We start from the raw sequence: 71,514 nt of genomic DNA, 5'->3' as shown, positions 1-71,514 counted from the left end.
GAAATATTTCATTATGGAATTACATGCCATAATTTCTAAGCATACTTATATGGTTTTTTAAAAATATTTTCTTTTAGGCTGTCAAACAATAGGACTTACCTTAAACAGTCGAAATTTTAGTAAGATTTTGCAGACTTGTCAATATCTATGTGAGCAGCATAGAATTATTCTAGGAAGTGAAATGGAATATAAAAGGAAGCTTAAAAGATTTATTATTTCTTCCAGGAATACATCTCTAAACTATAATGGTAATTGTGAGAACTTTCCATAAAACGCGGAGCTTGCAGTGTTAGATTTCAAAACGTAACTTAATAATGTTAAATTTTAGACAATGGAAAATGAATTAATTCACTACCACTAACATGAACAATTGATATTGTTTAATTATTGTTATTCTTATGACATTATCTGACTAACTAATCCATTAGTTAAAATGTTTTTTTCCAGTTTTAAAAAGTTGAAAGGTTTCTGGTGGGATTTCTTTGAAAGGATTCATTAGATAAACACTTCAACTGTTCTTAGTAAGACTTGACAGTGATTAATTTTGACTAAAATGCTCCCATAATGTAAAAACCATTTTATACAATTTTATGTATATGTTCCATGTACAAGCAGTTGTCACTAATGCTCTTGATTAGAAAACATTTGCCCCACGCACTGAAAACCGTATTGTTTGTCACAGAAGCTCTCACCAACTGTCTGTAGTAGTGTTTTTATTTTAAAAAGTATGAATGCAGCATTCAAAGCTTGTACATATTATACTAATGCATATTTTTTTCAACTATGTTAATTCAGATGTCAAATGCAGGGATGAGCATTTTCAAGTAGGACCAGCAGATAGGAAGGGCTTGCTTCTCTTTCTATGCTGATTTTTCTCCTTTCAAAGTTATTTCCCCCTATTTTCTCCTATTACCAAGCTTCTGCCGATATTGAAATCTAGGTAGGATCAGTAAGAAAATGTCCAGAATACATATCCAGGGAGAAATCCTGGAAGGGTCAGGTCTGCCACCAGTTCTGCCATTAATAGTATAATAAAGGAAGCATTAGTAGAGTAATGGAAACATGGGAGGCAGGGAGCTCTGCATTTTCCCCAGAACATTTACAGTAGTTCTACTGACAGTTTTCCGTAATTTAATATAATCAAATAATGTATTTTTTCAAACAGAAAATCTTCAAATGAAACAGGATGCATACCCTAAGAAACAAACAAGCAAACAGAAATACAGCTTTAAAGCCCAGGATCAGAATGAAAGGCATTCTTTTCGAGATGAGGTATTGCCACCTAAAATTGTCACTTCAGTGTTTGGGTAGAAATCTTATCTCTAATACATGAAGCCATGTTCTTTGTAGAAAGTGCTACATGGATAAATAACATTAATACTATTATGTATTATTTCACACCAGTTACAAATGCATTTAAGTTAAGCAATACTTGCTTATGAAAATATATTTAAATAAATTGACAATTTATTGATTTCTGTTTCCTCTGCTTTGCTGAAGATATTGCTAGAAAAAGTGTTTAGCCTTTCCCCTTCCTCTAAATTTCCTTTTCTGAATCTGATGTTATTGCACTGTGATATATGTTAAGTATAGTAATAGGTTGTAGATTATTCCTACAGTTTGTTTTGGTACTGAACATGTGGTGTTAAGCATGGAAAGCATCTCCTTTAACACTGAAGTATGAACCTTCCCCAGATGTGTGTATTGTTTTCATTCATATTGCAGAACACTGAAATTGATCTATCAGATATACCTGCGACAGCTATTAAAAATGTCAAACGGAGAACCAGGAAAGATTTTACATCAGAAGAAATAACATACCTTTTGGATGGTGTAAAGAAAATGGGTCATCACTGGAATGCCATTTTGTGGGCATATCCATTTCAGAAGGGAAGGACAAATGTTGATCTGGCTAAGAAGTACTGCAAATTACAGGTACTGTTATTTCAGATGTATTTTGTAGTGGGTTTGTACTGGGTAGGGTGAGAAGGAGGGCGAGGATCATTAAACAATGCGGATATTTGCTGCCTTCTGTGATCAGCATCATTGATGCCACTTCTTTTCCAATGAAAGCGCAGTTTAAAAACCGGGTGTGATAATCGCCTGACAGTGACAAGGAAGTGTTTAATCCTCTCCTTGCAGTGTGAAACACTCTAAGCAAAATGACACAAACTCCCCCTATTCTCTCATCTGCTTTGTGTGTATCCAAACTGCAGAATTAATAGCAGTTTGAAACCATTTCCAACTGCCATGGCTCTGTCTTCCTCCCCTGAACCACAGCAATGTTTATTTATATTATTCATTTATATTATTTGTATCCCACCCAAAGTTCCCACAGTGGTTTTGACCATGAAACTATAAATCCCAGGATTCCATAGGATAGATCCATGGCAGTTAAAATGGCATAGTGTTCAACCTAGTAGCCATATCAGAAATCATAGTTTGATATAACATTTGCATATAAAATGCACTGATGTCTGTTTTGCCTTTTCTCTCTTACAGAAGAATGAAGACAAAAACATGTATGACATTGACAGACCTGATATATCATACAAATAGGATTACTTCTGATTTATACTCTTTAACCAATATTTGTTTCACAGGGATTATTTTATTAATATTGAGGATTTATTGTGGCCTAGGTTCTTTAAATCAGCAGCATTTAATTATTGCACACACTAACATTGTATCCAAGCAATATTATCATACTGTTCTTCAGCCAAGTTCTTAACAAAGCATGCTTTACTTTCTAGTGCTTTACTTTTGTAAAGAAATAAACATTTATAAAATAAATATGAAAATGTGATACAGATGGTTCTATTGTTATATGATGCTATTGCTAAAGCTTATTCCACTTTAAATATATGTGAGCTGTGCTTATGTTTATTAGGACATTTCACCTTTCCTCTTTGCCAACTGACCAAGGCATATGCAGTATAATTCATTTTTTACATTTATCTTCTCCTGCTGTTTTCTCCTCACTTTTCTTTGTCAGGGAAGATCATTCAGCTTCATAAAATGTTTTATTTATCTCAGGCAACTTCATATATGATATTTTTTACTGCATGGAGATAATCTTAATGCAGGGAAAAGTTTATTTTATCCCATACTTGAGGATCTTTATACTGACCCACATATTATTGAGTAGGCAATGGATCTAACTGCAATGAAATAAATTCTAGTACTGTGCTTCACTGGTTGTGGAATCAATTCATTTTTTCCTATTAAGGAATTCTTTCCTTGTGACAGAAATACCATCCTTTAAGCTGCTCTTTCAATAGACTATGATAGGGTTGAGAATCATGTGGTCCTCCAGATCTTAGACTGCAATTTCCAGTATTCCTCGCTATTGCCAATGCTGGCTAGGGCTGCTGAGACTAGCATTTCAGTATCATTTCAATGATTCTAGAGTATGGATATGTAGAATAGACCCACAGAAGCAGTGGAAAAACATTCAGGGGTAGCTATGTTGGGCGTGCAGCAAAATGCAACAAAATGCAAAATCCACAGGCCTCAGTGCCTTTTGGTGCCCACGCTAAAGCATAAAATACATCATACAAGCTTTTGATGCTTCACTGGTTTCTTCATCAAGCAAAGATGTTAAAATTCATACAGGATCAAAATGGTGATGATGTTTGAGTCACAGGTTTACATTATGTATGAGAAGTTGTCAGTTAGCATGGTATTGAGGGATTTCACTGCTGGAAGACCCCACTCCCATTACTGGCCTGGTGATAAAATTTAAACTCCTATTAGCAACAGAAAAGTTGTGATTCAGACGTCCCTGTCTTGTGTGAAGCTGACCGCTCCTTTCCTAGGCAGAGAACGCTGAATTTCTCAAGGAGTCTCTGGACTGCTACATCTGGGAATTCCCCCCCATGTGCTATATAAGTAAAACTTCTCAAATTGTAGTCCCAAATTGTAGTCCAATGGAAGAGTTGCAGTGTGAGGAAGCGGATCTTACACAAGGTATTGCTCACTCACATTCAGCTGTGGTCCTAAATTCTTTTCACATATACTGCCTTCAAGCCCGGTGTCACCCATCCTAGACCTGTGCATTTCATTTTTGCTGCCCAGGTTTAGCATCCTACATTTCTCCCTGTTGGCATTCATTTTGGTAGTTCTGACCCAGCTTTTGTATCTGCTAAGGTGATTTTGAATTCTGATCCTGCCCTCTGGGCTGTTACCTAACCTTCCTAATTTAGTGTCATCTGCAAATTTTGTTTGGATAGAATTAGAAGGAAAGGAAAGGGGAAGTTATTGGAAATTAAAGATAAGGAAGTAATGGACCCGAAGATCGTTCAGTCCCAAAGAAATCGAATATGGGAGGCAGGTGGGAAGGGGTACAGAAAAGGGTAAGGGGTATGTGAGGGGTTTTATATCTGATGATGTAGTTGGTGTTGCCATTGTCTGTTTGTTGTATAATAAAACAATTTAATTTTTTAAAAAGAAAATAAGGCAGAAAAGAAATTATTGAACAAGGACACATACCCTGAAAAACCCACAAAAATATTACATATTATTTCATAATATATATGATGAAATAAATAAATAAATATTAATAATAATAAATTTTATATATATATATATATATATATATATATATATATATATAAATATTAATACAGTATAATGTATTTAATTGAGGAAATTAAAATTCATGTGTATCGATCTTAGGGGAAGCTTTATAAATATATTTAATAATATATAATATATTATTTAATAATATATATTAATAAATATGATATATGAACCATAGTAAATATAAATATTTTATATATTAAATAATATATATTAAATATATTAATATAATGTCTTGGTTGAGGAAATTAAAATTCATATATATTGATCTTAAGGGAAGCTTTATAAATATATTTAATAATATATAATACATTATTTAATAATATATATCAAATAAATAAATAAATAATAATATATTAATAATATATATATATATATATATATATATAAAAAATTAAATATGAAATATAGTATATATAAATATATATTAAACAATATATATATAAAATATATTAATATAACATCTCTGTTGAGGACATTAAAATCCATGCATCTCGTTCTTAAAGGAAGCTTTTTAAATGGTCTTAAAAGCCAAAAGCATGGGAGGCTGGAGAGCTCCATGGCTCCGAAGGCGCATCCTTCCTTCCTTCCCAGCAGCTGGGCGTTGCCAACGGGGCCCGGCCGCGATGCTCCTGGCCGCCACTAGGGGTCCCTGCTCTGCTCAAAGCCAAGGGCGGCGTCCCTCGAAATCCTGAACTCATCCTCCAGCGTCGGGTACCGCTCATTTAGGTGTCTAAACCACTGCCTGAAGAAAAGCCATAATAAAAACCCTTTTTTTACCAGATAGAAATATTTTCCTTGAAGCAAGGGCGCCACGAAGAAGCCGAGGAAACGTGCGAGTGAGATCCGGACGCCGGGAAAAGAGTTCAAGGGAGAGCCCGGCGAACAGGCACCGGAGTAGCCGCCCAAGGCCCTTGCTGCGTTGGTAGGGCAAGCCGGGGTCCTCTTGTGGGGAAGCCGGGGTCCTCGGCGGATGAGGTCACTCTTTGTGGTGGCTGCCGTTGGCAAGATGGCGCCGGTGCTGGCTGAGAAGAAGCTGCTGGCTCCGGAGGGGCCCGGGGCGGCCGAGTTCCCCAGCGAGGAGGAGGAAGGCCAGAGCCTCTGGTGAGCAGCCTCTGGAGGGGCCCTTGGGCCGGGAGGCAGAGGCCCCCACAGACATGGCTCTCATGGGGTGCCAACAGGGGCTCAGAGAAGCAGGGCATAGAATCATAGAGTTGGAAGAGACCCCAAGGGCCACCAGCCCAGCCCCAGTCTGCCATGCAGGAACTCCCCATCACACGACAGATGGCCATCCAGCCTCTGTTTAAAGACCTCCAAGGAAGGAGACCCCACTACTGCTCCACTGTCAAACAGCTCTTACTGCCAGGAGGTTCCTTCTCATGTTAATATGCGAAGGGGCGTCGTAGTGGGGATGGAGGACGCTTGTTTTCTACAGCCCCAGGCAACAGGGCATGGAATGATGGATGCAAGCTACAGGGACATTAGGAGCAACTTGCTGGCAGTAAGAGCTGTTTGATGGTGGAACACACTCCTCCCTTGGAGTCTGGTGGAATCTCCCTCCTTGGAGGTCTTTAAACAGAGGCTGGATGGCCATCTGTCAATGGGGATGCTTTGATTGAGAGTTCCTGCATGGCGGAATAAAGGGGTTGGACTGGATCAGGGCCCTTCTTGGGGTCTCTTCCAGCTCTCTTTCCTACCTTCCTCACAACCAGTGGCCTCCCTTGGGTCGGTGTCACCCTCCTCCTCCCATTTCACCCCATACAGAATCCCTAGTAATGCTTCTTTGGTACTAATGCTACACATCAATCACAATTCCCATAGACCATTGAACCTCACGCTGTAATTGTGACATAAACAACTAAACAAAATTAAAACCATACCTTCAAATTACAATATCATACGCATAACCTAAATGTATTACATACACATGAAGATTTGGTTAAAATGTAAAGAACATTTTAAAAGAATATATATATATTAAATTAAAAATAAAAAGCTAAAAGCATTCATATAAATGTAAATTCATGCTTCTTATTCATGCTCAAAATGAAAAACGTCCTTATGTTCTTCCTGTACATAAAATAAAAGCTAATCATATAAATGTAAACTCATGCTTCTTAGTCATTTTCACAATGGAGGACGCTTTGGACAGAAGGTTTTAATGGAGGACATGTCCTGGAAAAGGAGGACGTCTGGTCATCCTGGTTATGGGAAAACCTCCTTTCATAGAGGCGCAAGAACAAGTATGCTTTCCTATCTCTGCAGCACGCCTTGTTCTTGTAAATATGACATTAACAGGCCTAATCTCAGGATAGTAGCTTCCATAGTTATATATAAAAAGAGAGAGAGAGATAAAATTACAGCATTGGGCTGATTCAAATGCACAGCAGTGGAGAATCAATATTGCCAGCATTAACGCAGCAGGGACTTCATCCGTCTCATATGTCCCTGGCTGCAGGTTGAGTTGCTGGATAAGTTGGGATGACTGTTCACGTCTATTCAAAGTGAGCAGATCTATTGCTCCCTCGGGATGGGGATTTTGGAAATAATTTGAGGTGCTGTACTCCTTTGTAAAGACACTTCATAAAAGAGCATGTTTGTGAAAATATATCTGGTATTTTAAGATACATTTTTGGCACATCCTTACTAATCATAAACTGCTTTTACACCTAGCATTTTGCTTTCTGCCATGGGGCAGGCCTCTCAAAAGCATGTTCTGGGACTGGCCTATAAGACGCACAATAGAAATGGCTGAATTGCTCCAATGATCACATTCATATTGGTCTGGTGTTGTTGTTGTGGACATTATATATTCGTTAGCAAATTACAGTTTCTGTTGGGAGCTTCTATGAGCAGTTAGCAATAGATATACAGTGATATACTTTGAGGTTATTTCCTGTGCTGTGGACAGTTGTCAAATTCTTGTTATGATGATGCCTTTGTGCAGGTGTTTGGAACTACAGGAGTCTTCATCAATATATATATATATATATATATATATATATATATATATACACACTGTATATAGTTTTTTGAAAGCTTGCACAGAGATCTTTGTGGGATTTTTTTGGTTGACCTATCAAAAGTACACTTGTCCCTTGGCATTTGCGGTCTTGCCGTTCGTGCCCCTCAGTCTTTTGCGAAAGGACTGTATTACCACAGTATAGATTTTGGCATTTGTCTTACGTTCAGCGTGGCTGCCTCTATGTTCTTTCATTGCTGGAGCATTTTGTTTCTGGTGTTATCTCCTGCGTTGGATAATTTTTGAAAGCAAATGACTGTATAAGATTATCTCTTGGGATAATTTTAATGTTGTGGATCTGTTGTATAGCTCCCCTCGTGAACTCTTGAGAAAGATTATATGAGATAATTAAATACCAGTATTACTTTGTAGTATTTGATTATATATGTGGAATCTTAAGTGATTCTTACATGTTCTCTTTCTAGACTGATGCCTATTTTGCTCTTAAGCACAGCGAACAAAACTTTTTGGTGTCAGAAGTTACCTTAAAAATGGCTTTTTCAGCCCTGATTTCTCTGACTTAGGAAGAGAGCCAGAATTTGAGTGACAGCTCTCAGTAGCATTTAAGTGAGGGTAAAGGAAAGGTTAAAATGCACCTTGCTAATGAGTTTTTAATTGGTTAGGGATTTGAACATCTGTTCTCCATGGCTGTCTGTGCTGGCATTCTAGTGGAGGGACTGATTCACTGACAAATTACAGGAGGTAAACCACAAGGAAAATTTCCTTCAGCATGGCATTAGATGTGTTTTTAAAGGTATCTTTTTAAATAAGCTGTGAAACCAGAGGCTTCACCTGGAGTCACGAAACTGATATCTCACCAAGTTACAAATGTTACTGTGGATCCCCTTTTTGCTGCCTGATTACTCACCTTAACTGTTAAAGAAAAGGCTTGTCATAACAAGGCAGTAGACTAATGGGTTTAAAATATGGCACTGTCTTAATATAAGATGATCAGAAACCCTCCCCAGCCCCAAGCAGCAGAATTTCCTTTTCGACTGACTGCCACTGCAGTGTTGCATAGGCAATAACTCTGTTTAAAATACTCCCAGAAGACGCACATCCGTTTGTCCCACTGCAGTCATGCTTTATGAATTAATGGATTTCAGATCAAGACAGCTAAAATAATTGATTCAAATCAAGTTTCCAGTATAGTATACGTATTTCTTGAACAAATTTACATAATTATTGCCTAGATACAGTAACTATAACCATATACTTGTTTGTAATTTGTTCATTTTGCCTACAACAGTGGTACTCAGACTTTTTACCCTTGGGACCCCCTGTGAACATCACCCCACCTCAAAGTAGAATATGAATAAAGATAGTTTGTTTATTTAGTGTGCATATTTTCATTTGTGCATTCATATATATTCATATTTTAACATTTTGTAAGGAAATAACAGTGTTCAAATTATAACAGTTTTATTTATGTAAATTCAGTATTCAATTCAACGCATGTTAAATACTACACTAAAAGGTTTGGGTAGAGGAGGAGAGATCAGGGCCTCCAAGTCTCATGCTCCCTTGAGCAACTCCTGCAGGATCCCTTGCTTGGAGATCAGTAACTTACGACTTCCCAGAAAAAGTTGATAGTTACTGAGCATAACATTGTTTGCTATGAAATGAAATGTAAATAATCTCTTTGTTTGGTTAGTAGAATCACAACTATTTGTCTTAAGGATGGAAGACATTGCATAGCTCAGGTGGTTAGGAGGTGTAAAATCTTGTCAGCCTGGTGGAGCTAGTTGATGAACCTTGTGAGAGACAGCATATTGTCTTCTGGATCTAGCATTGGAATGATTTGTCACTTCCTGAGTCCAATAGAAAGGCCATCATAATAAATGCAGTACATAACCTTTGGTTTCATATTTCTGATGTTTGATCCCAGTGTCAACTCCCCCATCCTCATTTGTGCTTTTACAATGAAAAACAACTACAATTCGTTCATTTTTGCTTTCTGTGTAGATCATGTTATGTATGGGGGGCATATTGTAATTAAAACATTAGGGTTTTTTTTCTGGAGTTGCTTCTCTGCACTGCTTATATCCTGATTGTAAGACGCCAAGAGTAAAATAACTAGGCGTTGGAAAAGTCATGGGAGAGGAGTTTCTCAAGCTTAAACCCTTTCAAAAAATCAGCTTGAGGTCAAAGCAGAAGGATCTGAAGTAGCCCCAGGCCTGCCAAGTTGTCTACTGGCTCAGAAGAGGGGGGGAATGGGGAAGAGAGGGCTCAGTTTTGGAATCACTTGGGCTGAGCTCTTTAGACGAAAAACAACATTGGGAGCAAAATCGCATTTGCTGCTAGTCTTTCTGTATGCCTAGGGTGGGGGTGAGTGGGTTAAGCTTTTATCAAGAGCTTGGGGAAATTGCCTTTTGGAAGCTCCAACTTCCAGAATCCTCCAGTAGCAAGGCCACTGACTGTTTTAAAATATCTCTTCTTCTGAACAGATATATCTATCCTGTTTTTAGAAATCCAGACACCATAGTTAGAATTGCGCTATTTCCGCAGTTGTAATCCAACACATCTGGAAGCCACCAGTTTGTGGGAGGCTAATACACTGAATGCCTCTAAAGTGCTGTTTAATGGTGTCCAAGAGTAAATATTCTAAAGGCTCCAAATCACATATGATCTTGGAAGCCAAGAAGGGTCATCCCTGGCTAATACTTGGGTGAAAGGCTGCCAGTGAATTGCAGATGCTGTAGGTTATATTTCACAGGAGAGAGCTGGCAAAACCACCTCTAAGTACTCCTTGCCTAAGAAAACCCTGTGGAATTCTTGGGAGTCACCATAAGCAGATAGTCAACTTGGAAGTGCGGACACACACACATGCAAATGATTGAATTGATGGATACGGAAGGTCAACTTTTCTTGTTTACTCAACCAAGGAAAGGGCATTCTGTCTAGTCATGTGAAAGTCTAGAACAAAAAACCCTTCAAAAGGTCTGCTTCCGCCCACAACTCCCCCTCCCCAATTTCTTCAGCTCTTTACCTCTCTCCATTTCCCCCCATCTGATTTGTGTCATCTCTCAGCCAGACTAATAAGAGACTTTTTTTGTTTGTTTGTGTGCAGGTTCTCAATATTGAGTGAAGTTTCTACCAGATCGAGATCTAAATTACCCTCTGGTAAAAACATTCTGGTCTTTGGTAAGTATCAGTGAGTAATAGCAAAAAGCTTTTCATACTACAGGAATACTGAAAGCCAATTTTTAAAGTATGCTTAATTAGAAAAAGAAAAGCCCTTTTAATTTTGTTGAAAGCCTGTTTAGGAGCACTTACCTTAATACCCAGCCTTAAGTTGAACCTGCATCTCCATTGCTAACAAAGTATCTTAAACCTAATACATTGACATACAGTTTATGGTGCAGGTTCTTTGCTTAGCAGATCTTTGCAAAATATAAAAAAAAATGCAAATGTAGCCTATTTGTGGAATATTAAAATAGATGAAATAGTTCATTCTCCAGATTAGTAACATTTAAAAACTATGTTTGGGGTAGGTGGGAGATTGATGTAAAATGGAACTGCTAATTTATTGTGACAGAACAAATAAGATGCTTCACCTGTACACATAAAGGATCCCTTAAATGCTATGCTGAAAAGTCATGATTGATTGAGTTGTAAAAGGTGGGCTTGTTCATGTTTCTTTTCTGCCCTACAAACTTATTGGCAGGTGATGATGGCTCAGGTAAAACAACACTAATGACTAAAATACAAGGAGCAGAGCATGGCAAGAAAGGAAGAGGCCTTGAATACCTGTACCTGAACATCCATGATGAAGATAGAGATGGTAAAGCCTTTGCTTTCTCTGCATTCCTGTTGCTTAAAGTAGGAGGCTAGAGAGACACAGTTGGGTTGATAATATCTCTTTATAGCTTCATCCATGGACACAGATGTTCAGTGGAGCTTAGTCACATGTAAGCTTATATAGGCTTTGAGTTTGCTTTTGCATTCATTTGTTTTTATTTCCTGAAACACAGATGGGGTTTATAGAAGGAAAAGTGTAATAATATCCTGGATTTTTCATACTTGTTGCATGGCTGTCTAAGAACTAAACATATCTAGTTTGTTTCCATTGAGTGCCTTATCATTATGGGTTTTCTCAGTACTTGCTCAGTATTAGACAATTCATTCAGTTTACATCATTTTTCACTGTATATTCTTGTATTCCTGGAGATTCTTTTTCTTTCCTTACACCAGGGTGGTGGAGGAACATACATGCAGATTCAGAAGTGGTGGTTGGGAAAACTTAATACACTGAAGTAGAAATGTGGATTTAAGAATGGTGTGCCCACAACTTACACGTTAATAAAGGAAGCCCTAGTTCTACCCAGAATGTTTAGGCCAGGGATGAGGACTTTTTGCCTTTGCAGATGTTTTGGCCCACAATTCTATCATGGCTTGTGGTAAGTTCAAAATATCTGGAGGGCTAAAGGTTCCTTGGTTTTACCACTTCACTGTCAGCTGTGTCTTAACCTTTGCATCAGACTGAACTGTGACTTAAAATAGTGCTTTTAACAAATATATAAATCCTCCAATTATAGTCAGTTATAGAATACAGTCAGCCTTCTATATCCACAGATTTTGCATCCATGGATTCAAGCATCCACATCTTGAAAATATTAAAAAATAATAAGTTCCAAAAAGTAAGCTGTGATTTTGCCATTTTATATAAAGGACAATATTTTACTATGCCATTGTATATCTTAGGACTTGTGTATCCACTGATTTTGGTATCCATGGCGGGTTCTGGAACCAAAGCCCAGTGTATACCAAGGGCCCTTTGTACAGTAAATTTGTTTTTACCTGTTAGTGTTGTGCAATATAAGTCGTATATACAATCAAAGCTAGTATGGTGTAATTGTTTGAGTGTTGGACTAGGACTCCATAGACCAGGGTTTAAATCCCAGCTCAGTCATGTAAACCCACTGGGTGACCTTGGGCAAGTCACACTCTCAGCCTCAGAGGATGGCAATATTAAAACTTCCTTTGAAGAAACTTGGCAAGAATACGCCATGGGTTGCCATAAGTAGCAAACAACTTGCAGGTACACAACAACAATAAAACAACACATGTACACACACTCACAAATAATAAATACTACATGTGGAAAGGATTTTTTAATGAGGAGGCTTCTTCTGCTTTTCAGATCAGACCCGCTGTAATGTCTGGATACTTGATGGGGACTTGTACCATAAAGGCCTCTTAAAGTTTGCCATTTCACCAGAATCGTTGCAAGAGACCCTTGTAATCTTTGTGGCTGATATGTCTAGACCTTGGACTATTATGGAATCCTTACAGAAATGGGCAAGTGTCTTGCGTGAACATATTGATAAGCTGAAAATTCCTCCTGAAGAGATGAGAGACATGGAACAGCAATGTAAGTAATTTGAAGCTTAACCTAAGATTTAATTTTTTTCTGTCTGTAGTTAATTAAGAGGAGTTCCCACATTTTAGCCACTCTATACTGTGTCAGGCTATTGATGCACCTAGCCCACCATGGCCTGTTCTGATTGTCATTGGCTCCTGAGTCACTATCTTTGCTTCTTATATGACTGGCATCAATATTGTTATTGCTATTGTGGGAGATAACATCTCTTTTCTACTTGTTTGGTGAACAATTGATGTAGAATTTGGCATCCTGAGAACCCCAAGACTTGTAAGCAAAAACAGTTGTTGTTTTTTAATGAAAAGAGTATGGAAACAGTGAAAAAGTATAGATGAGAGGTCAGGTTAAAAGCACTGTAGTTTACTTTGGAACAAGACACACTGGAGGCTGTCTTAAGAAGTATGTCTTCATATTTCAAATTTTCAAGGGCTTATGTTGAGAAATCTCTGGCAAAAAGGTTCCTTTTTGTGGAGGTCAGTGTGTCTAAGGGCTTCCTTTGTCCAGGCAGAGATTTATTTTAGTCCACCTTTGTGGAAGGCTTAGTAGACACTTTGCCACACAAGAGTGAGTTGTTTTGCTAAATCCCAGAAGCAAGCACTGTGAAACCAGTGAACCATCTTGCAGTGTTGAATTTCCTGTAACTTCATACCTGCAAGCATCATTACCAAGGACATAATATTCAAGACTTGTTTTTCAGACTTTCTCCTTTAGTGCTTCCTTTATTGTCAAGAAGTGTAATCTGGCAAACTCTTTCCTGTTACTTCATGCACCTCCAAGTTTTATTTTGCATTCTGCACATTTTAAAATGGTGCTACAAAATGCTGACTTTCAAACTCAGGTCATGTGGTTTTCTGAAACAAATAGATAGTTTCAAATTCAGTAGAAGAAAGGATCCCTTTCTTCTACAGTGAGGGATGTTTGTGTTGGGGATTACATCATTCCATATTGGCCTTGTGAGTTAAAACATGAGTTGATGGTCTGTTGTGGCCAAAGTAATGCCTGCTTTGGGAATTAAACAAAATACATTGCTATTTATGTTATTCCCAGGTTGTAGCATTTCATGCAGCATTTGTGGCAGTCATGCCTCAGCTGAAATGGAAACTGCTGAATAAACTGTTGAAAACTGCAAGAGTGAAACCATAGCCAGTGCTGTGCTTTTTGGGCAGAGGGGGGGTGATAGGCATGGAAGGATTTGTTGTACCAGCTTAGGCAGCAGCTTGGGTAACATGAGGACAGTTTCACCCAAAGGGGAAGGCTTTGGATTTTTGTACTGCACTTGCCCACAAGAGACTCTTCTTCACAGTAACATCACTTGAAATGTCACAAGAGGTCAGCAGTTTAGAGATGGAGCAATTTGGCTTCCTATGAATGTTTCAGTGTGATTTGGTTGCAGATGAAAAAAGGAGGGTGATCTGTATTTCTAAAAGGGGATATATAAATGGGATATATAGAGTGGGATATACAGTTGGCTCTCCACATTTGTGGCTTTGACTCTTGCAGATTTGATTATTTGTGGGTTTGATCAATCTCTCTAGGAATCTCTAGGTCCTCCAATGAAACTCTACTGGAAGCTGACCATAGAGTTGTGCTGGAAAACTTAGACGTTCCTAGAGAACACTTCTCTAAGCAGTTGTAGGTCCTCCAGCATGATTCAGTGGTCAACTTTGGGCAGATGTTAACCATAGAATTGCACTGGAGGACCTGGAGATTCCTAAAGAGGTCTTCTCTTAGGTAAAAAGAATAGTGTGTGTGTTTTTTATTTACGATTTTTCCACATTCACGGGGGTCCTTCACTCCTAGCCCCAGCAAATGTGAAGAGACCGCTATATAAATGAGATATAATGGGATATATAAAGATGGGCCTCTTCTGTGCAGATCACCCCAACCTGCTTCCTTCAAGAGCATTAGCAGCTGCCTCTGCTAGAACAAAGTGATGGTGATCTAAAGAGTAAAAAACAACTGAAAGCTCCAAAGTAGGACAGATACTGGTGGGCCGGGAAGAGTACAGATGTTGCAGAGTTACTGGTTAGATCATTCAATTCAGTTGTAGAAAAAGGTACAGCACGTGTGCGTGTGGCCATATCCAGGGAAGGCAATTAGGTTAATGTGTTTCCACAAAAATGAAAGCAAAGAGTCTTCACGCCTAACAAGTTTTCTTTATAGTTTTGCTATTTGAGGGCATATGTGTACAGTTTGGAGGTACTGTAGTAGAGTACTTGCTTACAGTTTGCGGCTGAACATAAAGAACCAGGGTCTGTGAAGGCTAAGGAATCGGTTGAGTTAAAACACACCTGATTGCAGTGAAGTGACTAAAGCCTGCTAAAACTCTATGCCCTTATTACTACAAGCAGTGTGTGCTTGAACCAGTGTTTTATGCTGCATTCAATGCTCTGGGGAGTGTTCTGGATTATTGTGAATTGCCATTTCCCTGAACTATTAATATTGCTGACATTTCTCCTCCTTAGAGCTGTGTTGGGAAGAATTTAGATCTTTTATCTCCTGGTAGATCTCAGGTTGGTCAGGTCTGGATGATTTCTTGAGTTCAGGATATACTCCATACAAGCTGCTTTAAGTCCTAATTTTTGGGGGAAAGCGGGGTACAAATAAATATAATAATAACACCTTTGCCAATGGTTTTAGCTCTCCTTTCTTGTTCCTGGCTTTTTTGTGGATCACAGTGATGAGCAGAGAGATAGAAGCAGTTACAGAAGCCATTCTTGCACACTGCTATTGGGATTTGGCTTGTGGAGCCGAGGAGAGAAGTTTCATGGCTCCACTGGGATATTGTACTGAATACAAGACTTTTCCTAGATTCCTCTGAAGGAGGCTCTCTGAAATTCTGAAATGTTACTCTATTGACATTTCTAACCAAGACATACATGAATAGATTTTGAATACTGTATCAAGAGCTCTTTAAAAAATAGGTTATTTTGAGACAGCGCTTGGCTATTTCCTTTTAAAAAATACTTGAAAAATAAACTTGTCAAGCATACAGAATCATCCTGAAAACATTCGACTGAAGGGCCATTCCAACTTAATTATAGCAGCTTCATTTGTTACTGTTTTGACTCTCTTGTTCTACTCCCTCAAATTTTCTTCCTTGCTTAACCTCAGAGATAACTCTCTTTAGTAACATAAAAGTATTTGATTATATGTCTAAATATTTTCCTTAGTTGTGAAGGCTTTTCAAGAATATGTAGAACCCGAAGAAGGTTATCAGGGATCGCCACAGAGAAGAGCTCCATCAGGACAAGAGGATGAAAATGTTACATTACCACTTGGCGATAATGTGCTGACTCACAACCTTGGGATCCCTGTGATAGTTGTTTGTACAAAGGTGAGGTAGAGCTCTTGCTCACTGATGATACTAGGCAGTCATTTGTATTGGTGTACAGCTTTGTAAATTTGAAGTCAAGACATGGGGGCAGTCTTCATCTGAATAAAGTGGCTTTTCTTTATACTGGGAAAATGGTAGGAAGTAGCCTTTGGAATTAGTTGAACTTTCATCTACTTGAGAAGCAGTTCTGGCCACTTAGTAAAATTCATTTGTATGTTTTTTATGTGTTTCTGTATTTGAGCTTTACTATTCTAGGATTGAATCTAGATTTAATCATGCTTAGAGAAAACTCACTGAAATCAGTGGGAGATGATAGTCATTAAATAAATCCTTGCTGATCAGATAGTCTGCACTAAGCATGATTGCGTCTGGGTCCAGTACAGCATATTGTGTCTTCTTGCAGTTTAGATGTGTGTAGCTGTCAAAATCTGTGTTTATCTGGTGTTGGATTTTAGGTGTATATCCAAGAAGAGCATTGAGCCATTCCCTTTTCTATTCTTATTGTCCTAATTTTCAGATAATCTTTAAATATGTTTCAGTTATATTGAGTACAGGCAATCTCCGTTTTGCACATGTTACACATACACAGAGAGAGAAGCCAAAACCTTTGTGTTTAAATGAAGTTTTGAAAAATACAGTTAAGCAAAAGTAGTCAGTGGAATATTTTGCTTAATTGTCTCTTACAAAACTTCCTTTGAACTTTGATTTAGGTAAAAGCATGCATATTTTGCATATACATTCAACTTTAAGATGGCTCTGTGTTTCTTTTTCAGTGTGATGCAGTAAGTATATTAGAAAAGGAACATGACTACAGAGAAGAACACTTTGATTTTATCCAATCGCATATTCGTAGATTCTGCTTACAGTGTATCCTTTTCCTGCTTGAGCTTAACTAATAATAAATTTTTGCATATTGAGATGTTAGCTTTCCATACTTTAAAAATGTGTACACCTGCGAAAAGATCCATAACTTTAATCCTCAAAGCTAGGTTGAAAACATCTGAGTACAAAATTAAGGGGGAGAAAAACAATGGGGACGTGGAGGCAGGGTTCTGCTACAGACCTCCAAGCCAAACTGAGGACTTGGATGAACAGATAGCCACAAATTCATAAAGGAGAGATGTATTAGATGTACTAGTAAGGAGGGATTTCAACTATCCGGATGTGTGTTGGATGTCAAACGCTGCCAGAAATTTAAGATCTAACAAATTCCTCACTTACCTTGCAGACAGTTTAATTGTCCAGAAGGTGGAAGAGGCAACTAAGGGATCAGCTACTTTAGATCAGATCCTAACCAGCAGGGATGATCCGTTAAAGAAGTTGAAGTGGTCAGAGTGACCATGTTCTCCTAGACTTGGTTATACAGCAGAAAGGGGAAGCCAAGCATAGTCAGACATGCATTATAGACTTTAGGAAAGCTGATTTCAGTAAACGTATAGAAATAATGGGGGTAATCCTGTGGTTAGCAGGAAACACTTCAGATTTTATTGTTTTTAAGAAAGGTTCCCCTGGACCTGAAATAGCTCTGTTCTCCAAAATACGATGAAACTGTTTTGCACAGTCTCAAAGGATGCAGTGGGTCTTTTTAAGTGGGGGAGGCATGGTGAGGGCCACATACAGGTTGTGGACTATCTTTGCCTACCTGGGATTTAGCCTATTATTTATAGGATATTAATGAATACTATGCATCACTTAGGAATTATTCTTTCTCTGCAAATTTCAAGTTTAAACTTAAGTTTCTAGTTAAGCAGTTTCTCTTTAAATCTACTGTGTTGCAATGTGACATAGCCGCTATCCTTATTTATGATCTTTCTTCATGTTAGATACTTCTCTACCAGCCCTTCTTTCCCGTTGTCTTTCCTTAGACACTGAAATGCCTGCTTCATAACAGTTGTACTTTTGTTCCATTTATTCACTGTATTTATATTTATTTTTTTAAAAACTTCTGCCCAAAACAACTGGAATGTATATTTTAAATGTCTGATTTGAACTGATATCAGTATTATACTCTGCCTACTGTTTTCCTTAAAACATAAATAGATGGAGCAGCCTTGATCTATACATCAGTTAAGGAGGAAAAAAACCTCGACTTGTTGTATAAATACACTGTACATAAAGCATACGGCTTTCACTTTACCACTCCTGCCTTAGTGGTAGAAAAAGATGCAGTTTTCATGTAAGTTGAAGTACAGCAAATGAGGCCTTGCTCTTTTTTATCTTTTCAGTAAGGCTTAAAAAGCCATTTTAACTGGAAAGAATAGAATTTTGCTAGCGATGGATGGATGTGTAAGAGGTACTCATGTAGATGAAGTAAAAATAATACTGTAGAATGAGAAATCATATGTTTTAATACTAGTTGTTTTTTTAATTTTTGTAATTAATGTTTTAGTTCAATCCTTTTTAAATTATTGGAAGCCGCCTTGAATCCAATTTTGGGATGAAAGTGGGATATAAATCCAATAAATAAATAAAATGTCCTTAGAAGTCCCTCTTTGCTTACTTAATGGAAATCAGTTCCTTTAAAATGAGAGTATGTAAGTTTGCATCCTTATGGACTGAACTCAAGACTTGCTTAGGTTTTGAGTTTTGACACAACTTTCTGGCCTAAATCCAATTGTTAGTTCCAAGTAAAATGAACTATTGAATTGACTTGCCATGGGCCAAAACACACTGCAGAAACAATCCAGTTTGAGACCACTTTAACTGCCTTGGCTCAATGATAGGGACTTCTGAGAACTGTTGTTTAGTGAGATATTTAGCTTTCTCTGTTAGAGAGCTCTGGTACCACAAGAAACTATAGTTCCCAAAATTCTCTAGCACTGAGCCAGGGCAGTTGAAGCGGTCTGCAGTGTGTTTTGCTCCCATGTTCCCATAGATTCACTGGGAATGATTCTAGTTAGCCTACAACTGCTGTTACAAAGAGGCCTGTGTCTCCTTTTACCATTGGCTGCATCTGCACTGCAGAAATAATCCAGTTTGATACCACATTAACGTCTGGAAATTGTAATTTTGTGAGACATTTAGTCTTCTCTATCATAGAGCTCTGGTGCCACAACAAACTACAGTTCTCAGAATTCCACAGTATTTAGCAATGGCAGTTAAAGTGGTATAAAATTGGATTAATTCTGCAGTGTAAATGCAGCCATTGTCACTATGATGTTCAGAGCTGCTGCAACAGTGCTTCTGCATCCCTGAATGCCTGAGTGTCACAGCTGTATCATTCGAGGAGTTATATTCATTTATAACAGAGATTCTCAAACTTAGCTGCCGCAGGTACTTTGGACTTAATCTCTCAGAAGCCCTAGCCAGCTTTGTCAATAGCCATGACATCTGGGAGCTGGAGTCCAAAATATCTGGAGGACCAAAGTTTGGGAACCAGTGATTTATATAATTGCAGATGGCATTCTCTGGGATGTTTGGCCCATATAGATGCTGATGCCAAAAGGTGCTGCTCATAACTGATGGTAAGGAACCAAAGAGTGGTTTGGGGACAACTGCTTGCTTCTGTTTTCTAAGCATAGATTGTATTTTTTCAGTGTTACAATCAGTTCACACTTTTAAAAGATCCAGATGTGACCAACCATACTTTATCATGTTTATTATATAAGTGAAGCCTACCCAGTTTTATTATTGACTCTGAAGTTATTCAGATAATTGGATGGTTGTTGTTCTTTGCTTTCCTTCATTTTTCAGGTAGGCCTTCTGCCTCTTGTTTTGTGCCTTTTGTCTTACAACATAACGAATTCCAGTAGTTTTTGGAAAAATAGCAAGTGAAATAGATATCTTCAAAATGTCCCTGTATTATTTGCCATGATTCTGTATGACTGAAATAAGAATGCATTTGCATAAATTGTATTTCTATACCATAGACCTGCTGGCTGGGACAACGAAAAGAAAATTGCAATTCTACATGAAAACTTCGCAACGGTTAAACCAGAAGATGCATATGAAGACTTCATTGTAAAACCACCTGTAAGAAAGGTATAGCAGCTTTGAAACATTGGTTTCTCTTGCATGCAGTGTTGCTGGTAACTGTTATATTGAACATCATTTGCAGAATCGTGATGAGAATATTACGTTGACTGCCACCAGTAACAGCAATGTATGTCTGTATCAAAAAATTCTGAAGCTAATGCAACAAACTATTATGGTAGCACTGTGTGCAATTTCTATTTAATCTAATGTTGTTAGTCTTATTGCTGTTACAATTTGAATGTATATTATACACAAATATATAACCACAAAGTTGTCTCGTGTATTTCACTGGTTCCAGTGCTCACAAGAAACTCACAAATAAGAGATTTTCAGATAGCATTCAATCGTGTATGCATGTCAATTTGTTGTTTCATGCAGTTTTCACCATTCTTCACCGTAGTGGTGATACCTTCTTCCTTCAGAGGTTGCGTACTTAAAGAGCTGTAAATTCATTCTTTCCCACCTCATTTGTCAAATACACACTCTTATTTTAAAGGATATTTGCATCAGTAAAAAGACAGCCAAATTCACATAATCTCCAGCTGTTTCATTCCCTCATCATTTTTTTCTAAATATATATATACACAAATTATATAACACAACACTAACATGTAAAAATAAATTGATTGTACAGTTGGCCCATGGTATCCACTGGGGTTTGGTTCCCTGACCCCCCCATGGATACCAAAATCTGTGGATGCTCAAGTCCCATTAAATACAATGGCATAGTAAAATGATATACCTTATATATTAAAATGGCAAAAATCACAGTTTGCTTTTGGGAAAATATATAGTATTTTCAAGCTGTGGATGCTTGAATCCATGGACACAGAGGGCTGACAGTATAATTCGTAGAATATCTTTTCTTCCATTCATATCCTCTGCACAAATTCTAGAATGCTAAATACAGGTTGATAAAGTCCTGCTTTGAATTCACCTATATATTCAACCACTGTTCTTACTTTAGCAGAGTGGAAGACTAATTGACCTGATTTACAATAGGAACTCTCCAAAGACATCCTTACATTATGTCTTGCAGGGATTTGAGTTTTCAAGTGATGATTCCAGAGAGATTCTTTCTGTAATAGAATTTGATTTTATATGTTAAAAAAATGCTTTTGATTCTGTAATCGAATTTGATTTTGAAAAATGCTGAAATAACCACTCATATAATGGACTACCCCTAGCTAAGTTCCTAATTTTGTTCCTGTGTTCCACAATGCATGTCCTCAAAGAATGTTAAGTCTTGCCCCACATATAGTTTAGAACATGGACAGATTAATACATAAATTACTTCTGCTCTCTGACAGTTGGAAAAACTTCTAAACGTGTATTTCTTCCGATGAATAAATACCTTCATGTTAAGGCTATTAGGACAACATACACACACTTATCACAAGAAAAATGTCCAGAAAGAATGGCATTTGGTCGAACAAATGAGCATATATATCAGAGTGTACTAACTGGTCCTTTAAATTCATTGTGCTTGTGTAACCTATAAAAGGTAATTGTCTAAATCCCTCAATATTTTATGATATTCCATGCTTATATATGATACATTTTTTTTATTTGCTAAAGTGCCAAATGAGATGTTGCTAGAAATGTGTTCTTGTGTAGATTTATGCTTAGGTTTCAAGAGTGATACCCTGTCAACTTTTTTGGCTCTCTGATATGCTTTAGCTAGAAACAGCTTGCGGTACTCTTTAAATGTTAATTTTCTCAAAAGCCTTTCTGCTTCTATTTCATGTTGAGGCCTTTGGGGTACAATTCCTCTTCAACCTTAGCAACTGGGGAAACTACTGTGGGTAGAATTTCCCATGTGATTCATATCTGTATCCAGCTTTTGCAGTTAATGTGGTAGTTTGGCTGGTGAGGGGCTATATCCCAGCCATTAGGAAGCACATTTCTCTGGGTTTGTTTGTTCTTTTCTGGAACTTCATGTATGTATGTGTGCTTGAGTGTGCATGTAAATATGTGTGAGATATAAAAGAGTAGTTTGTCCGCATTAGTAAGACACTGGAGGGACAACAGAGTGGATAGAGGATATCAAAGATAATTCTGTTTGACCCTCACCTTATAATTAAGGTAGCCATTTTCTGTTTGTAATAATATTTTGTGGTTTTTGTTCCTGCTTCTCATCAGTTAGTTCATGATAAAGAGCTTGCAGCCGAAGATGAACAAGTGTTTCTTATGAAGCAGCAGGTAAGAAAATGAAACTGTTGAACATCATGGATCCCCCCCCCCGAAGCTTATAATATTGAGACTTATGTCTCTTGTAAATAATCAGAAGTTGGTGTGTGGATGGTCTGATACCGACAGTCAAGTCCTTGGCCTTAGGTGCTGTGTGCCAGAAGGCAGATGTAGTGCACTCTAGATTGGAGAGGCCCTCCTCTGTGTTTGTCCATCCTCTGTGCAGGACAGGGATAGATGGAGTTTAGATTGTTAATTCTATAAATATACTATTTTTGCAGGATGTGAAAATTTTTGCATTAACTATCATGGCATGTTTTCAGAGAACTTGGGAATTGCATTTCTGTGAGGAAGGTGCAAGAGATCTCTGTGCTCTGAAGAACTTGGATTCCCTGGTTCCTTGGGGATAAGCCATTACTTCAGGCTAACATCAAATCGCAGTGTGATTTACACATTGTGATAAACTGCTAGAATCTGTGACTTAAAAAAGCCAGTACACCTGTTTTTTCTTCTGTGAGATTATATAGGATGTCTCAAATCACTTACACACAAGTTATCTTTATCTCTTGTGATAGTTTATGAAGAATATGTCAGATTCAAAAAGGATGAAGCTTATACTCACAAAAGAATGCTATTACATGCGGTTACATTTTAAAAATATTTCTCCCCCAGTAGATTTATGAGTTTTGGTTCCCTTTCAGTCTTACCTTGCCAAGCAGCCAGCCACACCTACAAGGGCTTCTGTAAGTATGCATTCATAGCAACACTATTTTTAGTTTAGAATGCAGGTCAGAATCTCAGCATCGAAGTTATTGAAACTATTGAGCCCTTCAACAGCATTTCTTTACAACCTGCTTAGAACACAGTATACCATTTAAGAATGTAATTCCCATAGCATCTCAAAAGAATGAAGCAGTTTGTTCTTGTTTAGAGTGTGAGTAGGTAAATAACTTTAACAGTGGAAGTAACTGGTGAAACTGCATGCATCCGGACAGCATGTGATAGAAATTTACCTCTTCCAATGAAAATCAATAAATAAAAGAATAAAGCAGGGAGGAGGATTGGGGAAGGAGATTTCACATTAAAAAAATACATTAAAAAAGCCAGACATTGTCACTCCTTCTCATCTCTTCAACTAAGGAAGGCTGCTCCTGAAGTTTGGAGGATCTGTGAGAGAGTAAATAGTTAGTGTATGCTTGTTTTTCATGTTATTGGCTGTAAATTGCATTGTTGTGTTGTGCTGTTATCCAGGAATCTCCTGCACGAGGGCCTTCTGGATCACCAAGACCCCAGGGTCGACCAGGCCCTGCTACTGTCCCCAGTGCCTCACCAATAGCATCGGTTAAGAAACCAGACCCAACTATTAAAAGTATGTATTGCAGTTTAATATACATGTATGTATGTAATTTTTATATATAGTTTCTCTGTTTTATAAACTAGTAATGCAGTTTAGCAGATGGGCCAAGAGCCATCTGAACCAACATTAGGTCAGCTGAAACTGTGTTGTATCGAAACTTTGGTCCTGGCAATATCAGTGTGGCTCTGACTGATAGATTGGGACTCAGGAATTTTATTTTGAAGCACCTTCTGTTGATTTCCGTGTGTTGGAAATTACTTAGGCCAACTCTAGCCTTGGCATCATTTTGTGTTTGCACAGGGGCTGTCTCTCTAGCTATGATTTGGATGTGGCATAGCTCAGCTCCTCCCCTGCTTCATCCTTTCCCTTTTTAGCTTTTCAGCTGGTTAATCTCAGCCCTTGCAGAGGCTGATCTCTGCAGTTAGCCAATAGAAGGCAATTATGCTGGTATAAGGGAAGTTTAGCCCGCGAAAGGCAGGTGCAGCCAGCACAAACACCTTGTGCCTCATCCTAACCCATTCCGGCCAGCCTATCTTTGAGTTAAGATTGCATTGCATCTTGATCTATAGAACTCTGAGTTTGTAAGATAAAGGGCAGGTACAAATCTAGTTGATACTTTTAAACATTCATATGGGATACCCATTGGACTTACAAATTCTGAGAGTTATTCGAGCTGGAGAGAATGGTGAACAATAATATTTGTCTCTGAATCCCCTTTGGAATGTGATTTTACGTGAAGTAAATGATAATAATCACTATGAAGAAGTTAATCGTGATTGATACACTTTCATAGAATAAACAAGGAAAGCAAACACATCCAAAGACAATGTGTGGAAGAGTGGTGGCTAGATAGAGCCAGTAAATTGGGGCAAATGAATAAATATAAAGGTAAATATTTCCCCTTTGACATGATTGTCAAGTTGTGTCTGACTCTAGGAGTGGTGCTCATCTCTGTTATTAAGCCGAAGAGTCAGTGTTGTCAAAGACGACTGATCATGTGGCTAGCATGATTGCATAGAGTGGTGTTACCTTCCCACCGAAGTGGTACCTATTTATTTATTTGCACTTTTACATGCTTTTGAATTGCTAGGTTGGCAGAAGCTGGGACTAGTGATGGGAGCTCACTCTGTCCCACGGCACTTGGGCCTCAAACTGCCAACCTTGCGATCATCAGTCAGCATTTTAACCGCTGAGCCTCCCACGTCCCACGGTGAATAAATACAAGGCCAGAAAAATACGTGCAGGTTTGTGTTTGAGTGAACAGTGGGAAGATAGCAGATGTGGTTAGGGATACTTTCTATCATTTTTTATCCTCATCATCCTTGACACTTTAAAAATATTTAAAGTGACAAAGAGTTGCTGATCCATTGAAATCTTATATGCCTTAAACTTGATCCTTGCCTCCTTTTTTAGACAATGCAGCAAGTGAAGGTGTGCTGGCCAGCTTCTTCAACAGCCTTTTGAGTAAAAAGACTGGTTCTCCTGGGAGCCCTGGTGCAGGAGGAGTACAGAGTACAGCTAAAAAATCAGGTATTGTTCTGTTTTAAAAGCTAATAAAGAGTCATTCCCGGCCCCTGTTCATTTAAGGGTGTAGCTCACAAGTAATGCTAAACTAGATTTGCAGTCTTTGATATGAAAGGCTTGTTTATCAAATTTTCAGAATATGTATTTAAATCAAGATTCTGCTTCAAGCTATAATGCTTAAAATGTATCATCTCAGCTGTATAGGAAGCAGTGGAAATGGGGATAGCTGGTGGTTTAGGCTTGTTGAGTCACAAAATCATGAATTAGAATTGCATGCAGAGCACCCCATTCTGCCCAGACTAGGGCTGAGCAGTCAAAAATGATATTAGATTATAATTTATATCAGCCCTAGCCAGACCATGGAACATTAGTATAAGAAGCCAAATTTATTGGAGGGCCAAAAAGAACCTAAATCAGTTTACATTATAATGATCCACCCCCCCCCCCAAATCCGGGGCTGTATCTATTTTTACCTAGATTTTAATATAGCTGCTATAAGGAAAAATAAATGCAGTGTTTATATTCTGCTATTCCAGACAGATCAGCCATAAGTAAAATGGATCTTTGAAAGGACAATTATTACAATAATAATAATTATTATTATATTTACATCCCACCCTTTTTCTAAAACTGGGTCTCAGGGCAGCTCACAATATTAAAAATAGTAGTTAAAAGCATACAAAAATAGTACATTACAATAGAATTAAATGATTACAATATTAAAGCAAGTTACATGATAAAATAATAAAATACTATTAAAAAGTTAAAAATGTTAAAAAAAACTTTAAAACAATACAACACCCCATCCCATGCTTTAAAAACTTTCTCTTCCCCAGAGTAGGTTTAGCCTGAGCTAAAGCAACATAATATGAGCTAAAGCAACATAATATGCCTTTCAAATATGTATTTGAAAAGGTCTGATGAAGGAGCTCAGGAGACAGAAATGAAAGTGGAAAAACTACACAGCTCTGTGTGGATCATCTTTCTTAACTGGCCTCAATGTTCTTTTTAAAAAGGCTGGTTGAGTGAGTGAGGGTGGACTGAGGGTCTGGGAAGCTAATATATTCCCTCCTTTCTTTTTCCCAGAGTAGGTTTAACTGGCTGCTCCACAGCTAACCTTGTTGTTCTAATATTTCAGTGAATGTATGTTATTCTCAAGAGGCCTGGGTCTGCTTGAAACTTCAACAGAGCAACGTAGCTCAGAGAATCATATAACCAATTGAGTCTTTCCTTGTTCCTTCCATAGTCCAGAGCAAACAAGCTCCGAGCAACTTAAAAAGCTATTTCCAGTAACTTAAAACCTATTCCCAGTCATCTGTTGAAATTATGAGGGTGCTTGCAACTTTTTGGGTCTGCATTAAGTTAGATCCTAACTGGAGTGATGTTTAGTCCTTATTGGGTTGAAAGTTAATTCATGATACTGATGACTTGGGTTCATTTGTTTCAGACCGTAAGCAGCATAGCCAGTCAGGAGGGTTCTCCCCAGTTGTAGTTCAGCAACTTTTGTATGTCCATTGCTCTTTTCCCTCTTTCCTGGTTGAGTCCATATTGAAATAAATATTTACTTTGTCTAGTGGCAGAGCGAAATATTTTAACACACAAATGAGTTTGTCTCATGGAGAGCTAGATCAGCTCCGGTCTGTGTAACCCCACCTTAATATTCTGTTTTTTATTGTGATAGTAGGATTGTGGACTTCACATGCATGATGAAGGGTACTAACAAAGCTCCTTGATGCTTTTTAGGGCAAAAAACTGTTTTGACAAACGTTCAAGAAGAACTGGACAGAATGACTCGCAAGCCAGACTCTATGGTAACAGCCAACTCCTCTCCGACAGAAAACGAAGCTTGATTATGCTTGAAAGCCGCATATGTAAATGACCAAATAACTATGTATATTGATCTGATAAGACCAGGAGCTCTCTGCTATGGCAGATGCTATAAGTTTTTCTTGGGGCCGGGGGAAATGAAATTTAACCTTCATTGGCTTATCCCAGTATCAAGTGCACATATGGGAAGTTTTGCATATAAAATTCCTCTGTTTTAAAATAACCATTTTAGAATTTAAATAGGGCAATTCTCTTATTTGTGGTGGCAAACGAAGTGGAGCTGCGGTTTTTAGAGAAGAGCACAGAGAGACAAGATGCAGAATTCCTGCTGGAAAGCCCTAGTTACTGCTGGCACTAAGGAAGAATGAAGTACCCTTTTCCAAGTTTACTGGAGTTGGCCATTCAGAACATTGTACTTGGAGAGAATCTGGTGTAGTCAGCGGTTGGTTAAATGAAGAATGTATATAATTCCGCATTCTTTAAAAAGGGGAAATGCAAGGTTCTGCTCAGTAGAGTAAAAAGCATGTTGGAGAGACTGGAGAAAAGCAGTATTGAAGATATATTATCAGATAATCACGTTTTTTAAAAAAGCCTATACAGTTGGGGAGTTGCTCAAAACTTACAACACTGAACATCATGGGAATTATTATTGCTATCAATTGCGTTTTTTGTGTTCTGACAAAGATACATAAAAATAGGATGGGTGCCCTTTTTGTCATAACTGACACAGGGAAAGAAACTTGCTTAGACCAAGTGCCTGGCACAGTGAGAGATGTGTCTTTTAGAAGGTGCTTGAACCTCTTGTGCACTATAGTACAAACAGTCTCTGTTTGTTTAACTTTATTTTAAAATGTGTTAACTTTTGATAGTCATGTTTAATTTTGAATTGGTTTTTTTTTCCTGAGAGCTTCTGCCTAGGATTGTTCCTTCACTCCAAAGTATTCAAACTGCCTGGCCTGTGAAGAAGATCAGGGGACATATCACTTTCCCATAATGAAACACATTACAGAATACAAATCAATATTAGTTTTGGTAGCTAAAAGTTAACTACAAAGCTAAAAACTGAATCCTGCCTTAAGGTTTTTAAAATCTTATGATTTTTCTGGTAAACTTCCAAGAATCTTGTTCCAAGTTGCAGTAAACTAGTATTTTCAGGTTTACACAGATAAACATAGAACTTCATGGTTTTGTTATCTTAATGGTTTACCCCCTCAGTGTAGCTTTTTAAATGTGGAAAGAAATCTGAATGGTTGTCTGTCGTTGGGTTAGTATTTTTAGCCCCTAAGATAAACTCTCAGTTACTGAAATGGCACTTTTGAGTTTCTATATTGAGAGAGAAACACTACCTTTGTTATAGTACTGAACATGTTTATAATCAACATGCAGAAGGGAAAAAACACGCCGTATGAATTATACAGAGTTTACTTTTATTGATGAAGATTTGTGTGCTAGGGTATCTTGTTTCTGAATAGAACACCCCATTATATATGTATGTATATGTATATGTTAAATATACAGAATGAATTGACCACTAACACAGTACTGGATGTAATTGCAAACCCTGTGTTACACAAAGAGGCCATCTCTTTGCTTTTGTAAGTCTGTCTAACACTAATTAGAAGGCTGAGAGTATTTACTTGTATTAACATGAAAGCATGTTCACTTGTGCCAGTTATGTCTCCTTCCGTTTTTTAAACTTCTTTTTAATAAATTTCAACACGTCAGTTACATCCAGAGTTGCCTAGATGTTAAACGGATGATCTATGGCCAAGGGATCTGGTGTGTGATTTTGCTGCCTGTGACAATCTGGCACATGATTTGCCAGACACACACTAACAAAAACTGTAGCCTTGTACCACCCCAGCAGATGTGACTTGCATCCTGACCTTGTGGCTTGCAGCTTTAACTATACTGTTAGGCAGCTGCCACTTTTGTGCCATGTATACACGCGTAGCCAGTTGGCATGCTGGGATGATTGAGTTTACACTGGGTTGTAGCAGAAGGAACTTTACCACCTTCTTCAGTGCTTGCAGAATGGTGATGGCATAGAAGCAGCCTTCTGATGGGCTGGCCAATCCAGAGCTGATTTTGGCTACTTGGAGACTACTTTGGAAGCAAAATGGGCTCATCTGGATCTTGTGATGGGTTGTGGTTCTAGTGCAAGCCTTGGTACCTAACTGCCTCTTTTTAATTAATGTTTTGTCATTCACACAGATGATTCATACTGAGTACCAGTTCTGTGTAAGTGACACAAAATGAATGTTAAATCCACTACAAATGAACACAATCCAACAATATACCACTTTTCCATTGTGCTTGGATCTAAACAAATGTTTGAATCTCCCTCCTTTTTTTCCTTTCTTTTTCTTTTTTTTTTTTTTTGGCAAGTGAATGCTCCTAGTTTCTCAAAGAAAGATAATGTTGTGTTTGCCAAAGTCTAGTAACTTTGAAAAGCTGCACAGTTGTCTTTTTTGGCGTTCTTAAGCATTGGAACCAAAGGCCAAACTGCAAACAGCCTTTACCTTTTAAAAATATAATTAATTTCATTTTCAGGATACATTTTTATGGTAGACTGTTAAAATTAATACACAGCTATATTTATATACGGTATAGTGATTGCACCTACTGTTCATGTTTAAAGTAATAATCTATTGAACTTGAAGAGAAGGCAAATATACAGGATTGGCCCTCCATCAAAATGCTATGGTTATGCTGCTTGATATTTTTTTAAGTTTGCACTTTTTATTGGCATTTTAAAACATGTTTTAAACTGAACAGAAGTTGTTGTATTTAATTTAATTTAACTGCATTAAAAGTGACTGAACTTAACCATATCCATGCTGTAAATGAAAGTTCACTCTCTTATATTACTAAGTTTATTGATGTTTTTAACTTCCATCGAGGACTGCAAATATATCCAACACAACCCTTAGTCCAGTTGTACAGCTTTAACCAGGTGCAGTTATGTTGAACCTTGCTTTCTAGTGCTGGCAAAAAATGAGGACATGTCTTTAATTAATGGCTTCAATAAATACCAACCAAGACTGCTTACCAGAGTTGTGTCTTTACTGTGCAGGACTGTTTTAGAATTGTGGTTTGATGCAAAGGAAGTTTTGAACTCAGCGTACTGTAATATAGGCCTGTTACAGACTGCCAAAATAAAGCTGCTTCAGGTCTCTTTGGAAGCATGCTGTTTAAATGATGCATGCATCCGAAGAATCCGGAAGCTGCACCAAAGCTGCACTCCAGTGCTTAGGAATGGAGTGTGGCTTTGGCGCGACCTCCAGACTCTTAGGACCTAGGCATCATTCAAATAGCATACCTCCAAAGAGACCCAAAGCAGCTTTATTTTGGCAGTCTGTAACAGGCCATAGTCAAATAAATATGCAGATCCAATGAAACTTTCCAGCATCTTGGCCAACAGTGGGCAGTACTGTGCCTTGTAAGGCTCACAAGGAATAAGGTTCCTGTAATCAGACTAAGAACCTCTTTTGTTTGGCTTCCTTCCCACAGTACCCAGCCAGATGCTTGTGGGAAGCTCACAAAGAAGGTAAGAAGAGAATAGCATTTCCCTATTCGATATTCCCAGTACTTTCCATTCAAGTACATGTTCTTATTTCACCTCTCCTTGAAGGACGGTATAGGAAGAGCCCATATCTGGAAAGACATTGCTCCTGTGGTTCTGGTCAAATAGAATTGGTGAAACATGTACTCTTTTTTAGTGTCTACACTATAAAGACCAATGCACTGATCCTTATTTTGCCAATACTCTACAAACATCCAGGATGTTCAGTTCCCCCCTGCTTTCAGACATTAATCCTACTATAACACATAAAGTAGCTAAATTTTATGCAGCAGCAATTAAAATCCAACAGGTAATGACTTGCCCTACAGATTAGTAGTTTAATTTCTAGTTGGTCTTTGTCAGGATGAGCTGGGCTCTGTCCTCTGATTATCTGTATTTTTTAGGTATATCTGTATTTTTATTTTTATGAGTTTTTAAACTGTATATTGTATTTTGTGTGCTGCTGCTGTTGTTATGCTGGATTGTGAGCATAATAAATATATCACAAATGACCACTTGAAGAACTGTAGTTGCAGGTTAGCAACTTGTCCTCCTTCGTGCCTCACGCAAATGAGAAACTAGCAGTACTGAATGCATTGAGCGTTCTCCTTGGACATGAAGAGATCCAGCTCTGGTTTGCTTCTTTGATGGAAGATTGGTTCTAGCACTTTGGGATGGAGTCACCACTCATATGGTCAAATTTGATGTTGTCCTGTGAGCTTCTGGTAGGACGCTGTCTTCCCAGGGAAGGTATAATGCCAGTACCATGATGCGCTTCTCCATGCACCAGTCCCAGAACCGTAGAGTCAAGGTGAGAAGTGTGGTGAAGCGAGCCCCTCCCTGCCATGTTCAGCTAATACATGACTGTGGTATTGTTGTTCAGTACTTGTATTACCTTGCCAGTAACAGTCTCTTGAATGAGTGGCACACCTGTACTCTCACAAGTTTCAGGGTGTTTATGTGAAGGGTCTCTTTCTCTCTTGACTATAGTCCTTGAATTAACAATTAGTTGGGATGGGTCCCCATCACAACATTGATGCATCTGTTGTGGCCAGAGGCTGGGGTTGTAGTGGAGAGCAACACACATCATTCTGTACATTGGAAGGTGCCAGCCATCAGTGGAAGGTTGACTGGATCATTTCACATTGTGCCATTACAATGTACTGCAAACCTATCTCTCTTTCTTCTAACCTTTCTTTCTGCCAGGGATGTCCTCAGTGAACTGGACAGTCCAAGAAATGAAGGAATGGGTGTGTTTTGGCTTCTTGCTAAGCAACTGATTTTAATAATTTTTAGTTGCTTTAAATATGAAAGCAATGGAAACTGCACAGTGAAATTCATCTGCAATTTAATACCAAATGCTTCAGTGAAAATGCATGTCGCTGACAGGAGGAAAAGAAAAACGCCTGGAGGTTCTTTGGATCATGCAGCTTTTGATCTCACCTAAATTAACAGCCTCCATCTCACATTTTCATGTGATTTTCTGGCTTTCATCTCTTTCCAAAGCCATCCTGAAGAGTGTCTTCTGTTTTTCTCTGCATTATTCTAATATTTATAACCCTATTAGCCATGGATTTTCACACAGAGATTTTAAAACAGACAAATATATACAGTATTTGAATTTGCGCTTTGAAAGGATACGTACTTTGTAGAAATTGGGGTTTTTTAATGTGCTTTATTTATTCATTTATATTCTTCAGCCATGAGTTTCTCTTGTATGCTCATTTGTTTCCAATTGAGGAAGCTAGCAAGGGTAGACCTTGGGAAAAAGAAATCAGGAAACAAAATAAGCTGTTTTGCCAGTAGCTCAAGCCGGTTTTTATTCTTGTGTTACACTCAATAAAAAATGTTCACAATGAAAGAGGAAAAGCAGACTCAAGCTCATAACAATGAATTTGATCTATGATGGCTAACAGAAATGAAACCATTTCTTAGGCTAGCAGATAGTGCTCTTGAAGGAGATTTACATAATTTAGGTCTCTAATTTTTTTCTTTTTAAAAAATCATGTTCCTATTAATGTAACAGACTGAAATGTTTGTTTCCAAAATACGTTTAAAGGGTATGTTTTGCCCATATAAATCATTTTAAAGATTATTTGAGGTCAACCGCAAATGTGTGAGACTTGCGTCGGCCCTGAAAAAAAGATGTATACTTAAAATAAGGAACTTGGAAACTGATATATGAAGAAGCAGTGTATCTGATCTTTGAGCAATGTTCACCTGAAATGCAGCCTGGAGACCATGACATTTTCTTTTTGAACAAGATGTGTAGGTTTTTGCAAAGCTTCTCTGCTTATTACCCGTTAACAATCCATTTCTACAGGCCTGGAGTGCTAAGATAATGTTGTCTATAAGGCTTCTAGCATGTGCACCGGAACTCTGTATACCCTGAACTACATCTCCAGGAGTACTGTATATCAAATATGGTCTTCATAGAAAGTGTGTTGTGAGCCTTCAAGCCATTTCTGACTTACGGCAACTAAGGTGAACCTATCATGGGGCTTTCTTGGTGGAATTCATTCAGAGGGGGTTTGCCTTTGCCTTCCTCTGAGGCTGAGAGAGTGTGACATGCGCAAGGTCACCCACTGGGTTTCCATGTCTGAGCAGGGATTCAATCCCTGGTCTCCCAGAGTCCTAATCTAACACTCTTAACTCTCTACAAGAAAATATATTTGGCTATTTGGAAAATATATCTTCTTTTGTATTATCCACCTATTTCAAACGCAGTTTGACTGCTTCTCTAACCTAACTGCATTTTCTCTGATGCTTTTAATCTGTTTCCATTACAGTCCGCACATCCTTTTAAGAACGTAAAATGAGAAAACCTGGCAATTGCCGCCACTGTCGAGAGTTAGGCTGTCATTTGGAACAAGCTCATTTCTGTAATTGTACCCCGACATGGAAACATTCAGTCTAGACCAAGTTTCTGACTTTTAAGTACCATATTAATACCTTTTTTACCTGTGTGTGTCTATATGTATGTGTGCATGCCTTCAAGTTACCTGTCGACTTACAGAGACCCTGTGAGCTACATAGTTTTCTTACGCAAGGAATACTCAGAGGTGGTTTTGCCAGCTCTTTCCTCTGCTATATAGCTCACAGCACCTGTTTGCTAAAATTGTACACCTCTGAGACTATTTTAAACCAGGGTAGGCACAGTTTAGGCTTGCTGGAACTGCTAGAAACCCACAGTTCGCCAACCAAAGCCAGGAAGGGAGTCTCAGAACTGCAGTACATGGTTCTTCCAAGAACATGTTCCACCTGAGTTTGTACTTAAGCTTGCAGAAACAACCTTGTATACATACAAATCTATTAAATTAGACTGCTGTCAGGAGAGTTTCTTTTGTTAAGTCAGCGAGAAGCTGGAAACCAGAGGCTGAGTTGGGTCCAAAACACGCTGCAAAAATGATCCAGTTTGAGACTGCTTTATCTGCCCTGGCAGATAAAGGGAATAGTGGTTTATTTTTTGGCACCAGAGCTCTCTGATAGAGAAGGCTAAATGTCTCACCAAACTACAGTTCCCCCAATTCCCTAGCATTGAGCCAGGGAAGTTAAAGCGGTCTCAAACTGGATCCTTTCTGCAGTGTGGCTTGGACCACTGGTTTATCTGAAGACCGTCAAGTGATGACAGGCGCAGCTCTTCAGAGTTTCAGGCCGGATTCTTTCCTGGACCTTCTTAGAGATCCCTGCTATTCCTATCTAAATTTTAACTCGCTCCGACTCGGTTTGGCTTCCAAGATCAGATTAAAGGTTTCCTAAACCTTGGCTCAGCCATTAACCTAAATGGAGACTGCAGTTAAGACATCGGAAGAAGGCTAAGGCTTGGAAGGGCATAGAAAATGACGGCAACAAAGATAAATTCCATCACAGTTACTAAAAATATAGAAACATCTTGAATGACAGGTTCTAATGACAGTTTTATCACAAGGTTTAAATGGCTGGATAATGGAAAAAACAACCACTATTAGGATATATCAACAATGTGGAATGACTTTAAAAGCAATGCGACATGATGGTTTTGTCACACTGGAAGTGAATGTCATTGTTGAGATGCTTCCATCCTGAGCCTTTGGGAGTTGGAGCGGCTTTTGAAGACCTGGAAGAATTAATGGAAAGAGATTAAATTAGTCAAATCGATGGAAAATTTGAGAACCCAGAAAAGTAACAGGAAGAGGTCAAACTACTCACATTCTGGGAAATTCCCCGGAAACTGACAACTTTAAACTACATTTCCCAGAATTCCACAGCAGGAACCCAAGCCGGGGCCAAAAACAAACTTAAGAGTTGCCTGAACTGCATACAAAGGATCCCTTGGCGGTTAAAGCAGAGCCACAAGGAAACTACAGTTCCCAGAATTCCATACAAAGGAGGAAAGTGAAGGGGGCGACAAGGAACGACCCTTCCCAGAATTCCACAGCAAGGAGCTGTGGAGGTTAAGAGAGTGTGGTGAAAAGAGGCGGTTCATAGTGTGGAAAGAGCCTTCCTTCCTTTCTGCCTCCTGCGAGAGTGAGGGAAGGGAGCAGCGGGGGAGCCAGGCTCCTGGCTGGCCTAGGCCTGCTTCTCCTGCTTCCTCCTTCCCTCCCTTTCCGCCGCCGAGGAAGAGGCGGGCCCAGCGGAGGGAGCCTCTCCTCCTCCTCCTCCTCGTCCGCAGCCCAGGCCAGCGCCAGGCGGGGACCGGTGCCTGGTGCCTGGTGCTGGGCCTGGCCCTCCTTGGCGCCATGAGGGGGGCCCCGGAGGATCTGGAGGGCGAGGAGGCGGCCTCCAGCAGCTCCATGATCTCCGGCGCCAGCAGCAGCAGCAGCCCCTACCAGCCCACCACGGAGCCCGTCCGGCAGAGCAGCGGCCTCCGCAGCCTTCTCCTCCTCCCCCGGGGCAGCAGCAGCAGCCTCCGCTGCGACGCCCGATACCTCCGCAGCGCCCCCGGAAGGCTCAAGGTCGCCCAGGCGGTGCGTAGCGGGAGAAGCAGCGGGAGACCCTCAGCCCCATCTCTATGAGGGGCTTATTAGGGCTTCCAGAGTGGCCCCGAGGCTGAGAGTGACCCAGGATGAGTCTGGGGCTCTGAGTATGGCTCTGAGGTTAAGTGTTAGAATGGCTCTGAGGCTGAGAGAGTGTGACTGTGGTTAAATGGGACTCTAAGAAAGTGGGACTCTGAGGCTGAGTATTTATTTATGTATAGTATTTTTACCCCACTCTTCAGCCAAAAGGCTGAGTAGGACTCCGGGGCTGAGAGAGACGGAGGCTGAGAGTGCAACTCTGAGGCTGAGAGAATGTGGCTCTGAGGTTGTGACTCTGAGGCTGAGAGAGACGGAGGCTGAGAGTGCAACTCTGAGGCTGAGAGAATGGCTCTGAGGTTGAGAGAGTGTGACTCTGAGGCTGAATATGCCTGAGGCTGAGAGAATGTGACTCTGAGGTTAAGTGTGACTAAGAAAGAGTGACTCTGAGGCTGAATATGCCTGAGGCTGAGAGAGTGTGACTCTGAAGTTAAGTATAACTGAGAGAGAGTCTGGCAGGCATTAGATATTTCTCCTTCCTTCTCAGATTTAGTCCTGCTGGCTAAAGATCTGGCTCAGGGAGTGTAAGGGAGCAGCCAGATAGCAAGCCACATTCTCCATGTTTGCTGGAGCCTATCTGGCTTTGCAAGGGCCTCTGTGTGGCTGGTTGAACAAATAACCGGTGAAAGGTAACCGTTGGCCCTCTTCTGATCCCTTTTTTGTTGTCCCAAGGTGTGTTAGGGAGCTGTGTTTGCAGCGTATGTTTCATTTGGATTCAACCACTGTGAGCATCCCTGTCACTATCTTATTCCATTTAATGTAGAGATGGATACAGAGTACCTTGGGATCTATTGGGAGAGCTGTCAAGCGGTTCTGGCTTTCACTTAATAAACTGTAGGAATGACAGTAGGAATGATGGTGAAACGAAGAACACCTTGGAGAATGTACTTGTCCATTGAAAGGCGGTTAGTTCATTTCTGGTGCTAAGCGTGGTTTGATCATTGGGCTGTGATTCTGGAGAGCTGGCTCTGAATGTGGCTGAGCCATGGAAACCCACTTGGGCAAATCTGGTTGATGGATCTGGGGTCTAGTAAAGAAACGCCAGTTAGATCTAATGAATCCACCCTTTGTTTATATGAGTCTGGTGAGGTAAGTGGCTTTGCCTAGGAAAGCCTTTCTTCCAGTAGAGCAGGTAGAATAATACAGAATATTGGGGCATATTTAATTAAAATGAAGCCCCTTGGTAACCAAAGGCGCATGCTTTCTATGTTGCATAGACCGGCAGCATTAAAATTCTTGTCTCTTTTTCTGTTTACGTTGGAATAGAAACAGATGCAGCAAGAAGAATCAAGAGAGGTTTTATGCTTCAGCTGCTGAGATGGGAATTTAGCCTTCTTAGCTACTGCCTACGGACGGTTTTTAATTCACTTCATATTGATTTCCTTTGTATGCTGCCTTTCCCCTGGAAAGGGGCCCAAGGTATTAGAACACATTTAGAAATGTGTGTTCTTAATGCAAATGATTTGCTTGGCCATCTTTCCCTCTACTTTTGATTTGATTGGATTGTACAGTTTGGGATGCTCACTGCCATGTTATAGGAAAGCATCTTCCACATTCAAAGGTATAGCCGTCTTAGTCTGTCCACTTCCTCAGCATCTTCCTCCGTCCAAAAGCATCTGAGGAAGTAGACTGAGGTCTACAAAAGCTCATGCTGCCAACTTCTCCCTTTCAGTTAGTGTCAAAGGTACGACAAGAGCTCTCTACATCTTAAACACTGTGACTTGAAGCACTGTGACATGTGAAATGTTAAAAATTCAGACAGTGGAAACATTTTGCTTTTGAAGCGTAATTTAAAACACATTTGTGCAGCTTTGTTTCAGCCGAGAGGAGAAGGTGATTTTTAAAATTCCTCTGCAGAAGGTCCTGATGTGTATTGGTTTTGTTTTAATTGCAGCCGAGAGCTAATGTTTGACTTGTCTGTGTGTTTATCTGTATCTCCCTCTATAGAATCGCACCTTGTTTAAGCATGTCACGTTCTATAGATGGTGGCAGGGAGTGCCTGTTTTGAATTGTTAGCTATGGGCTATCTGGTTGAATGTACTATTGCCAATATATTGAACATGTTGAAGTAATTTGCTGCAGAGGTCTCTATTGCTCTGCCCTATTATTTGCATACATGGGCACATGCGGGCTGCACAGCAAGTCATTTCAGTTGGCATACTAGTCTTGTAGACAGTTTTAAGGACAATATTGACATTACAAATACATTGACTCTTCCCACCCTCTTCTTGACTTGATTTAAAAGTGAGTTTTCTATGTCCCTAGGCCCTCTATTCTCAAAGGAAACCTTTCCTGTTTGGAATGGGATGCAATAGAGAAATAGACCCAGTACTCATGTTTGCAGTAGGAGGATTCTTATCTGTCCAGCAAATACTCATCACATATCCCTGGTTTGCATAAATCTACAGATTGCATGAATAACTTGTCTATAAGGGAGCAGATCTTTAAGGGAGCTTTCTGTATGTTTACAATGTAGGGCTTTGCGGGTTTTTTTTAATGAACCCTACAGTTTTTCTATATGACTGACTCAATATTAAAGTCAGAAGTTGACATTCACATGTTGTCAGCGTAAGACTGAAGTTCTTACTATGGTTTGTGGCTTCTGCAGAATTTGATCCAAAGGGAGCCATTCTAATGGGTCATATTGCTGTACCAAAAGCAGTCGCATTGTCTGTGCAAATGCTTTTGAGTCCCTTTTCCTTGGGATCAGTACAAAATGGTGGAATGGCTTACCTAGGCATACACTGGGCCCTTGTTATCCACTGGGGTTTGGTTCGTGGACACCTACACACACACACACACACACATACCAAAATCTGTGGATACTCAAGTCACATTTAATACAGTGACGTGGTAAAATGATGTCCCTTATATAAAATGGCAAAATCAAGGTTTGCTTTTTGAAATGTATATATTTTTAAAAACATTTTCAAACTATGGAGGGTTGAATTTCTGGATAAGAAATCTGTGCGTACAGAGGGCCAACTGTATTTGTTTTATAGTGCCTACATTGCTAATTTCTAGGCTCATTCAAAACAGGGCTGGGAATTGGTTGGCCTGCCAGATGTTATTGAAATGTGATTCCCAGAGCCAATAGTTAGGAATGATGGGAATTGCAGTCAAACCACATCTGGACAGCAAACCTGGGTCAATGCAGCCCTGGTTAAACCATTGGCTGACCCTGTTTTAAAACTTACTTATTTGCCACAACATGTGAAACGGGGGCTTGCTGTATTTGTTGTTATTGATTACAGTACTTTCCGCTGTTGCTTTCTTCTTTTCAGTATTTTATTGTCTTTTTATATGATTGTTTTTCTAGTGTGATATTTAAAAATTTGTCTGTAAACCTTCTATAGAGCCTGAAATAATGAATATATATTATGTAAATTAAAATTGTGGACATATGGTTTAACCAGCTGGATATATCTGAATTCATTCACAGTTTTTGATCCAGTATTAACAGCTTGAACCAATAACGTATTGTTTGTAGTGGCAAAGCATTAGACACACATTGCTTGCTCATTCTAGTGGTCTGTTCTGCGCTTGCACTGGACACCACCCACCTTTTCATACTATCAGATAAAACTATTTTAGTATGTTTACAATTGCATTCTGAATGCCCCGAATTCTATGTTATGGTTATATATAACAGTGTTGCATTATCCAAGCTGATGGCATCTCTTTATATTTTTCCTTTTCTTTTCAACTGGACCCTGTCAGACTGGATATTCACTGGCATCATGTATGTTAGCTCTGGCAGTATTGTTAGCACCCTTAATGAGACATTCAAAAAAGAAGGTGCCAGAGAAGAAAAATAGGTGCTGGAAAGAATAGCAAGAGTGAAAAAGAATTGTGGAAGTAGTGTTCAGTTGCAGTATGCTTCATTCTGGGGTATTTATTTTGGCCACAGATGTCTGGTCAGACAACTAGGATCAGCGTACTATATTAAAATAAAAGTGGAAAAGATCTTGAAACGCATGGGAGGCAAAGCTGAAATATTTAGCTTCTTCTTTGTGGTCTCTGTGACTTACACATATATGGGTGACTGTGCCTGCGCAGATCACCATTTGGGACTTTCTAGAGCTAGAAAAAAGACTTTGGCCTGTTACAGACTGCCAAAATAAAGCTGCTTCGGGTCTCTTTGGAGGTATGCTATTGACACACATGCATGCATGCATCCTAAGAATCCAGAAACTGCACCAAAGCTGCACTTAGGAATGGAGTGTGGCTTTGGCGCGACCTCCGGACTCTTAGGACCCATGCATCACTTAAATAGCATACCTCCAAAGAGACCAGAAGCAGCTTTATTCTGGCAGTCTGTAACAGGCCTTTGACTTTGCGTCTGCCCAGCTCCATACAGTCCTATCCGTTGGTTCCTGCCCATATTCCTCAGTTCCTTTTCATCTGTAGCTACAGCAGCATCTTTCATTTTTGACCAAGATTTGTTTGACCATTCTCTTCCAAAACGTTATGGTTTGACTCATCTGAGAAAGTAGACTGATGTCTGAGAAAGCTCATGCTGCCCACTTCTTTCTTTCAGTGAGTCTCAAAGGTGCTACAAGGTCTCTCTACACATTTATGGTTTGACTTTGGCTTTCTGGAGTATTCTTCATCTCTGCCCCTCTACCTTCTTCATAGCACAGCCATGTCCTCGATTGACCCCTTCAAGAAGTGTCCCATGTTCGGTGCCAAGATGCCGGACTGGGATGGGCATCTCCAGGATGTCTACTCTGGCTTGAGGAGGCTCATAATATTGTCTTCTACATCCATTGCAAAGCCTTCACTCCGCAGGCTTGCAAAAACTGGTCCTCCTGGCTTAGGTCCCAGCACAGGGAGCAGAAGGAGAGCTGTGTCTGGGAGGACATCCTTCACAGCTAACAAACAAACAAACAAACAAAAAGAACAGCTAAGCTTGTAACTCCCTAAAAAAAGGAAAGAAACCAGTTTAGTGTGGTGTGACTTGTTTTTGAGAAAACCATTCTTAATTTAGTAATTACAACATTCCTTCTAAAGTGTTTACAAAATCACTGTTTAATAATCTGTTCTAGAATATGTCTTGGCATCGATGTCAAGATGTCTGGTTCCTAGTTATTTATTCATTGAATTTTCAGTTGTTTCTCTCCAAAAGGATGGGGAAAGTACAGTCTGTGGGCCACTTGTGGCATTTGAACCCCTTTTTGCAGACATTATTCCCCTCCATGATATCTTAGGTCACTTTTTGTCTGGGTTGTTTTTGTCCCCAAAACCATCCAAAGGAAACCTGTTACTGTAAAATGCAACAGCTTTGCTTCAACACTCCCAACACTGAAAAATGACCAGAAATGAAACCCACTAATTGACGTCATATCACATCCATTTTTAGTTACCCTGCCCACTAGGCTGTTGCCCCCCTCTGCTCTGAATCCAACTGTTATCTAAGCTTCCCATTCTTTAGTGTGCTTGCTTTGAAGCAAGTACTCTTAGAGATATGTGTTCGAGTCTGGCAACTTGGGCATTGATTTTTTTTCTCATAACAGCAATTCAAGTATTATTTAAGTTCATTATTTCATGAATGGAATGCACATTTGTGGTTTGATGTGGTGCATTTCACTTGAACTGTCAATACAGTCATTAAATAGCAAAAGGAATACTGTGCGCTTAAGAACAGCTATTCTTCTAGTTGTGCGGTTCCTAGTTTGACCCCACATCTCTATTTATCACTGAAAGTTATTTTTTTGGGGGGGGGGGTTATAGAAATCATAATTCACACATAATACTAACTTGATATTTGCACCCTTCTGTGAGGCTTAATAGTAGAAAGTAAAACCTCCAGGAGGTCTGTTGATCATTTTTGTTTTACCCTTGGGAATATCTTTTATTGCTGTACCTTAGCCACAGACAGTGCTTTCCTCCCTAAAGTAAATGTGGGACTGTCTTTAGAAACAGCAGCGCAAGCTTGATACTCCAAAGCATTTTGATAAACTGGCAGTACTTTTAATATTGTGGCCAGCATCTTTTCCACCCAAGCTTCAGTTTTTGCAGTACGTATAGACTATTTTGCCTTTTAAGGCATGGCATCCAGGGGGTCCATCAGAGTTCAGATTTTGGATTCTTGGGATTATGGCTGCTTTTCTTTGCACTGTTAAAATTCTTTTTCTAGCGGGTTCCTTCCAGGCCACACTGTGCTCCTGATTATTTCCTCATTAAAATTCCTCTCTTCTTCTGGCACCGGAAGTTGGATACTCGATATTTACTTATGCTAAATCTTAAATAAGTGAGGGTTTGAGGGGTAAATCATGGTTGGATTTTGTATTAGCCCTTTGGCAAAATGACACTCCTTGTCGTTGGGTGGCAAACAGGAACTCTGTCCTTTTCCAGTTTATTCTGTTGCACTCCTTTTTCCCTTTGGGTCTTCCAGTTCCCCATCCTTGGGTTTCTGCAAGGTATGCACTAAGGCTCTCCCACCAACTATTCTTTTTCCCAGGAGGTGAGGTTACTCCTGCAAACCTCATTTTCCCCAGAAGACACTAATACCTTCCCTTATGTGAATAGTGCCATCCTGGCATGTACCTCTTTAAAGGAGAGCAAGGCACTGCAAAGTGTAGGACATTCAAGAAAATTGTAGGGCATGTCCAAATAAAAGCTAAAAACACTCATATAAATATAAAAATGCATGGCAAATGGAGGGCATTTTGGGATTCCACATAGACAGAAGGTTGAAATGTAATCTATGTCCTGGAAAAGGAGGACATCTGGTCACCCTGGGCATATAAAGACTGACACTATCTGAATGCAAGATATTAAGAGAAACCAACAATGAAATGTTGCAGTATGGTGTACTCTCTGTTGAGAACTGCAGCCATTACTTCCCCCTTTCACCCACCATTTCATACCCACAGGGCATGCTCAGTCCTTATTAGACTGTTTCTCCTTCACATTGGCGCATTTGTTACGTTTGCCTGTTTTTCCCGGATTCTTTTTCCTCCGGAGGGAAGCCTTTTTGGGCGGTCTGTCCCAGGCCTTATACATGTGTATATACAGTACACCACAAATTATGGGTACCGTAAATACCCCCCAAAAGTGGATTGGCTCACATTATATTTTTTTATTGTGAGAAAGAATTACACATGAAGGTGCTCTTTAAACCACTTTGAGAGTTATCACACTAGCAGAACAAATTGCATGAACTTCTTTCTTGGGTTCCTTGTGTACATGATGGCAGTACAATACTTCTTTTTTAAAAAAGGACTTGAATGCATAAAGTATTTGTGCAAATCCATCCCTGATGCAGACAGATGTGAAATGAATCAATTTTCTTTTTTGCTTTGACAAAAGATAGTTTTTTTCTTGGAGAAACAGTGCCGCTTTGAAAAGACTGTTATTGAGACTATTTGTATTTGTGCCAGCTGCTTTAGCTGTGAGGAAATGCATCTACTTTACAAGGTATGAGACTTACTTTGAACTGGCCAAGCTAAATTAGAACAGTAAATCTAAATTTGAATGTGAGAGAGGTTTTTAATGCTTTTGAGGAGGTGTAAATGGAATGCTCCCCACATTTCAGTGCCGTACATGACTACTGGTTGTGCTGTGCTACTAAATTATGGTATAGTGACATTCTTACCGAAATATTGTGGGTATTCCTAAGCAGGAAAAATGTTGACTATTCAGTGGTTTTCTAAAATCATGAGTTAGTATGACATTGAACCACACAATAAGTCTTTTTGTAGGCCCTTTCAGATAAACAGGAAGGCTGTTGTTTTTTAAAGAAATCATAATGGAACCATTTTTAGTGCTTATGTTGCTCAATTTATCAAAAAATAAAACACAGCAAATTGAATTGGGGGAAGGTAGTGGCACTGAGCCTTACAAAGACTTCTGCTGAGGTTAAATATGTATTGCAGTAAATTCTTCTCATTTTGATTAAATGCCAACAAGTAGTATTTAGTGTGGATGCTTTGCTGAAATATACCTGGTACAACAGATACAGCTCATTTACAGCTCACTCCTAAGCATGTTTACAAGTGAGTAAATCCTGAATTCCTGGGAACAGGATTAGCCATAGGGACTATGAAGGAAAAAAGAGAGAGCCTGTATGTGCAGCAACATCGTTTTGCATGGGGTGAAATATTTGAGCAAAATTAGTTGCAGTACAGTATTTGATCCAGTTCAACTATAAAGGATCTTGAAAAATTAGATTCTTTTGAATAAATGAAGGGATTTGGAGAATTGAGGACAGTTTTATACTTAATGCCACATTATACTGGTCTTACTATAGCATCTATTTTTGCTTTTCCACCATAGTGAAACCTCTTCTAGCGATAAGTGCATGGCACATCACTGGTTGGCATGATCAAGGGAAAAGCAAGGCAGAAGATTTAATGATTATTTACACCAGTAATGGAGAAGTTGTAGTCCTCCAGATGTTTTTAGTTTGCAACTCTCATAGTCCTTCATCTGGAGGGCCAAAGCTGCCCAACTCTCACGTACAGCATGCTTTAAAATATTGCAATAGCCTTTTCAGAGGAACAGTTCTGCTTTATCTCCCATATGTCCCATATCTCCTTTTGTGTCGTGTCTTCTTAGATTGTAAGCCTGAGGGCAGGGAACTGTCTAACTAAAAGATTGTATGTACAGCGCTGTGTAAATGTACAGCGCTTTATAAATAAAGGATAATAATAATAATAATAATAATAATAATAATAATAATAATAATAATAATATGATGTCCCTTTGAGTTTTGTATGTGCTCAGCTGAGACTCCTGCTTCCCCGGGAAACAAATTTAGCGGGAAAGATTTAAGTGTAAATGTACTGCTGCCATCTTACATTGGACTAGTTGATTTTGTAGGAGGAAGTCATGTGATCTTTTGGGTTAATGTGTCCTATGGGATTCCACACGTTGTCTGGTTTTAGACGACACAGGGCTAAATACCTGGGGCAAGATTCGGCCCTATCCTGTCTGTTTAAACACAGATCCAGATGATCTGGCCCAATCCCGGGTAAAGAACCTTTACTCCAGGATGAAAAAGACCTGCTTTTGGACAGAGTTTCCTTGAAACTTTGCTGCAAAACTGGGCTGTTTAGACCCCCACTCCATTGCTCCTTATCTGATGCTATTTTAAATCCTCTAGTGCCATCCTACAGAATCCCGGGATTGTCATTTTACAAGATCTTCTAGCCTCTGTAGTTGTAGCCCAACAGTTAAAGTGGTATCAATCTGCATTATTTCTACAGTGTAGATGCACCCCAATGAATTCAGGGGAACTTATTCCCAAGTAAATGGCCACAGGACTGAAGCCTCTAAACATGCTTTGGTATATCACACATGCAAGCTTCTTGACTTCTTCATTTAAATAAAGAATCCTGTTTAAATTGTATTGTACATTCTTGACTGTCAAAATCCTAGTGAACATTTGAGGATAACTTCTGACTATTTTCAGAACGTTTCCAAACTACTGTATTTATATTTTCTCATTTTCCTCTCTCTAGGTTTTGGCACTGATTTCCTTCATCTGCATAGAGACAATCATGGAATGTTCCCCTTGTGAAGGCCTATACTTCTTTGAATTTGTCAGCTGCAGTGCATCAGTAGTTACTGGAGTTCTGTTGCTTATGTTCAGTTTAAATCTCCATGCAAGAATACCACAGATCAACTGGAACATTACAGTAAGTTCTCATCCAAACCTTCACTTTATAAAAATAGCTGAATAAACATTTGAAGGCTGGATTTTAAACTCTGTTTGCTTCATGCAGAAACTTGAGACTTTACATAAATGTTCTTTGCACCAAAGAGAATATGTGTGCTGCTTTTTATTCAGTATGAAGCTCACTGGTGTAATAACTGTTATGAAATATTGGATGTTAAAGCCTATAAAGCTGAAATTGTGTTCAGAAACATTTTTTCCTGTGTAAGGCAGGATTTTCCTCAATGTAAGTATTGTTCACACTTGAGGAAAACTCAGCCTGCAGTTTTCAGACTATGTTTAATATCAACACATGGTTTAAAAATTAAGTAGAAATTAAGTTATCCCTTAAATCAATAAGCCGCTGATATACACTGTTCTAACAGCAGGGCCCTATTTTGAAATTAATTTATTTGCTTAGTGTCCATGGAGATGCCCTATATATTTATTATCTGCTTCACACTTATGGCACATGCTAGTTTGTTACCTTTTTATTGGATGTGGTCTTATACTTTTAATACTAGTGTGAACAAGCAATTGGCAGGGGAAACTTTCCATGGTTTAGTGACCATTAGTTGAAAAAGTTAAATTTTTGCATGTCAACTTAGAGGAGCAGGTTCAGTCAAGAAAGTGGCAAGCAATCAGGTGCAGGATCCATTGGTTACACTTGTTTGTTCCCCTCTTTTGTTCTAGTTGTACCTAATGGCTACAGTATTTCTTATTTAAATTTGAGCAACCAAATCCAAAATGCCATTTTATGCTGCCTTCCTAGCTGATGGGATTCTATTGGATTCTTGCAGTATACCTGGCTTTCAGTTGGTTCCTCTTGACAACTCCCAAGTGGCTCCTCACTTGTTCTTTTGTGTTACATGTCTTCTAGTCTTTTAATGGTGTGAATGAGCTGCTGGCAGCTTGGAACATGAAGTCTTAAATTTCTAAACAAACTCAATAAAGCAGCGTTTATTCCACTTTCTTAGAGCAGTTGCATTTTGGCTTGATTAAACGCCTGGAAGAGTTAAAATGGTGTAGCGTCATGATACTCTTTCTCTGCTGGTAGCCAGAAGCAGTCACCAGGCCAGTCATTAATAGTTGTAATCCTTAATTGCTGCTAGTCTGTAAATAAGACCACTGTATTTTGAGATTCTACTTGTCTACTTGTCTCATTTGCCTTTATGATGTTGTTGTGGGGCTTCAAGTCATTTCCGACTTATGGAGATCCTAAGAAAACCCACAGAATTTGCTTGGTAAGATTTGTTCAGAGAGGGTTTGCCTTTTCCTTCCTCTGAGACTGAGATAGTGTGACTTGTCCCAGGTCACATTTGCCTTACTGTGTATGAAAATACTCTTTAATTATTGTCAATAGCAGCACTGAAAGAAAAATGCTGTAGAATGATTTTTTTTTTATTTTGCATGTGTTCTGGTTTTATTATAATTGGGAAGTTGTGTATCATCTGAAATAGTGTAAAAAACTACAGCACATGGAAGGTGAAGCGTGTAAATTACTTCTCTTATGGCATATTAGATTGTCAAGGGAAACGAGAGTTGAAGTCCTGCTTATGTCTTAGATTGACAGCTTTGCTATGAGAATCTGCAAAAAAACCAAGAGTGGAAATTTCCATTCTCCTTTGTGCTTCTCAACAAATAGACTCAGCTCTGCAAGGATTTGTGCAAGTAGCATCAAGGAATGCAATGGACCTTTGAACAGATGTTCACAATGAGTTTGCATTCACTCATCGTACTGGATTATTGTATTGCTGCAGGTAGACCATTATGTAATGTAATTGATATAGTTCCTTTTCTCCATTCCCAAGTCATTGGCTCAGTTAGATTTCATAGAATGAAGGACAGCTATTTCTGACGACAGTAAGATTCAGCAAATGTTTTGATGTTATGTCTCAGCCCAGGAAAGCCTTATACTTTTAATTAAAAAATATTGAACACTTAACTCTTGTACTAGCTGTGCTGGCCTCTGCTTTTTAGTATTTAATGCTAGCAGTGTGTTGTACAAAACATCAAGTGTTCTTTGTTCCTGTCCAGAAGACTTGCTGTTCAAGCAGAAATTCTGGAATGTATGGATGATAATCAAAAAGGATGCAAAGAAGCAGCAAGCATAATGATAGCAGGGGGCTGACTAATACTGGAAGTCTACTTGAAAACAAATGTCTCTTATTGCTGTATATATTCGACTATAAGTCGACCTCATATATAAGTCAGGGGGGCAAGTGTTGGGTCCAAAATTATGGATTTTAATATGACCCATTTCTAAGTTGAGGGTATTTAGGGGCATCTAACAAAGGATCTAAAGGATGAAGCAAAGGGAAACAATGCCAAGGGTCTTACAAAGGTTTAGCAGGCATAAATGTTTGTAGTTTTTTGTGGGTTTTTGGGGCTATGTGGCCATGTTCTAGCAGAGTTTCTTTCTGACGTTCCTCCAGCATCTGTGCCTGGCATCTTCAGAGAATGCTTTGCCTGGAAAAATTGGGTGCATATATACTGTGTGAGCCTGGGAATGCAGGAGTGATTTGCATGAGTATTGTTCTGTGTTGAAAGATAGGATGTTGAAGAGAAGATGGCTGGTTCAGATATATAGAGTAGAAGGTAGGAAACCAGGAATGAGAAAAGTGGCCTGCTCTTTGCTATGAGCCAAAGTAAAACTGTTTCTCCTTGTAATACATTTATGACATAATTCCATATGTAGGGGATACATATATCAAACAGAATTCTGAAACTGATCCAAGCTCTAGAGCTTGGAAATGTTATTTTTTTGGTGGAGGAGCTAAAACTCCTAATGCCCATGTTGGCTGAGGCATCCTGGGAGGTCTAGTCCAAAAAAGTAACCTTTAGATACTTTGGCCCCAAGAAATTGTGTTTTGAAAAGCCATTTATAATGGTGTGAAACACTGTCTCAAATGAGATGATTTTGTGGAAGGATAATGCGGTGACTGCAACTATTAATTTATCTCTAAATAAAATTTCTTTCTTATCTCTTTGTTTCATTTAGACCTTATTTCCTTGCTTTTTTAAAACAAGACTTCATATGGTTTTGTGTGTAGAAATATAAGAATATTTTCAAGAGGAAATCTTATTATGATGTGCCATTATATTCTGGCTTTGGCTAAATCTGCTTGGCTCTTGGCTTATGTCTAACATAAACACAAGACCCATAATTGCCAGCCATATAAGAAAATCAGTGTGCTTATTCTGAATTTTAAATTATATTTTGCAAACTGCAAGATCAGCTTAGCCTTTGTTCCTTCTCTCCACCATTTCTGGCCTCCATCTTGTAATGGAAAGTTTTGGCATTTCACCTTCACTGTGCCTGAAAATTAAATTGAGCTGCTTTGCTTTGAGCTGAGAGGTATTGTAATAGAAGTGCCCTGGTAGCAAAAACAAAAGTAATGTTCAGATTTATTTTCTACTAGTGTAATTAAATACTTTATTTTCAGATGTCAGGATTATATGAAATCATATAAAAGAAGTGGCTTCTTTCTAGACCTGTAGCCTCCTTCAGCTGATATGTGGCATGAAGACTGAAAAGATGTTTTTCTTCACATTTATCAAGAAAGACGAAGCCATTTGTTTATATACTTTGTTAGAATCATAGAATCATAGAGTTGAAAGAGACCGCAAGGGCCATCTAGTCCAACCCCCTGCCATGCAGGAAATCTCAATCAAAGAATCCCTGACAGAAGGCCATCCAGCCTGTGTTTAAAGACCTCTAAGGAAGGAGGCTCCACTACACTCTGAGGGAGTGTGTTCCACTGTCGAACAACCCTTAGGAGGGATTTTTTTTATATCTCTTACTTTAAATGCCAGTAGCCTTTTAGATTAAAACATAGAGAAGGTATGCGTGAGGAAATCATGAGTAGCAACAAAAGCAGAAGAAAGAAAGGATAGGAAGGAAGATGGTGAAGAAGATGAAGCTATTGGATATGGCAAAGACTTGTAACCAAATGTAGAAGCTCATATAGCACCCAAGGTGGATTCTAGGTGATCTAAGATATTTCTTGCCCTGTGCTTACTTCTTAAATAAGAGATTTAGGAGTTAATTTTTTTCTAAGGGTAGGTTGGATATTGACGGTGGCTCAGGTGCCCTAAGTATGCTTTAAGATTAACCCTGTTTTAGCATTTAGCGCTGAAACTTGATATTAGATTAGACAAACTTCTGCAGCAGAGATTTAATAAGCTTTGGTTCCAATTAAATTCTACAGCTTATTTTAGTTTTCACCAGTTGGCTGCTTTGCCATTCCCTACAAGAGGTTTCTAATTCCTATAGACTGGATAATGAAGGGCTGTATGACGTATGTTACCAAGGTGGGGGGCCAGCATGGATATTTAAAAGGTAATTCATCTAGGTGACTTTTTGATGCTGTACGCTCCCAAGATGCCCAGAAGATGCCCAGCCAGCTATATGGGGATGGTTTCAAGCTGCTCCAGGGGTGTGGCATTTGACAACGCAAGCCCCTGGAGTGCACAGAAGTCATCCTGGGGTTGAGCCATGGGTGCCAAAGGCAGCCCTTTACCGGCCCAAAAAGGAGGAGAGTGGCTAAGGAATGAGGGACAGGCAGATAGGACCAGATCAGAGCGTGTGACAGCTCAGGTGGCCTGGAGCAAGGGAAAGCAAGGACTGACAGAGGCCCCAGAGAGGAATGGGGGAGGCGTTGGAGAAGGTGGAAAGCAACAAGGGAAGGACAACATTATGGGGGTAGGAAACCCCTCAGGGCAACCTGCCTGGCCTGGAGGAATAAGATAGCTGAGAGGAAGAAGGGAAGAGAAGTCCAGGTGGAGCTGTGTGAGGGGAATTAGATGTCTGGAGAAGTTTGAGTGGGAGGACATGGAAAAGGGACACTTTATTAGCAAGGCATCTATCTGCGGTTGAATGTTTTCATAAATGATTGGAGAGCGTTGATTTACAAACACTTTTCTCGCTCTTTCGTTCCTGAACTCCTGATCTCCAAGGGCATTAAAAGGCTAAGCATTAACAGGGTACCAGTGTGGTAAAATTACTGGTGGTTGATGGATTCCCATGTTAGGGTGGTCCCAAACCCCTGCTGGTGGGGTGCTCTAATCTAGTTGACACTAGCAGTTGGATATAGGATCATGTCTTTATGATGCTCACGTGTATAAAGGGCATTTCAGCAGCTCATAATTTAGGGTAAACCATAGTTGATAAACTGAAACCATGATGCTGACTTTTTCACTGGTATTGCCTTCTACCGGAAAGTGGAGGCATCATCTTTGTGCTCAGTACAATTACATAATATCTCAGCAATAGTAGGCTTGACGCAATAATTTTGTCTGTCCGAGCCAAGTTGTTGTGAAATATGGGGATTGAGCCGGAGCTTCTATACATGTGTGATGTTTGCAAAGTCAGTTAGAAAAGGAATTAATAATGAATGATTGTTGCACCTTTCTGTTTGTGAAGATGTTATAATTATGTTACATGTGTGGTAATGGCATTGGAATCACTTGGACCCCATGTACATTTTGTGTAGGGTTTTGCATTTTATATAATGTGATGTTCTTGACCCTGATGGCTAATGTGCCATCTGTGTATGCTTTTAAAACATGTAAATGCTGTCATTATTAACGTCAATGAAATGTTTTATTTGTACAGCTCTCTTAGGATATGTTTCATCCTACACCAGATTAATACAAATATTTTTTCTGGTGATGAAAGTGAAAGCATAGTTGGAAAATGTCTTATCTTTTTCATGGACTTAACTGTTGCTTAGCAATAAAGTCTAAATGCTTCCAAGTTTGCAACATTACAAACCATGCCTTTAACATATTGCTGTGGGCATTACTACATTTCTGTGGCGTTACAGATATAAAGGAGATTTGTTTAGAACTTTATTGACTTGCCAGTACAAAAATAATAATGTGAAGCATTCAAACTCATAATGATCTACACATATATTTTCTATAGCATGCACACAGAAACATGAACACCATTGCCAACAAATTTGGCAACGCCTTTAGGAACACAAACTATATTTCTGAACATTAATTCCTAAGAATTCTAAAGTCACCGCAATTCTCCTCTATTGCGTGGAGAATGTGTGTGCATACATGTGAGTACAGAATCTGAACTTCTTACTCAAATAGACTCAATATATATTACAGATGTCTTATATTATATAATACAATAGATGCATGTGGTAAGCATATGAGTAACCTTCTGGATTCCAGTGAGCAAGCAATCAAAGTGAAATCTATATATAGTCCATAGCTAGGCCGTAAAACATTTTTGTGGCTGGAGGAGCAAAGACTGGTTTGGGTTGAGTAGACATGTTGCCCAGAGGTTCATCATTTGGAATGGAAGAAGGTGTTCTCTTTTTTAAAAGTTACAAAAAGCATTGCTGAAAAACTAGTAAATGGTATTTCTGTTCAAAATAGTGCAGAATTTATCTGTTAGTGTGTTCTGTGTAGTTGTTTCTCCTGCACACAGAACTCATTGTGTGTAAACTGAGCCTTCTTCTGCTTTATACACCTGGTTGACATTGGCATCGTGAAATAACTTCTCTAATTCTGTTTTAATAGGATTTGGTCAATACTGGACTCTGCACTTTCTTCTTTTTCATTGCATCTGTAGTACTTGCAACTCTAAACCATAAAAAAGGAGCAGAAATTGCAGCTGTGGTAAGAGAGTTTTCATTCTTTTGAAGGAAAATCAAAGTGTAATCTGTGTTGTCATCATTGCACGTTGTTTGTTTCTCATTCTGTAAACTTACTCTTTCACTCTCTTAAGGGAGCTGAAGACTACTCCTATTTGCAGTCAGTGAACTGACCGTGCACTCATTGTGCTTTGCCTATTGTTGCAACATGCTAGGCCAGCTAATACTTGACAAGTGTTGAATCGTGGAGTTGCAAGTGACCTAAGGGTATTATATCAAAATCACCATATTTGCCCACTTTCCATAGCTAGCTCCCCATCCATTGGTTTAGGTCATTCTTGAGAATATTCTGTTAATATTAATGAGCTGGTGGTAATTATATAATATTTTTAATGGGATTTTCTTGGAAAACTGTTCATGTGTTGCCTTTAATCCAGTAAGCCATTATCCAGTGAGCCTTCCTTGTTCAGTCTTACCTGACATCTGTTTATTGGACCTCCTAACTGCATGTTAATTTCTGTATTACTATAATATTTTATGGTTTATTGATGTACAACATTGATACTTTTCAATATAAGTGATGGTCGTATATTTGCAAATAAATATAGAAATAAAAAAAGCCGAAAGACCATGGAGTAGATAAAAATGAAATTTCCTATTTCAGGAAGCCTCTTCTGCAATATTAGTGTTCTTTGCTCAACTATCAGTCTTTCTAATTAAATCATTCTGGAGCGTTAATCCACTAACAATTGGCTGCTAATGTTTTGAGGCAGATTTTTAGAGCCGTTCTTAGAATAACTCTGAAGATCTGGTTTATGCCATAAGAAGCAGAGAACTAGAGCTAACATGTTCTAGTTGTGACTCTCAGCATTATTATCAGCCTGTAAAGTCTGTATTTAGAGGACCTTTAAAAGGCATGAGTGTATCTTGTATGACAAATACAGTTCTACAAGGGTGATAGCAGGATTAAAAGTAGCAATACAGCTGCGCTGTTTCTGTATAAAACTTGTAAATTCCTATTTTCTTATATGTGAAGCTTTATTCGTTTTTTTAAAAATCTATTTTCTTTATAGATATTTGGTTTCCTGGCAACTGCAGCCTATGCTGTGAATTTAGTCTTAGCAGTTAAAAATTGGAGAAGTAACAGCCTACAGCAAAACACGCGACAAACCAGCGATTATATGCGCGCTCGGACAGAATCCAGAGAAGTAGATCATCGCCCAGAGATTCAACGTCTCGATGGGTGAAAATATCATGCAAAGTGTGATATCGCTTAAGAAGGAAACAAAATAGAAGCCTGCAGACCTTTTAAAATAATAATGTTCACTTTTTTAGGAAATGAAGGAGGAGCATGTGGTAGCCAAGGGCACCCGCATGTACAATGAAGGGGAGAAGGATTGAGAAGCAATTGAAATGAAGGCTCTAAACACTGACCTTTTCAAATGAAGATACTTTTCTATAAAGGAGGAGGAAGAGAAAGATACATTGCAATGAAGAACTGTCTTGGTCGCAATGTTTTCCTGACTTGACAGACCCAGAAAGAGAGACTTGGTATTCAGTTTACATTTCAACCATCCACAAGAAACATCAGAATTAAAACTGGCAAGTGGTTCTGGTTTTGAAACAGATAGCTTCCAACAATAGATATAATGTATTGGTGAGACAGATAGCAATAACAAACCGGATACTTGGCTACACAATTGCATATACTTCCCTAACAAGGTTTGTCAAATAAGTTTAGTTCTCACGCTCCTACATTTCTGTTACATATCTGCCACAAACAACTATGTCAGACTTTTAGTTGGAGGGTTATGTAATGTTAGCTAAGTAATTTTTAAACGAAGCACAAAGTTCACTCCATTTGTAACCACAGCTAGGTATAAACTAAGATTTATTTTTTGTATCCACTACTTTAATGTCTTTTTCTAATTTATAAGAGAGTAATGCAGAGTTGGCATTGAGCCTCTCTGTTTATCAAAACACATACAAAATGAAACATTTTCTCTTTTATATTCAATCTTTGGAAAGCTTCATTGTGTTCAGATTTAAGGAACATTTGCTTAGTATCAGAAACAGTACTGCACTGATTCTGAAATGGTAAAATTACCATGATAGTTTAATTTGTTTTCTGAACAATTCAGTTGGCCAAATTAATTTAATTTGTGTATCTAGATTACACTGGTTTGACTAATTTAACTAAAGGTAACTAAATAATACCTTTTTAGGCATGAAAGTGAATCTGTGAACTGTTTAAATAATTGTCCAGAGATGAAGACTTGTTTTGGCATGGACATGGACAGAGTAGTATTTATGTGGTCTATTTAGTTTACATACCATTCCATATAACTCCAGTTTTATTACATTTCCCAGCAAGATTTCATGGGGAAAATAATACATTCTTAGAATAGGAAATTTGGAGCCGGTAATTGGGATCTCCTTTGCATCATTTGTCTTGCCTTAGGTCAACCACAAGATTATTATGTAAAGTCAGTAAAATTTGCTATCCATTCCCCCCAAAATGTCAGGAGCGTTTCCCAAGTGATGGTGGAGCAGACCAGCCTTCGAGGAAAGTCAGAAGGTAGAGTAGTGAATATTGGTTGAATGTCTCTAATTGTGGGATGGTTGTGAACTGTGTTAGATGGGATTGGCAATACTGAATAGTTTTTTGCATGATTTTACTTCTTGCTTACAATCAGTTGTTAGAATTGGGGCCTCTAATGGTTGGAGGGAACTCTTGTCCTCAGTACAGATCTTATAGAATAGGTCCTGTTATATTGAATCTATGGCAACATGATAATGTATGTTTAAAAATGAATTTGGATAATGTATTGAAGAAATTGAAGATTCTTGGCAAAGAGTCCATAGGCAAGATATTTTTAAAAGACAGATTGTGTACAGTCCTTAACATTCCTGAGGCATTCACTATGCTTTTTAAAAGGTAGTCCAGAAACCCAGTTGATCTGCGCTGTCACTAATTTAGAGTTGGCATGATTTGAATATTGAATGCCCTAGGATTCCAGGAGACCAGCGTTCAAACCCCTGCTGGACCATTGAATCCTGCCAGGTGAACTGCACTTTCTCAGCCTTAGAGGAAGGTAATGACAAACCTCCTGAATAAATCTTACTAAGAAAACCTTAATTATAGGTTTGCCTTAGGGTCACCATAAATCAGAAATTAGATGAAGGCACACAACAACAAATACCTAATTTAACATTTTATTTTGTTGTAAGCTGCACATTGTACCAGCATTCAGTAAGTGAGTGGCTGACTTAACTGCATGTACAGTGCATCTGAAGAAGTAGACTGAGGGCCCAAACAGACAGGCCGAAATAAAGCTGCTTAGGGTCACTGTGTATAGTGTTTAAATGACACATGCATCTTAAAAGAGGCCAGAAGCTGCGCCAAAGCTGTGCTTCAGTCCTTAGGACTGGAGCGTAGTTTTGGCGCGTCTTCCAGCCTCTTAGGATGCATGCATCATTTAAACAGCATACCTCCGAAGTGACACGAAGCAGCGAAGTGACACGAAGCAGCTTTATTTTGGCCTGTGTTCGGGCCCTCAGTCTACAAAAGCTCATGCTATAACTTCTTTTGCACAGCTAGTCTCAAAGGTGCTGCAGGATCCCTTTTCATACTGATAGTCTGAACCAAGAGTTCTGATTTCCAATTCTTGGTCAATCAAGCTTTGTAGGTGAAACAAGAGGCTTTTATTGCAGACATCAGAAACAGCAACTATCGGTATTATGTCCTGGTCAGAACTAAAGATCCACCCCCTCACAACATAATAAAGACAGTTAAACCAATAAACTCTGTCCCTATACTTCAGCCCAACCCCATTACAACCTTCTAAGAGTCCCCCATCTTCCACCTGTATTGTAACAGTTAAACTGTTTCAGCAGACAGTGTCTTGACAGTTTAACCCCGACCATATCACCTCACCATGTTCAAATCAGAAAATAGTCATACCTCAACATAAACAGATATAAACCTTAACACAAACAAAATATAAACACGTGGCAGATTCTATAGATTCTGATATTGCAGGCTAACAATGGCTGTGTCTCTGAATTCTACATGCACAATGGATGTTGTCATATTCATTGCTAGAGATACTAAACTCAAGAGAATGTGTTGTTGTTTTGATGGTGTCTTTGTTTTATTGTTGCTGCTTAGGTGGGGAGGTCTTGGTGCCTTGCGCCTGATCACTGGCCTCTGTCAGGGGAAGGGCGAAAAGACATGCTTATCTTAATAGCAGCCAAAGCCCATTTTGCCACCATCTCAATCATATATAGCAAACTATGTTTTAAAGACATAGTTTGGCACAGCAACTTTGATTCGTGTAATACTGGACTGTGTTTTCAGGGATAATTAATTCCTTCCCCATGTTTTTTTTTTTTAGAAAAAATACACAGTGTGTATTTCAGTGTTGCCAGATTTTGTTTTGTAGCCTATTCTGAAAGCATAAGAACCCAAAACAGCATGCAGATATTCAGAGTTAGGGTTGCTGTAGCTAGAGCTGGTTTCTGCAGTTGTACAAATAATCTCAAAGTGGAAAACAAAAAGGTAAGGATCTGTTTTGTTTTTTGGTCACCTGCTGATAATTTTATGGAATACTTCTTTAGTAGCTTAATGTATATGGATGGGGCAGCACAGAAATACTTCGCTTGGAGGAAATATAATCTGTAGATAGTTTTATCAGATAATTTTTATTACGTGCAACTCTCAGCTCTTAACTCTGGAGTCTTGTTATTAATAACCAAGGTTACTTTGAAAGAAATGTCTGGGATTATAGTATTTTAATGTTTCTCATGGGCCTGAAGCAGGCGGGTCAAATAAAGCGCCTTTGGGGCATGGTGCAGCAGGCAGAAGCCGCTCTGTGACCAGTTAATGTGGCCCAGAAAGGAGCATCAAAAACCCACTCCTGCCGGTAGCCCATTCAGGACTCTGGCAGTGGCTAGCTTCGGGACCACACCGTCCGGTCTCTGTGGTCCTGGAGCAATTGCGACCAGAGTGACCATAGATCATTCCATTTGGCCGATCTGCGTTGCCCCTAAGATTCAAAGATGCAATACAAGATCTGTAGATTCTTGAAATGAACCTTGAAGGGATGTTCAAGTCCCCCCCCCCTTGCTTAGTTTGGCCTCTTAAGTATGTCTTGACTGGACTGAGAAGGAGTAGCTTTTAATATGACAGGAATTACTGTGTTTTACCTCATTTACTGTCATGATTGATGACATCTACAGTAATTTCTTTCTTTGGACTTGAAAGTCTTCCATGTTTCTTCCCTGGTCTGTCTGAACCCATCCATGCATGAGACAGGAGTTGTAGCTCTGCCAACAAGTCATCTGTTCGTTTTAGTCCTCACTTATGTGGTCATTTACCTGAGTTCAGCTTTTGAGTAGACATCCGTCGCAAGTTAGGGGGAAGCTCATCTCATATATGTCTTGCCAGCGAAGCCTTCTTTTATGGGGTTTGATAGACTCCATGTTTCAGCATTTTAATCAAACTTGACAAAGTCTGACATTTCTGTGGCCAGATCTCTCCTGACTATATCATCCCGGCTTTGGTTTTCATTTTTGTTAAGTTCCGTCTTTGTCCTTTGTTTCTATGTAGGCCATGAATGTACTTCCTTGTTGATGTCATGGATGCTTAAGGCACTCTTGCTCTGTTGTTAGTGCACCTTTGGGTGAAGAAAACTGCAGGTTGCATGGGGGAGTGCATGCCTTGATTTGTTACTGGTTTTATTGACTTTCTGGTATCTCCCATAGACTTACTCAACCTGGAATAAATGATGCACTTAAGTTGTCTTCTGTGGACAATTTTTTCTCTTCTGCATTATTGTGGACAGAACCTATTTGTATATATTGAAGTGTATGTAGCTGTTATAATACAATAATGAAATAGTAAATTGTATATTTATTACTCATTGTATTGTCCCATATTGGATTGGAGGAGTTGGCACTTGTTATACTTTTTCATACGTGTTGTCAAACAAGACCCAGTTTTACCTAGGGTGCCTTTGTGTGTGTGTGTGTTTTTCTGTGTGTGTGGCATAGCTATGTCTCAGTCAAATAAAGATCCTCCACACTAGCACTGGTTTTGTAACTATTAATTAGTTAAAAATCTGTTAAAACACCAGCCTTAATAGAATCCTCAGGACTCTATTTTTGAAGTAGAATTAGAGAAGTATAATTCCATTGCCCTGACATGATTCCAGTGCTCTTAGCAGTAATCATAAGCCCTCTTAGATAAAGATCCTACCGGATTTGCATAGAAAACAAAATAGGTTTCTTGGGTTTTTGGTGGGACGAAATTGAAACTGACAGCAAGGGAGCAATGCCCACTTTCCAGGACTGCCTAGAAGGCACTACCTTGAAGGCAGGGGCAATACTGGATGACTGGGTCTTTCTGCTTCCAATTAAAGCCGTTTCAAATATACGCTAAGGTTACATTTCTGTGCCTCTGATTTTTTAAGGACTGTCTCTGGGAGCTGGTGAAATTGAAAGTGAAGGTTCCAAGTAATAGTAATAATTTTTTCTCTAGTTTTCCTCTGTTAACTGGTACTGCAGAAGATGCGAAAGTACACAACTAATATAATATATAGGCTGGAATTGTGTTAGTTACTCCCAACAAGTGTAGGCCTATTGAATTAGTTGTTGGATGGTGAATTTCATTGGATGTGCACTAATCCAGGACCAATCATGGGATTTATGCCTAAATTGCAAAGAAGATACAAATAATAAGAATATAAGAACATGGAATCGAGAGCTGGCGTGGTGTAGTGGATTAGGGAGACCAGGGTTCGAATCCCTACTTGGGCAGGGAAACCCACTGGGTTTTTCTCCACATGTGTCCCTTTAGTGTGATTTCTTTCTTAACATTGTACTCCAAGAGGCTTGTTTCACAAACCAAACTTGTGACCAAAAATGTTTTCTCAGTTAATCATGGGATACCTGTTTTTTTAAAATTTGCATTGTTTTTTCTTCAAGTTAGCATTTGTTAGCCATCAAATCTCCTTCTTATGAATATTGGAAGTCAAAATTTGGACTGATTTATAATATACAAAATACAGTGCATCTTAATATCAGAATGTAGATAATAATGTCTTGCTTAATACTCAGTGTAAATGACAAGGAGCTCAGAAAATCCTCTTTCCCAATATAAATACTATTTTAGTTGATCCAGAGCTAGTTTTTTTTACTGGCCAACTCTTGAGTTAAGTAGAATGCATCCAGTTTTCCTTTTTGGTAGAATCAATGTGCCCTCAATCATTCTGTCTAGATTTGCTGGGTAGTATAAAATAACTCATATATCCATTCTGAGTACATGAGAGGGCTAGAGAATCCAAAAATATGACCCCACAGTACTAAACATTCTTGGATGCAAGTTTTGTGGTTACAGTCATGTGCTTTTACTTCCAAATAACTGTGGTTACCAGTCATGTGCCTATAGCACATAACAAGCTCTATCTGAATAAAAATTGAATTCTTGGGACTTAACTGGGATAATGCTTGGAAAGGTTAGCATGTTACAATTGTAGAGTTTTTCCAGTTGCAGCCTGGGTTTACACTGGTGTTACCTTCAGTTAAACTGGCTCTCAACTGGGGCCTTTAGTGTACAGTCTGACACATAGATGGATCAGTTTAAATAGCAAATCGCAGCACCTCTACACAAACCTCATACCTTTATATGAACCAAACCCATCTTCAAGGTGATGCAACTGCTGCCCAGAGTTTACACTCCAGTTGTTAGCTTTGTTGGCTAAACTGGTATCACTTTCTGCATTCCAGAGTCTTCAGTGTGACTTGCAAAAACCTGGAGATACTGTTGGCTGCACCAGGCCTGAAAATGCTATTTTAAAAGATCCCTGGGCTGCTCAGTTTTGTGATACAGCCCAGTGCTTCTCAAGCAGCTCTTTTCCTCACTGTGCCAGGATTGGTACCATATTTGTGCCCATTAACTACAATTGGTTCATTCTGTTCTGGAATCTCTCCAGGGAGCAGCACCAGATGGCTTGGGGACCACCAATTTGGTGGCTTGGACATCACCTGATATACCTCAGTTAACAAAACAGATGTATTCCTTGACGTTAATTCTTTAACAGAAAATTTGGTGCCAGAGCTAGAAATAACATGGAAAGAATAGGGATAGGTTGCTACACTGCACACGGAAAAGCAGCAGTTCAACACGTTTCAACCATTTTTAAAATTCAAAACTAACAACCACGTCAAGTAACCAAAGCATTTTACACCTTCTAGAGCTCACTTGAAGGCTTTTTTCTGTCTTCTTTCATTACACAAAGGTTTGTTGTTTAAAAAAAAACTTCATTAATTGAGATCCATCCCGGAATCGACTCATTCCATTTCTTCCTAGTCTTTTTCCAAACTCTCAGAAGTGCCCATTTCATTACATGGTTATGAAAATCTTTATGAACCAGACCTTTTCTGTAGCCAAGGTAGGCATGCCATCCGAAACGGTTTTCAAACCCTTCAAGCTGAAGTAGGCTTTTCTTTTTAGTTTGCATCCAGTCTAGAATCCAATATAGACTGCAAGCGTAATAGTACAACCTCACGTTCGGTAGAGCCGTGCCTCCTCTATTTATTTCGTATTGTAGCAGTTTCATTTTAACTCGTGGCTTTTTCCCTGACCAGAGAAAAAGAGAAATATCTTTATCCCATTTCCTGAAAGGTACATCATTTTTAATCATTTATACATTTTGAAATAAAAAGAGAACTTTGGGGAGCAGATTCCTTTTTATAGCAGATATTTTGCCCACCCAAGATAGACCGGTCTTCCCCCATCTTTCCATATCCAATTTAATATCTTTCCAAACTCTTTCATAATTGTTTTTGAATAATTTATTATTATCTGTAGAGATATATATTCCTAAGTATTTAACCATCTTTTGTATTTGAAAACTTGATTTACTCACAAACTCCTTTTTTTTCTCGTTCTGTCAAATTCATGGTTAATACCTTTCTTTTGTTCTTGTTGATAATAAACCCTGAGACCTTACTGTAATCATTTATTATCTTCAGGAGCTTCTCGATATCATATGAAGGGTTAGCAAGCGATATCATCAGATGCTTCCAGATCTTTAACATTATCCTCTCTTTCCTACAGATTATTTCTTGCAATTCTGTTTTAATCTCCTTCCTAATTTCCGTCTTCAAGTCTGACGTCTCTTGTCTAATTATTTTTCTTATTTTCTTCAATAGAGGTTGATTGGATTCCACAAACTTTGGTTGGTCTAATGAAGGTCTTCTCTTTCCTTGAGACTGTTGTTTAAAAGATTGATTCCTTGTTTCCATCTTGGATATACAATACAAGTGAACTCAATCCTTTCTCTTAACTAATTCTCAAAAAGTTATTTATTACCAATGTGTAGAAGCAGTTAATTTAAGAAGAAAGTATTCTTGAGTTAGCTAGTAATCAGTTGATAATAAAACAGTCAACAATTAATTGATAACCTCCATAGATGAATTAAACAATAACCATACACTTAAATTACCTAAAGTCAGCCAATCTACTAGCACTTTGTTCCAGTTGATCACTCTAAAAATTAACCCTTGATAAATTTGTCAACCAATCCTTTGTTAATCTGCTGGTTTCTCAAACCAGTCAGAAAATGATCAGAAAATCAATCAGTCAATCAGTTTTCCCTAATATTAATCAATGGTCTAAGTGTTCAATCAACATACAGCCCATCAGTCCTTTAAATTCAAGCAGAATCAAATGTAGCGACCATTCATCACCTTCTGAATTAATCACCGTTCCTTTGTTATCCTATCACTCATACAACTAGACAATGAATTAATCTAGTCAATAAAACAGCCATTGAATTATTTATAAACTTAATTTATAATCAAATCAATCAATGTAACCAGTCAATCTATTAATTCTCAGTTTCAACCATTAGTTCTCAACATCTTTGACTGAGGAATATGTGATGAGTTCTTGCAAAAACCATCTTCAGAGAAGTAACAGTTTGCCCCCACTTCTTACTGATAGAGTTCAGCAATTATGATCATGTTAAATGCATCTGAATAACTACTTAGAGTTCCCAAAATATGAAAAGGGAGTAAAGGGAAAAGAAAGGCAAGGGATTTTTGAAGGCAGAGGAGACTCCCTTTTCTTTCCTGGGCTCGGTTGCGTGCGGAAAAGTTGCCTTTTTAAAATATATTTAAATATATTGTATTTAAATTTATTCTTACACGGTGTACTTTTATCAGTTTTGCTTTGTATATTAGCACAATCGGGAGGGGAGAGTTCACAAGTTAATACAGCTATTCTTTTGATCAGTTCTGATGTTTCCTTTTCTTTTTGATACACAACGAAATCGAACTCTACAAAATTCTCATGGTACTTGTCTGTTTTTCATAGTGTTTTTAAAAATCTGTATTTTTGTATGTAAGGAAAATCATAGGTTTTTCTGAACACTAATCTTGTAAGGAAATCATTGTAAAGATTTTGTTTAATAAATGGATAGGAGTAAAACAAATTGTCTAATTTTGACTTTGTATGTGTGTTACGACAGATAATTTTTCTCTACCTCTGAATGATTTGTAGTGTTTCTTCTAGCATGGTTCAGGATTTTTACGATACAAGATAGTGACCAATAAAATAGAACAATACCCGTTGCTTCATTTATGCCTATTGCTTCATTTTTGAAATTCAGGAGAATGCAACAGTCCATAATGAGAGAAGTGGTCATTCTTCAAAATCTTAAATTGAATTGGATGCTACGCTCAGAATGAGGTACATATCTTCCCATTTCTCTCTTCTGTGATGGTTCCTGTGATGGCATTAATAAATCCATGGATGCTTTGGGTCCAAGTGTTTGTAGTTTTTGGCCCTGTGTAATTTTCCTGCACACATCTAAGTTGTTTAATCCAGCACATTTAATCCTAAGCATACCAGTGGCTTCATTAAGGTATATAAACATCACAATTTATACAGCAAAATGTGGTTAAACAACTACATAGACCATTCAAAGGGAAGAGAAAACTGTCCCTGTCTCTGAAGGATTGGCTTTGGAAAAGGAGGCATTTAACCCTTATCCACATGGATTAAAAAGGTGCGCAGAGTAACTTCAGGGATATTTCTTGATCCCATGAGAATTCCAGTATATTTCAGGGAATAAATGCTTTCCCCCCTATGACTGCAGGAGCGTTTGTGAGTGTTAAGTGTTTAGCATCCTCCAGAATACCCAAAGAGAGCCAGAAAACCATTTTCACATGAGGCAGACATTTGTTTTTTGGTAGCCAACAAGCCACCTTTCAACATAATGTTTATGTCTAAAAAATATTACCACTGTATTTCCAACTGAGGAGAAAAATCCCTTGTTGTGAACCCTGCAGATTAGGAAATGGACATAACCTAACATTAATGGTTTCATGGAGTAATTTTACTAAATAGTCCCTGCTGAAAGAAATATCCCCTACTGAAGTACCATTCTTTGTGACAGCCAAGTGACAACCAGAATCACTTTGATGCTGCAGGCAAATATCCCAGATAGGGTACACCATCAGTTTTCTTTTCAGCTGTTTTACTGTAGAAGTAATAGACATGGAGAGTTAAACAAGTCTGAAGTAAAAGTTACTCATTTAATCTCATTACCAAAGGAGTTTATTCCAGTATGGTTCGTAAATACATATGTTAAAATTCTAACTGAAGGCACATAGATTAGAATAATATAAAATCACATTCAAAGTCTTTAAAAAAGAGGCAGTAATATAAAACACTCATTGGAGTTTCCAAAAGGCTTGTGCCTTTGTTTATGGCAAGATGTCCAGTTGCCCAGCTCAGAAACCAATCTTCAGGGTGTTTTGTAAAATGGCATTGTTCAAGTTCAGCCATTCCTGAAAAGCACCTTCATGGACTGCTAGAAACCTGCTAGCAGTAATCACAGAAATAGGGTTTTTGGCTTTAATGGCTTCTCAATAAATTTCAGACACTATAGACTGGCATATATGGCAAATGTAAGAATACATTGGCTGAGAGCTTCTCCTCTACCGGTGCAACTCCCTTCTCTGCTGCCAGGCCATCCTTGTCATGGTCATTCAGTTACAGAGATGGCTGTGGACAGCCAGGCAGTGTCTGGCTGTGTTTCAGCATCTGGATGCATGGAGACAACATGGTCCTCCCAGGAATCTGAGACAGATGTTTTCTTCATACATCTAATTGTAGAACCACAGCCCAATACATCCCCACTCCTTTGCCCATGAAATGGCCATTGGAGGCACCCCAGTGGCAGAGAAGTAGGTTACGCCAGCAAGGGTCCCTGCAAATGGAGGCACAACCTTTCACAATTACCACAGAGAGACATATGCAGCCACAGTGTGACATTATGCCTGTGCATGTCACAAGGGCACAACAACGTCACTAACAGGATTCCAGACATTAAGTCATAGTTTCCTTTCACAGATTAACCTTTACATAATTGCTTTAAAAATATGAAAAAGATTCCCTATGCAATTCTAGTCAGTTGGGACTAACCAACAGGATTTAGGTTCCTTGTGAATATAATAAATGTGTACATATGCACAAAGAATAAAATAAAAGAAATGACAAAGTAATTTTAAAAGTCCTGAAATCCCCTCAGAATGACTACAAATTATATAATACATTCATGAGTTTAAAAGGCAATTAAAATACTGGAGGCACAGCCACATCTCTGCTCTCTCTAAATTGGCAACTGTAAGGTTACTTGTGATAATGGCTGCCCTTTACTAATACAGTACCACCAAGAGACTGTAAAACTCAAAAACACTGTAGAACTCATAATGATAGACTTTTAACACCCCCTTCTTTGGAGAATTTTTTGACATTACAATTCTTTTTTGTAGGTTTCAGGCTTAACTCCTGGGGATGCTTTAGCTGGAGATGTTGCACTGAGCAGGGGTTGGAGTCAATGGTCCATTAAGTCTTCTCCAGCTCTGTGATTCTATGATATGACTTAAGCCTTTGTGGACTCCATTTCACTTCATCAGATGCATCATATAATGTGTGCTGGAGTTCAAAAAAACCTATGTTTTCGAGATGTTACAAGACTGCTATCATTGCTCATGGGGAAGGGGGAAAGGCAGAGCAGGTTTGGTCCCCAGAGCTTGCCCATTCTTAATCTTGAAGAAAATCACACCTCACTTTAGCCCCTTTCCTCTATATTCTCTTCCATTGGAAGCCATGGTCCTAGGCTCGAATTACCTGAGCAAGGCTCTCAAAGATGAGAGGGGCTCTTGGAGGTCTCTCATTCATAGGGTAACCATAAGTTGAAGTTGTCTTGAACTAATCGGATGGAAGTGGAGGAAGCTAATAAGCAAAGGGATTGCAGCAAGCATGAGTGAGTTTCATCTCTATTGCAGTCCTGAGATAAATTCCTTTCTAAACATTTGTAGTGTGATTTCCTCACAATACAAGTACCTTAGATCAGTCAAGAGTTCTGTGCCAAAATGGTAGGTAAGGCCATGACTGCTACTAGGAAAGGGTCACTATCTTTCCAGAAACAGTCACTATCCCTGACAAGCTCTTCTTGTATATAATGAGTCTATTTGTAAAAGGTTCAGTCTTAAAAGTGGTTTGTCTACATGGTAAACTGTGATATAAAATGATGAAAAATAGATTCAAGAGTGGGTCAAAGTTCCCCAAAGGTCTTTGGTACTGGTTTGGCAATGTTCTGTACAATCTTGCATAGAAGGAAGTATTCACATAAAGATTTCAAAGACTAACATGAAAGGATGTGCCCCTTGGTCTCTCTCCATGGCAGTTCTGCAATCAGTTGAGGCACTGTGCTTCAGTCTGAATCTGAATCTGAATCATCATCTGAAAAGGGAAAAAAAACAACATGAATTTACAACATTTAGACACTTGCAATGCACTGTATGTGGGGCTGTCTTTCAAATCAGTTTGGGAACTGAGGTCAGCCCAGAATAGAGCTACGTAATTACTACCTGGAACTGGACATTTTGATGTTATGCTGGGGCTTTGTCAGCTCCAGTGGCCTCTAGAACTCCCATTCCTAGGATTAATAGGACACTGTGGGCTTCAGTACAAGCAGCCCTCAGTAAGAGTGCATTCACACCAAGAGCCATTAACCAGGTTAACAATGCACTGACTAACACTTCATGCAGGTTTATGCAGGGAAACACAAACTACACAGCGTTCCTCTTTCTTGCTGCCTTTCCTCACCACCTACTTCCCAAGCTCTTTAAAATCAGAATTAGAAATGTATCACAAAAAGCCCTCACAGAACACCCACGTTGGAATAAATTATGTCTAAGGCAGAAGATTCAGCATTTTCTCAATTCACAGTGGCAAAACCCAAGAGGATTGTTGTCTCATCTATTACAAACAAAGGCTGCACACGGGTGTGGGTCAATTGCCCTGTACCTGCAGCTTTTACAACAAAGCAAATCTGGTTTGTACCTACCTTCTGATTTACCTGGCTCAGGGGCATCTGAAGAATCACCTTGTTTGAGATACGTTGTCAGGTCATTGAAGGTAAAGTAAACGTAAACACAATAGATGATTGTGGCAATAAAGCCAAATACCTAAGAACAAAAAGATGGATGGATGGAAAGAAGAATGTGTAAGTTTTTTTCTTCCATTTTAAATATCTGCAACTCTTTCTATCCTAGATATGAAGACATGTGAACATTTTGGCAAATTCTTGTTGAAACCCCACTGAAATAAAATGCGCACCCAAATGGTATGACATTCCTGTCACCCAGCTGTTAAAGATGAGGAGTCTTTGAGGGGAAAAAAGAATTGGCAACATTAAACCCTAACATGGCTGAATATACAGGATTCAGACTCATTTGAGAATTAAGAACTCAAGAGTCCTGAATCTGCCAGTTTCTGGTTCTCTGCATTAAGGTTTCTTTCTGCCCTGAGTATGAAGGGTATTGGAAAAAAACATATAAAAAAGAAGACAGTTAGCTTGTTAGCATTTTTCCTCTTCTGGCACTGGCCACTCTGCCTTTGACTTTTCTACCCTGTATTTAAATGCAAATTCAAGCACTTGGAAAGCCCTTGCACCTAAACCAAAAAGTTGAACACAATAAATCTAAATTCAATAAAAACTCTTTGTTTTAATATGAGGAAGGAGGAACCTCCTACATCAGGGGTATGGCCTTTGAACCTCAGGGCCATTTTTGTGCCCTTCTAGGGGTGTGTGTCTTTCAGTGCCTCCAAAATGCCTTCTCTGGTGCATGGAGAAGATTTACATTATATCTGGGGCCCACCTTGGGCCAATTTTGACCCAAGAGAGGCCCTTTTTGAAACAAAATGGACAGAAAGTGACTTCTACTCACTTCTGTTGTTTAAAGAAGCCCTGTCCTTGGTCTAAAATAGCCTAGGAAGCCTCCCCTAAACATGGTGAAAATGCCCCCGTGTCCCCAAGAGGGAATTTGGGGCAAAAAAAGATTCTTCTGTGGAACTAATTAATCCCTCTATCTTTCCACAGTTGTCTACTTCTGTCCTAATCTGTTGGACTACAACTCTCTTAATTATTTGGCTGCCTAGGCTAAGACTAGTGAGAATTGAGCCCAAAAACATCTGGGGAGGCAGAAGTTCCTAATTCTTGCTCTAACGCTCTAGATTGGAACCAGTCTAAAAAGATTAGCTTACTCCTGCAGCTTTGGATGCCGTGTCAGAATATTTCGAGACTGCAGCAACGGATATGGCAAAATAGATAATTGCAGCAATGATACCACATAAGAAATCCTGCAAGACAAAGAGTTTTGGACGTTAGCTGGGAAGCTACAAACAACATACAATGGTAAGTTAACACACTAAGTGTATGAACCTAAGAGTCATGCTGGATCAGCTCACAGGCTTAGTAAATCCAGCCTCCCCCCGCCACATTTCCTTGTTAACCATCCGAAAGAATATTGGCAGCAAATCTCACCACTAATGCATCACAGCACATCCCATCATCCCATATTAAAATGATAAAAGCACACAGTCTATCTTTGTGGATATGAGGAGAGTCTGGGGGCAAGAGATTGAAAGATTTTCTCAGTGTGTGAGATTCTGTCTAAGCTGCTTATTAAGACATTTAATATTAGTGTAACTCCCATTTCTGGCATCAGGCTTCTTTTAGATATGTTACAAAATTCAGGAAGAAAAGTGAACTGTTTTTAATACATTTGGGAGCAACCCAGTCTCAGACATTTCTGATGGGAATGACTAGCACAGCAGCAAACAGTGATAACTACATATCTATCTGTTTATGCCATTACATCCTTCAGTACTCAGCAAAATTAGAGGGCTGATGGGAAATAATGAACTATAAGGGTGGAACTAAACTCAGTACAGTTTTCTCTTCCTTTTCTTCTTTTTCCATTCTTCCAAGCCTCCTTTGCCAAACACGGTATTTATTTGGGAACACAGCCGCATCTAGTGGTCAGTTGGAGGAACAACCAGTAGCTGCATCTGGTAGGCTTTTAAACTAAGGACATTCACACTTCACATTTCTAACACTACGTTTCACATTGTCTTTGTCAGACAGTTGACAAAAGCAGAGAACGTGGACCAAGTGGCTCAGTATGAGGCAGCTTCATATGTTCTTTGTATGTATAACATTCACAGTTTTTAACTAACCAGACCAATGATCAACAATTCTGGAGGTTGAAATCCAACATCAGAGGACATGAAGAATACAAGCAGTACAATATGATTCTTGCAGGCAAGACCAACGTTTCATGCAGAAAAATTAGTGTTTTGTGTAAGTTGATTCCCCCTTTCTTTCCTCTCTTCCTCCTCAAATGTGTGCTCTTAGGGTTTTCAAGATTTCAAGATCAGCTGCAAAGTGAGGTGAGCTCTCTGGAAGAGAACCCAGAGAAGTTATTTTTTCCTTCCCTTCCCTTCCCTCCCCTTCCCTTTTTGTTTCTGACTACAACTCCCAGAATTCAGTGATCATGCAAACCTTGATTTTACCATTTTATATAAGGGATACCATTTTACTAAGTCACTGTATATAATGAGAGTTGAGCATCCACATATTTTGGTATCTTGGGGGGTGACGGGTCCTTACACCTAACCTCAGCAGATACCAAGGCTCCACTGTACTAAAGTGGTCAGGAAACGGGGAACGTCTGTCCATTGGCAAAGTAGGCCCTGAAAGGAAACCCAGCTTCCCTTCAGCCCTTAGTATAAGCTTCTCTTGCAAAGGATGGGTACTCCCATAATTAAACACACCTCCCTTTCCACCTTTAGCTCTTTCAGCTGAGAGAGGCAGGGAGGGAGCTTGATTTATTTGTTAAATTTATATCACACCTTTTTCCCAAGAAGGAACCCAAAGCATCTGGAAAGACTGGAAATCCCTCTCCCTGGGGATGCCAGATAGAGAGTTGGAGCAGGGTAAGATAACACAAAGCATCAAGTCCTCAGTCACTTTGAAGAGACAACTTTCAGCCAAAGTCATCTCCTTTCTGCTTGGCTATTGCCTCACTGATGGAGGCAGGGATGGTGGTGTAGTAGAGCATCCAATGGCAAGAACATAACAAAATAAGCTCCTCTGCACACCTCTCTCCCTGCCTCCATCCCAATGAGGCTCTTGGCATGTTGGGAGGAGACCTGAAAGTTGGAGTTTAGCAAGTAAGAAAGGACACGGAGCTCTGTGGCTTGACAGAACTTTACAATGCCTTCTTCTGTTCCAAGATCTGTTAGGGGATTAAAGTGAAAGGATCCCCATCCTGGATCCAATCTGGCAGCCCTCTCACACACACACTTTCAAAGCCTCTGCTTGGCCTACTTACCGCCAAAACCCAGTAGATTGCTTTTAACTTCTCATTCAGCTTCAAGGAATACGCAAAGAAAAAGCAGAGGGCCAACAGGAAGGTTAACAAGGGGACCATCAAGAAAGCTGCGGCGGATGAGGCAATATAACAGATGAAGATGATAAAGGACAGCACCTGCGCAAGACAAAGAACACTGCCAGTTAGCTATAAAGACAGAGCACAGCGTGCCGGACTATAGTTCGGTTTTAGTTACATTTCTGACCTGCCTTTCTTGCAAGAAGCCTAAGATAGTGTATAGGGTTCTGTTCCTTCTTTCTTTATCTCCACAACAACACTGTAAGGTCAATCCGGGTGAGAGAAAGGGACAAGCCTAAAGTCATACCCACCAAGTTCAGTGAGAAATAACATCTTGATCCCTTAAGTCTCCAGTGCTCTAACCATTGTACCACACTGGCTCTTCCCAAGGCTGGGCAATTTGTATCCCTTGAAAAGCTATGAATGATAAGTGTCTTGCCTCTCTCATAAATCTCCCTGAAATCCATTGGAGAAAGGATTCTGGAAATATTCTCAATAAACAAATAAATAAAGCTGCCAACCTAAAGATACTTAAGTAGGGAGTAGGCCCATTAAACAAAGTGGAACATCCTTATGAGTAAACCTTATGAGAGACAACTGGAAGCAAAAGGGCTGGTTTGCTTTTAATTCTGTTTGATTGTTCCAAAGAAGGAAACTTTGGAGAGAGGAAAGAAAACCCTCCTTTTTAAAATTCAGGAAATCTTTCAGAGCAACCAGTGCAAATCAGCTAATAGTGTACTTCCTTCCATGAAACAAGAGCTGTAGTATGTCTTGTTTCTTTGGAAATAGTTATGCAATACGCTTTATTTAGAATCTGGAAGCGATTTCTCTTCTGCAAAAACTAGAATCAGCAGATTAATGTCTCTGAGGTTGTGAGTGCGCCTAATTTCGTTGTCAAAATGTGTTAGATGTGCAAAGAACGGAAAATGCATGCCTGGGATTTGCATTTCTCTAATAGCCTGCATGGTGTTAATGGTTTGAGTTTGGACTACGATTCTGGAGACCAGGGTTCAATTCCTCACTTGGCCAGGAATCCAAGGGTGACCTTAGTAAGTCATATTCTCTCAGTCTGAAAGGAAAGCAAAGGCAGTATCTTGCCAAGAAAACCTAATAACAGATTTGTCTTATGGTCACTGTAAACTGGAAGTTGGCACACAACAACATGAAGAAAATAATCCACTTTGTATCTCCCAAGAAACGCGTCTCGCCTTGGATCTCTATGCACTCTTGAAGCTTGTGAGGTGAACGACAAAGAACAATGACTTGATATTCCAAAAAATAAAGGGTACAAACAAACTTGAATCAAGAGGGAAAGTGCAACAAAATTAAGAAAATCTGGGTCCCTGAAATAGAAGAGTTTTATTCAATCATTTCTTGGTGCATGGCAAAGGATCTGTCGATTGAAGAAAATGTCAAATCTCGGGGTACCATAAGGCTATGGCAAGTATTTGCAGCCATGGGAGAAGCATGACCAGAAGCCATACTTCAACCAGAATTTGTCTTTGGCTGCGTCTGAACTGCAGAAATAATCCCATTTGACACCACTTTAACTGCCATGACTCAATGCGATGGGATTCTGGGAACTGTAGTTTTGGGAGACATTTAGCCAT

At 39.0% G+C, this 71,514-nt stretch overlaps 4 protein-coding genes across 8 annotated transcripts in view; 3 read left to right on the top strand and 1 right to left on the bottom strand.

Annotated features, from left to right (window-relative positions):
- The window catches only part of TERB1 (telomere repeat binding bouquet formation protein 1), an 11,812-nt gene extending 8,618 nt beyond the window's left edge, over positions 1-3,194 (top strand). For 2 of the 4 annotated variants that reach the window (XM_042438725.1, XM_042438724.1), the window contains exons 10-13: positions 78-248; positions 1,166-1,272; positions 1,726-1,935; positions 2,503-3,194. In XM_042438725.1, coding sequence (XP_042294659.1) covers positions 78-248; positions 1,166-1,272; positions 1,726-1,935; positions 2,503-2,559 — 545 coding nt within the window. In that variant the 3' untranslated portion in view covers positions 2,560-3,194. The remainder of the gene's footprint in view (positions 1-77; positions 249-1,165; positions 1,273-1,725; positions 1,936-2,502) is intronic. The other 2 variants (XM_042438726.1, XM_042438727.1) reach the window with 2 other exon arrangements.
- A 2,336-nt stretch (positions 3,195-5,530) lies between these two features.
- DYNC1LI2 (dynein cytoplasmic 1 light intermediate chain 2) lies at positions 5,531-30,245 on the top strand. Of its 2 annotated transcripts, XM_042438059.1 has the most exons (13): positions 5,531-5,685; positions 10,674-10,747; positions 11,271-11,387; positions 12,747-12,977; positions 16,160-16,323; positions 17,097-17,190; positions 18,364-18,499; positions 20,193-20,304; positions 22,441-22,500; positions 23,190-23,231; positions 23,740-23,857; positions 25,259-25,375; positions 27,113-30,245. In XM_042438059.1, the coding sequence occupies exons 1-13, from the start codon at positions 5,555-5,557 to the stop codon at positions 27,217-27,219; spliced, it is 1,503 nt and encodes a 500-aa protein (XP_042293993.1). In that variant the 5' UTR covers positions 5,531-5,554; the 3' UTR covers positions 27,220-30,245. The 2 variants fall into 2 exon arrangements, with proteins under 2 accessions (XP_042293993.1, XP_042293994.1); XM_042438060.1 differs by lacking the exon at positions 5,531-5,685 and having other exon boundaries at positions 11,267-11,387.
- A 5,132-nt stretch (positions 30,246-35,377) lies between these two features.
- On the top strand, positions 35,378-55,461 carry CMTM4 (CKLF like MARVEL transmembrane domain containing 4). Its single transcript, XM_042438351.1, has 4 exons — positions 35,378-35,707; positions 45,280-45,456; positions 52,017-52,115; positions 53,164-55,461. The coding sequence occupies exons 1-4, from the start codon at positions 35,480-35,482 to the stop codon at positions 53,335-53,337; spliced, it is 678 nt and encodes a 225-aa protein (XP_042294285.1). The 5' UTR covers positions 35,378-35,479; the 3' UTR covers positions 53,338-55,461.
- An 8,237-nt stretch (positions 55,462-63,698) lies between these two features.
- Positions 63,699-71,514, bottom strand: part of CMTM3 (CKLF like MARVEL transmembrane domain containing 3) — a 15,692-nt gene continuing 7,876 nt past the window's right edge. Inside the window, exons 3-6 of the mRNA XM_042437768.1 lie at positions 69,848-70,003; positions 67,716-67,811; positions 66,517-66,637; positions 63,699-65,909 (exon numbers count right to left, since the gene is read on the bottom strand). Of these exons, the coding sequence (XP_042293702.1) occupies positions 65,881-65,909; positions 66,517-66,637; positions 67,716-67,811; positions 69,848-70,003 (402 nt within the window). The 3' untranslated portion in view covers positions 63,699-65,880. The remainder of the gene's footprint in view (positions 65,910-66,516; positions 66,638-67,715; positions 67,812-69,847; positions 70,004-71,514) is intronic.

This window comes from Sceloporus undulatus, chromosome 8 (genome assembly GCF_019175285.1).
Source record: "Sceloporus undulatus isolate JIND9_A2432 ecotype Alabama chromosome 8, SceUnd_v1.1, whole genome shotgun sequence".
In the NCBI taxonomy this organism is placed as follows: Eukaryota; Metazoa; Chordata; class Lepidosauria; order Squamata; family Phrynosomatidae; genus Sceloporus; species Sceloporus undulatus.
This window is presented reverse-complemented; position numbering and strand designations above follow the sequence as displayed.

Bases quoted from the DNA above. Each gene is read 5' to 3' on its own strand.
- DYNC1LI2 (XM_042438059.1), top strand. From the start codon at position 5,555: ATGAGGTCACTCTTTGTGGTGGCTGCCGTTGGCAAGATGGCGCCGGTG. The intron at 5,686-10,673 runs GTGAGCAGCCTC...GTTTGTGTGCAG, and splicing joins GAGGAAGGCCAGAGCCTCTG to GTTCTCAATATTGAGTGAAG. The intron at 23,858-25,258 runs GTATGTATTGCA...CTCCTTTTTTAG, and splicing joins ACCAGACCCAACTATTAAAA to ACAATGCAGCAAGTGAAGGT.
- CMTM4 (XM_042438351.1), top strand. From the start codon at position 35,480: ATGAGGGGGGCCCCGGAGGATCTGGAGGGCGAGGAGGCGGCCTCCAGC. The intron at 35,708-45,279 runs GTGCGTAGCGGG...TCCTCTCTCTAG, and splicing joins GGCTCAAGGTCGCCCAGGCG to GTTTTGGCACTGATTTCCTT. The intron at 52,116-53,163 runs GTAAGAGAGTTT...TTTTCTTTATAG, and splicing joins GAGCAGAAATTGCAGCTGTG to ATATTTGGTTTCCTGGCAAC.